Source organism: Macaca mulatta, chromosome 17 (assembly GCF_049350105.2).
Source record: "Macaca mulatta isolate MMU2019108-1 chromosome 17, T2T-MMU8v2.0, whole genome shotgun sequence".
NCBI lineage: Eukaryota > Metazoa > Chordata > Mammalia > Primates > Cercopithecidae > Macaca > Macaca mulatta.
The window spans coordinates 34,633-106,721 of record NC_133422.1 but is presented as its reverse complement, the minus strand read 5'-3'; the positions used below and the strand labels follow the sequence as shown (position 1 = coordinate 106,721).

Here is a 72,089-nt window from a genome sequence, read left to right as displayed (position 1 = left end):
AAAGAAAAAAGACAAATGTTTGACTTCGGGGGTTTGCCTACGACTTGAATAAGCATGATTTTCTTCTGGCCAAGCAGGGAGCAGCTGGACCAGACTGGAGGGAAGGAAGAACAAATTTCCACTCTGACCTCAGTTGGGCACCAGAGTCTTCCCTATCAGAATGTGGGTGTGGTGCTTCCCACACACCAGCCTCTGACGAAACTCAGCCCAAGGGTGTGGGAAAAGGCTGTCTACTTCTGAAAAATCTACAAAGTGCAGACACATCAAAAGCTTCAGAAGACTGTAAACGGCCAAGGAGACCACTACACCCTTGGACTTTACAGAAAATGGTCAGCATCACACGTGCCTGAGGTCCAGGGTCAGCTCCCGGCTGCCGCGATGCCGTGAACGCAGCCCTGGCTTCCCCTCTGATGCAGAGAGCTGGTCACTCTGCCGGCAGCACTCAGAGTTCAGAACATTCTAGAGGAAAGCAACGTGTTCCTTTTAAAATGGGGAACCGGGGCAGCACAACTGAAGCTCTACGACTGTCTCAACTACTGGGTTTCGGGGTAGCATTAGGAAATCGTGAGAATCCAAATCTCAATTTCATACAGATTCCAGATTCACTGCAGGTTCCAGAATTTCCTGAGACATTCTTCCAATTTATCACTCAGGATTCCCTTGCCAAAGCTAATAAAGTCTACATTCCTTACGGAAAACCCACCATAAGCACCACCACAAATAAGATCAACTGACTGACGCCCGCCCTTCGCACCAAACATAGAAACTGTTACTCACACAAGACTGTGCTGGAGGCAGCTCTCAGCTGAAGCCGAATCCGTGAGACTTCATTATCCCCCATTTTGGATCGAGTGTGAAGACTGTCAGCAAACCAGGGCCCCAGTGTAAAGCAGAGAACAGATCCTCTGATGCCTGCCTGAACATTTCCTTCCCACCTCTGTCTTGGATATTGAACACCCTCAGGGCTACTGAGTCACCCACATTTGCAGGTCATTTATCCAGCCACCAGGATAACACAATTATGCGATAAAAATGCCTTCTCAGGGCTTTGTCATACTCAACAAAGAAGCTCAGAAGGCTAGGTAAGCGCAAGGAAGGGGGAAGCGTCCTCCAAACAGACAAAAACCAAGGAAAACCGTGCAGAGGCTCGAGAGAGAGAGAGCAGAAACACAGCCCGCTGTAGCCTTTCAGGTCCTGCTGGCCGCAGCCCTGCGTTAGGTGGCACCATTTCCACAGATGCATCCTGCTGGGCCCACTTGAAAGGTCCCGCTTGCGAGACACTCACCCCCACTTCCAGCTCCTGCAAGACCCGCTGCAGCCCCACTCCATCCTGGGGGCCGACTGTGCAAGTCTTCCCGGCGAGACCCCTCAGAGCCTACTCAGTGTCTGAGACTGGGAAGCACCAAGGATCCAGAAAGGCACAATCCCGTTTCTCCTCGTGCTGCTTTCTGGGTTCCAAGTTGTCTAACGAGTCCTGCATAAACCCCGGGCTGGGGAGCCAGCCAGGGCCCAGCAGCACCCAGCTCATGCGCTCCACTCACCCCACAGAGGACCACGGAGGCCCCAGCACGCTCTGTCCGCGGGGCAAGACACCAGAAACAGCCACAGTTCAGGGTTCTGCCACCCGCCCCGCTGCCGTCATTACCTCCTGGGATCTGAATTCTCATTGGTTGGAAAGGTGATCCCACAGCTCCGCTGCCTTAATTACCTGCTGGGATCTGAAATTGTATTGGTTGGAAAGGGGATCTCATTGCTCAAGCACTCCCTGCTGCCTCCTTGCAAACAACATAAAAAATCCAAAACCCCTTGTAAAGAACGTTTACTATAACCTCAAAACAAGACACATCCCGAGACCAAGGAAGATACACACGCACATCTGACACCTGGTGGACGTCAGTGACCGTCGCCACGGCTTCCGTGTGGCGTGTGAAGCAGGAGGCCTGTCACGGTGACTCAGGCTGGGGTCTGAATGGGGGTCTTCCAAGCAGCTAGGCAACCAGGACGCACACCCCAAAACCCAAGTCCCCGCACTCATGTACCTGGCAGAAATGCTGCGTGGCCATCGACACCAGTTGTGAACCAAGACCGATCTGTGTCCTGTGGCCCTCACAACGTCCGTACATGCCTGGGCCCAGCAGAGGCCCGCACGGCACCCTGCTCGCCTCCAGTGGGGCTCTCTCCTGCCAAAGGGGATGGCCCTGAAGTCCGTTGAGATTTCCAAAGCTCTACAAAGTCGTGCTTCCTCCTGCTTGTTCAGAAGGCCTAAAGCCCTGAAGACACCAGTGAGAATCGACCTAGCCTCTTAAGGCAGCTCAAATACCTAAACACAGGAACGCTGGACCTCTCTGCCCTCGAGAGCAGCCGATAACACACTGGGCTAAGCAGAAGGTACAGATGTCACATCCAGAAGCCAGTGGCGCTCAAGATTGCATTCCAGGAGCCGCCCATGTGAGTCCCTCCAAGGCTTCCAAGTCCCACTTGATTGTTTTCATCGTATCTCTATAACATCAGAGACATTATATCTCACGGTATCTATGAGATCATCTCTACTTTTATGAGCACATATGCTCCCTGACTTACCATGGGATGAAACTGTTCCAATAAACCCAGCGTAAGCTGAAAATATCCTAAATAGAAAGTGCATTTGACATCATAGTTTCAACTTACAACGGGTTCATCCAGAGGCAGCCCATCTTGGGCCAAACAATGCACTGAGTGTGACTAGTTCACACCATCACAAGGTTGAAAAAAAAAATCACAAATGTAACCATTGGGAGCCAGGGACCATCTGTATTGGGGCTCCTGTCTTCAGAGACAACAGAAACCTCTTCTTAGACAACAATCACAATTTATAATCCTCAAAATGTTAAACTTAGTTTAACAATCTAGACGTTCAAACAAAGCCAAAGTAGGCCCACAAGGCCGTTTGTGCCCTTCACTAAGACGCACGACTCTGTAATAACCCTCACCACAGCCCCTCAGGGTGGGTCCCAGAGGCAGTTGAGGCTTGTGGCTACGGACACTAACGAAACCAAAATCAGAGTACGCAGGTGCAGTCAAGTCATATGACTTCTTCACTAGCATATGCACAAATGTTCATCAGCAAATCTCATCTTCGCTTTACCTCCCTCCCATGACCTAAAAAGGAGTCCACTACACACACCCATACACACACACACCACTTCAAAAACATAATTAGTACTTGCATTCAATTCTGGGCATTCGGAATAGACCTAATGGGTGATTAAATCTCTCCTCCAACCCATTGCTTAGTCTGCTTAGAGGATGAAGGATTTTGCATAACACAAGTCAACATATAAAAGATCTGCTATAGAAACAGACTTTCAAGTGGTCCTCATTAGAGTGATTCAACTAATATACAAAGGACCCAACACACAGCACAGTGTATATTAGAAGAATGATTAATTTGTTCCCCTAAAAATCCTAATATCTACACAGAAAAAATACCCAATACACATTTTATCATTCTTTACCAGTATAGTCATACAAAGGAGTATCACAAAAGCAAAAGAACACATTTGGTTTGACTCACAGTTCTAAGTTTAATATAAAATTGCTAAAACCACCAAGACAAACATGACTACGAAATATTTAACGATCTTCACCTAAATTCAAGTCACCATTCAACCACCAATACCTCTGCTCTACTTATGGGAACTTTCCAAAAGTAAATTCTGGAATTAACAGGACAAAATTTTCTGGTGATAGAAATTAGGAAGAAATTGGTTGAAGGCCGTTCCTTGGCTGTCAAACTTTTTCTCAATAATATTTTGTAAAATAAAAGCGTCAAACAGATCTTTACATTAACTTACAATCTATCAAGCAATACTGGAGCAAGCTTTAAATATTAGCCACATTCTGTCAGGGCTGACTAACATTAAATCAGTATCAGTCTCATGTCTTGCAGGATCCACAGCTCATCTTCTTAAAACCACTTAAGATTTCATAATTAACTCAATTAAACAATGTAAGTCATCTCCTTGATCTTTGACATGAAGGGGTAATTTTCCCCCAAAATAGTACCTCTTTCCTTGACATGATTTAATCTGTGGTTAGAGTATTTAACAGGATTTCTTTCCTTCTTAGAAAATAAAATATACACCTTTCCAATATGAAAAACTCTAACTGATAATGCCATAGCTTACCCAGGTCAAAAGCATTTTTTTTTAAGTTAAAAAAAGAACCTAACTGCATCTTTGGACCTTATGTGAGGTAGTGTCCAGGGTCACTGGGACCCCTACTTGGCCAGTGTAGCTGGGTACCAATTAAAGACAGAAACCCAAGCATTCACTCAAAGCCCCTTCCCAGCTGTTCATCCTAGTGGAAGAAGCCATGAGTACAAACGAATGCGGCATTCTACGGAGGGCTTTGGGGATAGGCTGCTTGAGAACATCAAAGTGGCTCACGTCCCCCGAGTATAAAGCCAGTGACTGCTCTCAGCTTCCATCCACAGTAGCCAAGGTCTGGAATCACCAGAGTGCCCGTCAACAGGGGATGAAGGGAACGTGGCCCGAACACACACAGGAGCAATACTCCACCACACAGCGGAGAGCCCTGTCATCCGCGGCAGCATGGATGGAGTTGGAGGACATTACGTTAAGCAAACGAGTCAAGCAAGGAAACGGCGCATGTTCTCACTCATAAGCAGGAGCTGAGCGCAGATCTCATGGAGGCCAAAAGTAGGTGGTCAACAGGGCCCAGCAGAGCCCACTCATAAGCAGGATGGGCAGAGGCTGGTAATGTGCACAAACACACAGCCTAATGGGAACACGAGACCTACTATTGATAAATCAGCAGGGGGATGGCAGTGGGTCATCTACTGTGTATTTCAAAACAGCTAGGAGAGAATAACTTAACATAACCAGCACAAGGAAAAGAAACTATTTAAAGTGAAAGACATCCCAAGTACACAGATTTCATCAATATAGGGGTGAATCAAGGTATCACATGCACTCTGAAAATATGTACATATATTATGTATCAACAGAAACAAAAACCAATGACAGAACCATTTGCGAAGCACGTGCAGGAGAAGAATGGGAAGCCTGACATGGTGTGGCTGTGTGTCCCCACCCAAATCTCATGCTGAACTCTAACCCTATGTTGGAGGTGAGCCCTGGTGGGAGGTGATTGACTCATGGGGGTGGTTTCTAATGGTTTAGCACAATCCCCCAAGTGCTGTCCTCATGATAGTTCTCCTGAGATCTGGTTGTTTGGAGGTGCATGGCACCTTCCCCTTCACTCTCTCTCCCCTTCCAGCCATGTGAAGACATGCCGGCCTCCCCTTCACCCTCCACTCTGATTGTAAGTTTCCCCAGATGTAGAAGCCTGTACAACCCACAGAACTGTATGCCGATTAAATATTTTTTCCCTTATTACCCAGCCTCAGAAAGTTCTTTATAGCAGTGGAACAACAGTACAGTCCTCAGGACCAGCAATGTTTTCCTTCTACCCGGCGGCCAACAAGGTCCTACACCGTAGCTGGTTTTCCAAAGCTTTGCCAGAATGCTGAAGCTGTTTTGGGGATACTAACTTCCCCCATCTCTGGCAAACCAGATGGGGCATCCTATTTGCCTCTTACCACCTTTCTCAGAGAAACCCCACCTCTGAAACAGCCTCCACCAGGGGCCTCCTTCAGCAGCAGAAAAGCTGAGTGTTCCTTGCACTTCCCTTCTTCTGAACAAGGAAGCATCTTAAGCTTGTTTTTCCATCTTCCCAGCTCATTGAAAAAAAATCTTATGCTTTCTATTTTCCTAACACACACACATGGAAGAGAAGTGCCGTGAGGGCAGGGGCTCTTGTTTTCCCGGATCTGAGCCTGGCCCTCAAACACTAGCCGAATTCATACTAACACGATATCCAGAGGCAGAAATGCAAATATCCACATGACTTTAAATACCCTAAGGATCTAACAGGCCGAGTGGCCCATGTAACTATGGTGTGCTGGGCCATTCAACTGGTGTCCAAATCCCTGTACAAGTGAGCTCTTTAATTTCGAGACTTTTCAGACAGCTGTTTTGTTGTTGTTGTTGTTCTGTTTTGTTTTTATTAAAGGGATATGTTACAGCTATAATCAAGAATATCCCAGGCCGAGTGTGGTGGCTCGTGCCTGTAATCCCAGCACTTTGGGAGGCCAAGGTGAGCGAATCACCTGAGGTCAGGAGTTCAAGACCAGCCTGGCCAATATGTTGAAACCCCGTCTCTATTAATACAAAAATGAACCAGCCATGGTGGCAGGCACTTATAATCCCAGCTACTCAGGAGGCTGAGGCAGGAGAATGGCGTGAACCAAGAGGTGAGGCTGCAGTGAGCCAAGATCGTGCCACTGCATTCCAGCCTGGGCAACACAGCAAGACTGTCTCAAAAAAATAAAAATAAACCAATACTCCCAGTTAGTTCTTCACCAACGTCAGATACATCAGTTTAAAGAAAAATATGAAAGCATGTTTTTATATTTCAGTGTTGAATTTAACCATATCTTTTAAGAAGATATGAAGATAGAACTTCCTCAAGGATTGGGGGAGAAAAAAGCAGTTAAGAAAATCTTAAAACCTCAGGAGAAAAACAAGTATGGGTTAAGACCTCAAGGCAAAACTTTTTCTTTGCACTTTGATTTCAAAAGAACAGAGATGCCCAAATTATGAACTCTCCCATCTGCATTTTATATTCGTCTGTGTCCTTTGAAAGGCTGGAGATGGGATCCCAGGTTCCAAAGTGCCTGGCCGTGGCTCACATCAGGCGGCATCTTTCACAGCCGTTTACTACCCTGACTGTGCCTAGAGAGCTCTGTGGCCCAATTTACCCAAAAAAAAAAAAAAAAAAAAAAAAAAAGTCCTAATTTACTCACGTTCATCACTTTCAGCAGAGTCTCAAGAAATGAGACAAATATTGAGACTCCACAGAAGCAAGTACTCTCTTCCAAAAAGTCAAGTGTCAGGTTCCCATGAGCCAGGTAGCTTGCTTACAGAAAGCACTGGCTGACTTGCTGGTTTAATGTTAAATGCATTTAAAATGTTAAGTGATCAAACGCCCCTCCTAGTGGGTGTGCGCGTTGAGCTGGCTGCAGTAGTGATGCAGACCACGTTCTTTCCTTTGGTTTTGCTTCAAGCAGAGCACCCCACACCCAGGAAGAGGCCGAAGGATGGCATCGAGGTCTAGGACAGATTTAAGGAGAGCTGCAGGCTGACTGCCTCATCTGCAAATAGTCTCTCATTTCAGAGAAAATCACTGAACAGAGTTCATAACACGTGAATTTTTAAAATTCATATTTCTAATTTCATCCCATTAGAACTTTTGAACCTCCACCTCCCACCTAGAGAACGTCAGCTCAAGCCGATCACAGCGCAGTGCGATTTTCTATAAATAATGTGCACGCCTGCATCTGAGCAGAGATGTGAATGTCTGGAATGTGCCTGCCAGGCCCAGGAGGAACTGCAGCAAGTGTGGGGACACAAGCCGCTAAGGAATCTGATTTGGAGGGAACTGGAGGCAACTAAAACTAGGTCCACTGGTTTTTCTTGGTAAGGTTTGACCAGGCAAACTGTTATCACTGTTGCTAATTTATGGTAATTGGCATGGGGACTTAACAGTAAGTAATTAGAGCAATTACAGAATTTGCTACTCAATTACAATGGCACAGATTCCTGAGAAGGGAAGGACTGTTGCCCAGGAATAGAGTTCAAGAGGTCCTCCCCATGCTCCGAGGAGCATGGCATTTCCACGCACCCCTGCTTTGGTCCCTGGCCACCACCATCCTGATCTCGGCCATCTGATGGCATCAGTTCCCCAAAGCTGGAAACACCTGACACCTCTTGTCACCCTCCCATCTGCCCTGCCTTCCTCCAGTCCGGGATATTCAGGGATGCCCACATACAGGACCAGGAAACCAGGGTTATCCCAAACCAGTGTCTGCATTCAAAGTCCTCCACGGCAGCACAATCACCAATGGCCAATACTCCCAGAACCTTCCACCTCAAAACGGGAGCACATCTGGATTCAAGCTGACAATGCTGCATTCTCTTTGCCATGTACACATGGAGGCATGTCAGGTTCCACCTAAAGGTATCAGGTTCCACGCTGGTCAGGAGCCCAAACCTAGTCACTCTGCATGATCTCAATTCACCACCCATAGAGAAGCCTGCAGTTTTCCTCCGGTGCACAGTGTGGATGCATTTCCCCTGAAGACTCGGAAACAGGAGCCTGGCCAAGGAGGCCAGTCACCCCAGCCCCTGCAAGGCCCGGACGTGACCCTCTGCTGTCTGCACACAGTACCCAAGTCTAGCAGTGCTGGCTCTGTGGTGGGATCCATCTGGGCCTGCAGAGGACCCGGGGGCACAGGAACCGTGCAGCCTGGCTGCAGCCAGAGGCCTAAGGGATCCCCACGAGGCTCTCCAGCCTAGGTGCCCTCACCACAGGCAGAGCCATGCAAGAGAGTTGCCTGCTGAACTGGAAATGCCCCAATCTGCTCAGCCAACACAGAAAGACAACAGCCACCTACAGCTGCTGAGCCCCGAAACGTGGCCACTGGGCCTGAAGGGTTGAATCTGGAATTTAATCTGTGAAGTTCTTTTCAAATGTGTTTAGCTATGTAATCAAATCTTTATTCTAATTAAATTTAAAGGAGCCTCTGGCTATGGGCTCCCTTCTCGGGCTTCACAGCTCCAGGGAGTAAGAATGGGAGAGAGAGAGGCCCAGAGCCTCTCTGCATTCTCCACGTTAATTCAACAAGTCATCATAAGGAAAGGCACTCCAGCAGGAGAGGTGTACACGGGAAGAACTGGGTTGGCCCTGACAAGCATGACCCCCATGGCATCACAGCTGCCTCAGGCAACAGGCAAAAGACAATGATGCCCACCTGGACAGGCCACCGGATGTGATGATGCACCCCCAAGCCCTAGTCCCACAGCAGCCAGAGACCACCCGCTGCTCATCCCGGGTGAAACAGGCAGAGCTACCCGAGCTATCAAAAGCAGGAAGAATTAAGGAAGCGATTCCCACGACACACGTGACACTCCTTGGAGACAGACACAGGCTTCGCTGTGAAAGTGCAGAGGACAGTGGAGTCCCTAAGGCAGGCTGCTTCTTCCAACGATCGTGAAGAAACCAGGTCCATTTCCTTGTAGGAGAATCATTTGTACCGTGATTAGACAGAAGACAGAAGGTGGCTGATGTTATCAAATCATCAAGCACCTCACGGCTGCTTCTCCAAGGAAGGCCTGGAAACTTGCAGCCACCCGCGTAGGGGCCGCAGTGTTTACAATGGAGATACGGGTGACCGAGGTCTGGCTTCCTCAGGGAAGCTACATTTGAACTTTCACCACTGAGGAATCGGTCATTTACAGTCACTCACCCTCAATGCAGAAGAGAGCTCAAGACACTGCACCAGACTTCAACACTCAGGGTTGGGGTTAGGGTCAGGGTCAAATTCACAAGTTTTACAAGATGTATTTACTTGGGATGCCAGAAGAGATGCAGCTTCACACCCCTGACCTCCATGGTTTGCTTAGCCCCTTCACCAGTGGATCTCACCAACAGATGACACATCCACGCCTCATCCATGACAGCACAGAAAACCACTTGGAAGACAGCCACTCCCACCAAGCTTCCTGATTTTGGTGTTTAAAAATCTGCATCATTTAAAATCTGCATCTCATACGTGAGATTACACTCCTCCGAACAACGACATTGCCACTGTCATTTCACCCAAAAGGGCTTTAGGAAGTGACACGTGGTCCAGACGCCAGAGGTCGCCGGCCGCCTTACTCTAGCCTAATTCCTTTGTGCCTGTATGGAGGCTTCACAGATACAGCCCATTAATGACTGTATGAGAAGCTCAGGGCATAGACGAACTCAGTGCTGAATTTTCTCCATTTATCACCCTTTGTTTTGTCCAGAAGACAGCTGAGAAAGGCGGGGGCAGATCATCTCCTCGAGTGTAATGACTCTAGCCACTTCTCTTCACCCCAGGTCACCACTCAGTCAACACCCTTTTGAGAAACCAAAGCAATTCCGTTCCCTTCACTCTGGGTTCCAAGCACTAAATTCCTGTTTTATCAATTAGATTATCAAGCAGCCGTTTGTAATCTGGACTGCAATCTGATACGAAATTTAAAGCTAATTTAAGTTGCGGTAATAGCTCCTATTCACATTATAGATAAGGCATGAAAGAAAACTTTAATCTGTTCATAGGACCAACTTTGTAAACAAACCAATTATTCAAGCAATGATTGTCTTCAGTTAGATGCAAATTACTTTGCTCATAAAAGATTTTCCAGTAGGAATTTTTAAATCCATGGTCTGTCTTTTCTGAGCCTGTCTCTGCACCTTCCCCTGAGTGCACAGCAGGACTTCTCAGGGCATCCCATCAGCAGACCCACTGAAGAGAATAAGCCCGCAGCCCCCAGCCCAGGAATCAAGTCCGAGCCCCAGCAGCCCCTCGTCCAGCCGGGACTTCCTCACCAGCACAGCACCCAGAGGTCTTCCAGGTTTAATCCCAGGTGTGCGTGGAAAGTAGAGTGCTGGAAGGAACACAATAGACATTCAACAATGCAAATTCCCCCCTGGAACAGCCCAGCAATCCTCTACCTTCCCCAAAGTACCCATGCTAGGCAGGCGTAGAGTCCAATGGGGGTGCCTAGGAATCGGCATTTAACACTATTCTGATGAATAAAAGTTTGAGAGGTCGGTCAGCGAGAGGCTGTCGTGGCCTCCACTCATTTGCAGGCTCTGAAGAGACACAGATTCAGGTAACAGGCCAGACAGGACAGGACAAGGATGGGGAGGTGGAGGGCAAATTCCATGGACCACCATCCGCCCCGCCATCCCCACTGAGACTCCGTGATTTAAAGAGAGGCAAAGCCAGGGAGAAAAGATGCCCGCACCACACGAGCGACTGAGATTTCACCTAAAGCACGCAGCATGTGGCTGAGGGCCAAGGTTGGGCAAGCCAGGAACACAGAACGGGGTTCACTGGCCCAGAGGTGTCTCCCACACCCACACCCCGTGCAGACCTCCCAAGCACTGCCTGTGTCTCCTGCCTGGTTTAGTTCCTCCCCGCCTTCTACTGTGTTGGTTTCTCAGCCGCCACCCACCACCACACAACCCTCTCTACAAGCTTGGTGGACTGAAAAGAGCGGGGGCGGGTAAGATCTGGGCTCTGGGGCCAACGTCCTGCCTGAGACATTAGTTCCAACCCACCTAGCTGTGATGTGAGCCCCCGAGATTTCTCAAATGTGAGATGGGAAGGTAACTGAACCCACTCACCAGGACGGCTGTGCAGACTGAGATTACATATAGCCACACCTCGGCATCCACCACACGTGGGACCCCAGTCGTGTTGCCCCTGATGGGAATCCCTCTATCTATGCCCCTTCTGCTACCAGAGCCAACTCCCAGCAGTAGCTGTGGAGGGTGCATCCTCTATTCCCACTCCACTCACCTCCCATCGCTCCACGCAGTGACCTGCCACGCAGCGGCCACCAGCAAATCCGGCCCCACTGGATAACCGACCACCAGCCCCCCCTCACTTTGGGGCGTCTTCCACTTGCAGTTCCGAAGTAGGCCGAGAAACCGCCCTCAAGGGCAGTCACCTGTTCCTTATTGCATGTAATGACCTGCCACGCAGGACCACCAGCAAACCCAGCTCCACCATCCAGGCTCCTGTGGATTAACCGAACCCCCACCCCCCACCTTGGAGCGTCTTCCACTTGCGGTTCTGAAGGGGGCCGAGAAACCGCTCTCAAGGGCACTCACCTGTTTCTTATTGCACGTAATGACCTGCCAAGCAGGGCCACCAGCAAACCCAGCTTCACCGTCCAGGTTCTGGTGGGTAACTGCCCCCGTCCCCCGCTTCCTCCTGGGGTGTCTGGGAGGCTCAGAAACTGCCCTCCACGGGCACTCATCTGTTCCTTATTGCACTAATACCTCATTTACAGAAATCCACTTTGACTTTCCAGCACTGCAGTTGTGACAATTTAGCAATCCTGCTTGCAAGCTACAAGAGCTTGAGGTCACGTTCACCTCACCAGTATCCCAGAGACCCAGCACTATCCCACTGTGTTTAAAATTCCAAAATACTCCTTCAAAATGCTACTGGCATTTGCTTTGCACATAAAATGTTAAAAACCTTCAAGTGAAACAAGTATCTTCAACAGTTTGATACAACGACATGTGAGTTACACATCTGCCAAGTTGTAAAGCCTCATGCATTTATAACATTTTATGTACGGTGAAATGGTTCATTAATATAAATTATGAGAATCTCTAAGAAACAGGTTTTTTCTGGCATTAGATGACCAAAGGAACTGGGTTCTGGCTGGCTTGCGGGCCTGTAGAGGCAGACATATCTGCTGACACAACCAAGCTCCTTCCCACTGATGTGGCCTCATCCCAGGCCCCTTACCCGGATACCTGCAGGCCCCTGGAGGAGCAAGCTGACCTGTCCACATTTCTCAAATGCACAGCTGTTGCTCACACTGCAGATAGAGTTCAAGGCACGAGCAGGCCACCACGCTAAAAATACCACGCAGCGTCCACGCCAGGTGACGGTGGTTTTCACTCCATCCCAAAGCCCCAGGTATGAGTTTACAGCCATGATTACCACATGGATTTTTGGACCCTCAAGACATACTTTGTTTCCTTTTATGCAACAAAGTTCAAAGACTATCACTCAGATGTAGTCTCTGAAACTGTGGAATAATTATTTGGGAACAGAGCCTCTGCCAGATCAGGATTAGCACTTGGGACAACACCCCGTGACCTCGGTCCAAACCCATCCAGACCAGAAGCCTCCCACACTGTAATTTCTGTGGATTTCTGTAAACGAGGTATTACTGCAATAAGGAATAGATGAGTGCCCTTGGAGGGCAGTTTCTGAGCCTCCCAACCACACGGCCACATTAAGGCTGAAGCCGTGCCACCTCCAGAAACACTGTCCCTCGCCGAGGTGTGCCTGGCTTCTCCCTTTTTCCAGAACTTAACAAAACCTGAAAGGACAGGTCTGTGTAGAAAAAAACAAGCTACTTGCGATTCCTCTTCCCAGTTCAGGCAGTAGGAAGCTCATTTCAGCCCTCACTGTGTTCTGACTGTGGCTTGGTTCCCATAAGAAATAAAGTCAGAATTCCAGTCCCTGTCTCCTGGGCGGTGTGGCAGGCACACATACCTTCAGTTACATGAGGAAAGGCGTGGCGAGCCCTCTTCCTTCAGTAAAACTGCACAGTTCCCAGAACCCCGATGCCATCTCCCTCACACCACTGTGAACACCTGGACAGAGCACATTTTAATGCGTGCACCTTTGTGGGCTAGTTTTCTATTTCTCCACTAAATCACCCCAAATTTAGCACCCTAAACACTGACTTATTTTCTCACATTTCTGGAAGCTGGAGTCCAAAACAGGTCCCACCATCTAACGTCGAAGTGGCGGCAGGGCTGGCTCTGGGGAAGCGACCGTCTCCTTGCCTCCCGCAGCCTCTAGAGGCTTCTGCATCCCCTGGTCCATATGGCACCCACTGTCTTCAGGACCCACAGCGGCCCTGACGGCCCCCCCCAACAGGAAGACGCAGAACGTCAGGAGCCCGGGCTCCAGTGCTAGGGCCAAACCTCCCCACCCTGCCGGTTCCTCACACACTCCCGTGCGAGTTAATATAGATTCCACTTTAACTAGTGTCACCTGTGTAAGGGGTAAGTGCCCAGCTGTGAACTGGTTAATCTCACCCACACAGACCCGGGGAATAAACTCACAGGCCATGGACCACTCCACAAGCAATGAGTGACCACCTGCTCGGGGACCTCCATAGCCCAGCAGAGCCCTCCTTTGCCTCCCTGTGGACTCAGGGTCTGCAGCGCCAGAGGGCCCTGGATATAAAAGACAGCTCTCATGTCGGGAGGCACCCACCCATGGTTGGGTTCCCAGTACTTTAAGTAGCCCAGGTGGACAAGCTGCGCCCCGTGCAACTCCATCACAAGAATAACAGCTGCACGTGGTGAGTGCATGGGTGGCCACCCCTCAGTTCAGCTGGCCGTGTTAAGCACATCACCACCGTGATGTCAAATCAGACTCATCTGCTGGCACAGTCTAGGCATCGACCCCCAGGAACATTCTGGATCACAATTCACAGTAGTGATTGCGATCAGGGCCACACGTGGCTAAATGTATTTACAGGAGGACGCCACAGCCCATCTGGCTGGACTGAGAGCATTTCTCACTGTACATTCTTACAACACCATTTTATTTGCGCTTCATTAAACTTTTATGGCTTTCTTCTGCCTATCTACTTGATGGGAGTGTTTCTTGTTCTTATGACTGCAGTGATACTTCAGGCTACAACTATCAATGTGTAAAATTAGTTTGGAAGGCACCTTATCATTAAACATTTCACAAGCAAGCAGTCAGAGGCACCTAACCCGGAGGACTGTTTTCTTCTCTGAGCCAAACCTACCTTGGACTCAAAGAAAACGGCACATGGAGAGGGGCTGGATCTCCAGCGCCCATTCCTAGGGAGCCTCCTGGGGAGCAGATATGGAAGGAGAAGCCCTGAGCTATGGCACTGCCGTACTAAAGAAAAATCTATTTGGGTAAATGTAAGCGCCAGACATAAGAGATTAAGCAAGCCATGAAAAGAAACCACTAACCACAGCTTCTCCAAAACAGAACTAAACTCCCTTTAGTTTGAATTGGAAAAGCAGAAGTGATGATCAGGATATTTAAAAAAAAAAAAAAAAAAAATGACACAGTATCTGAACACAGGAGAATAATCAAGGGCCACTGTCTCTTCCTGTGTCAGTGGGAGCCTCGTATTTAAGCTGGATTTAGAAGGTTGCTACTTTGGACTGAAAGGTATCCCCAACCCTAGTTTGTAAGCAAGTGGAGCAGAATGCTTCGATTATTTCAAGGTTTAGCGGTAAAGCTCTGCAACTCTCACAACCATTTTAATTGGTGTGAATTTTAAAGTGACTCAATCTGTTGGCTGGAGTATCTAAAGGCTTAACCACGGGGTCACGTTGGAAAATTTTTTCAATTGCTTTTGTTTTTCCTACTGAAGATGCATTTGAACGTTCTTGTAGTTTGCAGTTGGCTGGTTCTGATGTTTGGTCCTGAGGAGGCCCAAGTATCCGTAGAGGAAGAATCTGAAACCTCAAGCCACTCGAGTGCTGTCTGGGCAGATGGAGACCCCAACCCGAGGGCCACTGACGGGCTCAGCATGGGCGCAGGGCCGCCCGACACAACGGGCCACGTATTTGCCGGTTACAAAACAACATAAGCACACACCCCCACGTGTGCATACACGCTCTGAACACATCTGTCCTTGTCAACACCAGCACACACCCCCAGGTGTGCACACACGCTCTGTACACGCTCACGTCTGTCCATGCCAACAACAGCACACACCCCGAGGTGTGCACACACGCTCTGTACACATCTGTCCCTGCCAATGCCAGCACACATCCCCAAGGTGTGCACACACATTCCATACGCGCTCACATCTGTCCCTGCCAACGCCGGCATACACCGCCAAGGTGTGCACACACGCTCTGTACACACTCACATCCCCCCTGCCAATATGAGCACACATTCCCGGGGTTCACACAGGCTCTGCACATACTCATGTCTGTCCCTGCAGCCTGAGTCAAACAGTCACAGAGAGGCAGAAGAGAAGGAAGAAGGATGCGATGGGCACTAAGGTCCTGGGCCGGTTCCCCTCCCGACCTCGGGAGAGACCCCTCATGTGATCCTGCCATCACTCACCCTTCCGCCTCCATCCTCCATCCTCCCACAGGGATCAGGAGGATGCCCACTGCACACAGCTGTGATGAGCATGAACAGAAGATGGCAGGAGCTCACGCCAAGGTGCTGAGCACGGGGCCTACGGAGTGCTTCTTTCTGCTGTGGCTGACATCATCAAACAAGAGACTGACACAGCTTCTGCAGAGAATGTCACTTGCTGAGAAACTGAAACGTGTGACCTAGGAGCCTGTGAAGGTCTAAGAACAAACCAACAAACCAAACGGTTTTGTTTGTTTTTCAAACACCATAGCCTGTTTTTTCTTTTTTTTCATGCTCTACCTTGGGTATCATTTAGTTAAATTTCAAAGTAAGACCAATAATTACACAAAGTCACAGGACTGAGCATGGAGCATTGTTTCACTTCATGTCCTCCAGCCTTTAGGACACATTAAGGAAAGACATGATTCCAGGATTCCCATTAGATAGGCTGCCCTGAGGCACCTGCTGGGGCAGCCAAATTGCAGCTGTTGATGCTGCCCCCAAGCAGCTTGGATGAAGCAGAAGATTCCGGAGGTCTCCTCTCTTCTGCCCCTTGTCCAGGAGAGAAGGTGGGGGGAGAAAAGTGAGAGAAGATAGGAAGAAGGAGAGGGGAAGGAGGGAGAGAGGAGGGGAGAGGGAGGGAGAGAGGAGGGGGGAGGGAGGGATAGGGGGAGGGAGGGAGGAGGGGCATGTTCCATCCACCAAGGCAGCTACACTGCAGAGAGAATGGAGGGTGTGTTGTCTCTCAGGACAGCAAGTTCAAGCTGTTTATAATTGTTAGCCTAAACAGTGACCAGCTGAGGACAGGGCTGTCATTGGAGTTGACGTTTTATTTTCATAGTTGATATTGGGGACCTGGACCTAAAGCAGCGTGCCTTGCCCTTTTGCCAGATGGGCCTATGCTTCTCTATACTTGAGTCTATTTGACTAAATACCCGATATTGACTAGGAATTATGACGTGTGGGTTACCCCTTACCGCAGTAACATCAAACTCATATTCTAAATGCAATTTATTCAGGGACTGGCTTCTAACTCTGGGTGGGAATGTTAAGCTCAGTCCAGTTCAATTCAGTAAGCATTTATCAAGAAACTCCTAGACCAAGAGCTCTGTTAGACACTGGGTATGGGGTGATGGGGATACGAAGATGTGGAATTAGAACTCGAGAAGCTTTATTGCTTCCATTTAATTCCCTAATGCAATTACTGAGCTTCAACCTGATGGCTGTAATGTCTAAATTCACTTTTTCTTTATTTCAGTTCTACATAACAAAGCATAAATAATCACAGAGGAGTGATTCTGTGTTGGACTATTCAGTGGACAGAGAAGAGCATTCTGACCGGCGTGAGACACTGTTTCCGTTCCCAGGGAGCCCGTGAGGTGGCTGCATGGAGAACACGCGTGAAGATTCAGGAGCACGAGCATCAGGTGATGGGAGGGGCACGGAGGCAGCACCAGAAAGATACCTGCCGAGGGGCCGCTGCAGCCAGGCTGGCCGGGAAGGTCACGGGAGTGGGCGCAGGCATCTCCCTCCAGCCGCACTTGGTTTTCATGAGGACGCGTGCAGGGAAGGGGATGACACCGAAATGCTGTGGCGCTGAGGGGAGGAGGGGAGGGACACAGGGCCGACGGCTGGCCCTCACCACTTCCGTCCATGCCCCTATGAACGCTGCCAAAATCAGCCCCAACGGGGAGAAATGAATTGGCTGAAAGAGGTGGACAGACTTGGCTTCCATGGAATTCACAGATTCCAGTCATTAAAAATCCCTTCTGAGTTTTCATCTGGAAAACTTTGCAAATGTACTTAGGGACAAGAGGCAGAGGATGGGCTCAAACCGCAGCCCTTCTCCTTCTCTCTTCATCCACGACCCTCCCTGGGGCCCTGAGTGCAAGAACCCAGAGCTGCACAGCCCAAGGGCGCAGCCCCTGACCAGAGGAGGGAGCCACACGGCAGGGCCTCCAGCACGCGGATGGCAGGATCTGTGCTATGTCAGTCCCAGGGCCCCAAGCAGAGAAGGCCTGGGGCTCCCAGCTGAAGTTTTGCTGTCTCCTCTCTCACCAAAGTCGAGAAGGATTGAGTGGGACTACTAACGCCGCACCTGGCGGCTCCTCGGTGGCTGCCGATGTGGTCCTCAGGCTGCGGGTGAGACCCTCTAGGGAAGCCCAGACAGTGGCGAGAATCACAGCCACGAGTGCTCCAGTTGCCCCAAAACTCAAGCATAGCCTGAGGAAGGCAGCGCCCGCTCAGATCCCCGTGCAGGCTTGTGTGGCACACTGGTGAGGCACACGGCACCAGAACATGGCACTTTAAGTGGCTTTGTGGGGTGTAGGAACACAAAGTGTGGTCTGGAGTGGCTCAGAAGTCACTCCCACCAGCCTGCGGGACCCGGACGGCCCCTTTGGACGTGGCTGTAGTCTCTCCAGGGCGGGCTCCAAAGTCCCAAGGATGAGGTGAGCGTCGGTCTTGCTCTGAGGAAGGCCCCTGACAAGTATCCTGAACATGCAGGTACACAGCTGGCTGACTCATCTGAAGGGACCTGCTGAGCTACGAGCCAGGGACGGCTAGAGAGAACTCAACTAACACACGAACCCTGCCCAGGCGCCCACCTGGGGCACCCACGAGAAAACTACGGAAGCTGTGAAGACGGAGGTGTGCACGGGGCTGGGAGAATCCTGGGAGGAGCCGCACTGGGGACCAGGAGGGACGGAGGGCTGGGCCCCACAAACAATCGAGGGAGGCGCTCGGTGCCCTGTAGACCCCTCTGCACCCACAGCTGCAGGCCTGGCTGGCAACACGACCTTGTCTGCAGGGGCCCAGGAGCACGTGTGTTTGGCAGGAGCTGCCCTCCTGGAGCCGCACTACGGGTACCGTCATTTTAGAGGCAGGTACCTGATATCAACGATGACAATCAACCATGCCAACCTGAATCACAGCCATGTCCTCAGCGGGTCACTCTTTATGCTGACAATCACAAAGAGCTTGAACTCGCTGTCCCAAGAGGCAACAAGCCCTTCATTATCACGGCAGCAAACCTCTGTGCAGCCCTCCACCCACGCCGTTTCCTGTCGGGGCAACATGAAGTCCCATGACGGTGACTCAGAGCCAGCCCAGTAGTTTCAGTGCAGGAAAAATCACAAAAACTCAAACACATCCTAAACGTGGGCAGTTGGTAGGAGCCAATTCCTAAATTCAGCCTGTTCGGAGGCTTTCTGGGCTAGCACAGCTCTGATCACAGGCTTGAGCTTTCTGCTCCCAGTAAAGGGCGGCGAGGAAGCCAGGCTCTGCCATTCTGCAGGCTCCCCTACGTGGAGCCTGCCCTGTGGCCTCGGTGGCCTGTGCCAGACAGCTTGACCGTCACCCGCAGTGAACACTCGGCACAGCGCAGCAGGCTTGGGGAAGAACAGAAAGTGACCTCTAAGCCCGCAGAAGATGCTAAGCCAAGCATGACCTCACGTGTACTGCGTGTCAATCGCCACCGAAGCAGGAACAAGCTCTTAATAGTTCCAGTAAATGCAAAGGCCGCCCTGGAAAACTGCGTGAACCTTTCTGACTACTCACAGGTAGGTAGCTACTGCCTGAGACACAAAGGTAAAGAATTAACCTGAAACTGCATATTATAAAACTTATTTTTAAATGATGGCGCTTAATTGAAAAGACTCCCAAAGAATACTGTATTAGAAAGCGACAGAGTGAAACCGTGAGGCTGACCACAGGAGTCCCTGGAAATTTCACCAAATGTTGTGTCAAAACTGGGAAACAGAAGAACTGCACCTAATGAAACATTCGATTAATCACTCGAGTCCTCCCCACATACGAAGCTATGTAAAAAGTGTTCCCAGAAGGTAAAGTGAGCAGGAGGGCTGTGAACACACAAAGAGAGAGCCACTTCGTCCACGGACCACAACAAAAGAAACGCTAATGAGTGCTGACGACACGCTGGAGTCCAGGGCTCTGGGTGCAGCTGGGACGGGGACACTCAGGGTCCTACTGTTCAGATGGGAAACCAGGGTGGAAACACCAGGGAGCCTGTCCCAGGGTGCAGAGCTAGTGAACAGTGGTTCATACTGCGACAATCCCAGCTGCCAGGCTCTGGGGCTCCTCGGGACAGAATCCTGTTGACTTCACTCTGCGGTGCGAGAGGCAGCAGCATCCCCTAAAGGCACCTGGAGAAGTGGTGTTACCCTCCATCCCCTGTCCCCGGCGTTACCCACCATGCCCCTGTCTCCGGCGTTACCCTCCGTCCCCCTGTCCCTGGTGTTACCCTACGTCCTCTGTCCCCAGTGTTGCTCACCATCCTTCTCACCTCCAGGCCCCTCTCCCTGTCCTCCCTCATTTTCCTGTTCAGCCAGAGCACATCACATGTCTCTTCCCTTTTCAAGAGGCTCAGCTGCACCCAGAGGCATTCCAGCCTATTCGGGATGGGGCACACACCCTGGGGAAATGCCAGCACAGGGCCGGAAGGGCCTGAGACCCTCTCACTGTCGCCCAGGAAGGATGGAACAGCCCACAGTCACACTGATTGTCAGGCAGGATGAAAACTTCTGTGTCCGAAATGTTCTTTTCACTGGAACGGTTCGGACCATTCGTGAACGAATCAGTTAAATACCAGCAAGTGCCATTCCCACTTATTCTCTGGCTACAGTTTTCACCCACCAGCAACCACACTCCTAGGAATTATCCCTAACGCAGAATCAGCGCCTTGTGCCTTTAGGAAAACCTCTTTCTCTCCAGCTTTGTCCTCCTTCCGCAAAAGGTGCCTCTGACTGCCTCAATCGCCGTACCAGGATTTCACTCAGCTACGGAGGAAAATCTGCTTGGGGGTCAGAGGTGGGTGGTCCCTGCATGGGCAGCAGTCTGTGACATCCTCCGAGGAGCCTGGCCCAGGCCTGTCTCACACGCCAGGACTCTGCCTTCTGGCTCTCGGGCCCCCGAAGCTGCTTTCCCTCCAGGTGTCATGCCCCGGGCAACAAGGCCGGACAAGGGTCCAGGGCTGCTGTGGGTCGGGAAAGCCTCCTGACACCTCCCACTCCAGGAACCCCATCAGCATCCCAGCATCTGGACCTGTGTCACCAGCCGCTCCGCCGTGCAAGAGAATTGGATTTTCAGCTGGGTGTGCTGCTTCCCTAAACAAAGCAGGGTGTTGTTACTCAGGAAAAAGGAGAAAATTGGCATCTTCTTGGCAACCCCGCGACATCCAGCCACCGGTTCTCACCATCCCAGAGATGTCCATCCAGGGCAGATAGTGTCTTCAACCAAGCGCCACTGACCCAGAAGTACAGTAATTAGTACACTTTCACCAGAATCACCCACTCCTTCACCTTTACACCCAAGAAAAACATGTTTGCCAGGCAAATTAGATGTCCAGGAGGTGTAAGGAAACCCCAAGCCTGCTTTAAGCCTCAGACTTTTGAGACCGTTGAGGGCTGTGCGCACAAGAGCAAGGCTGCACCCGAAAGCTCTGCTCCTGCCGGACATCATGGACAGACCACATGGCTTAGCCACATGGACCCTTCCAGGACTTCACGAGAGGGACCTCCGTGGTACATGCAATGATGTGCACTTCGTTCAGCCTCGAACAGACCACGCCCTCGTTACAGGGTCGGTGGTCCATCTCCTGCCTCAGCCCCCCACCTCACCGAGGGTCTGTGTCTGCATCTGAAATAACTTTGCTGTTTTACCTGGGTACCAAAATGCGGCATCGCGATGTTTAAAGGTCTTTAAATATCAACACTCCGGGTGCAGTCCTTGTCACTTTAATGCAGTCACTCGATGCAGGCCTCACTCACAACTCTAAGGTAGCTCATACCTTCCCTACCTAACCAAGGAAGAAACGAAGACATGGAAGGTGCAGCTCCTAAGGAGCAGATTAGGATTCAAACCAGTGATCTTCGTCACATGCTGACCTACCTCTCAAGGTGAGATAAGGTTGAAAATTAACCAGGTAGAACAGCGTTCCATAAATCAGCTGAAAATGGTCCTTGTGGATGGGCCTGTGGTTACTCCCTGAAGAACAAGACCATTAGCCCAAAAATCCACCTGTGTCACACTCAAATGTTTACATATACAATTATTTTTAAAATAACCCAATCAAGCATCTTCAAAGTCATTTAGAGCCATAAAGATTGTCTGCTTCGCTGACAATCAACCCAAGACCTCTGTTGGCAAAGGGCACGGTGCCAGGTCCAGAGAAGGTGGGACAGAGACACAAGCAGGAACCTCTCCATCCCTGGGAGCCTCGCTCTGATGGGTCCGTGAGGACACGGTACAGACCGCGTGGCACAGGCAGACGGCAGGCCAGGAGAAGGGGCTGCATTGCCGGGAGGCAGTGCTTTGAGCTCTAATGGATGGAACACTGCTAACCAGTGAAGGTGGAGAGTGGGCACCCGTCTGAGAGCATGTAGAGGCAGCAAAGCACAGCCAGCCTCGGGGAACCAGAAGCCACAGGGACATCAGGTTGGGTGCTGCTGTCTGCCGGCCACCGGCTGGGGGACTGTACTGGGCCTGGAGGGACATCCCTGACACTCCCCACCAGATGCCAGGGGCACCCACAGCCCCAGGTGAGAACCACGGATCCCATGGCGAATGAGGCCAGCCTGTGAAAAGTGGGGCTGGGACAGCTCTGTACAGCTTAATAGGAAAGTTGGGTTCTATTTTGTGGGGTTTTGGTCACGCCGATGGCTAGTCACGGCTGTCCGTCAGGAAGTGATTTGAGGACAGACTAGAGAAGGGGCTGCCAAGACCAGCGGAGCATTCGCTGCCTGGGTCCAAGGAAAAGGAAATAAAGGCTGGCGATGTCACAGTGGGGGGGAGCACAGAGCGAAGGAACTGGTGGAGACACAGGGCTGGCCCCGCACAGGGCTTTGAGTAGCTACCCGGGGGTCGTCCTATCAATTGTCCTCATGGCCCCAAGAGGCGGCTGTGAGGATCCATCTCCTGAGGACAGAACTGCTCCAGAGCCACACAGCGAGGATCCACAGAACCAAGATCCGGGCCAGCTCCAAAGAGGGTGAACTTGACCCCTCAGCCATGGTCCTAAGACAGGGATCGGAGCCCCCTGGACACACAGACACAGGAACTGCAGGAAGGGGAAACGGATGCCCCGGACCAGTGGCAGGACCCAGGGTTTCAGCCCTCCAGGGCCACTGGGACCAGCCACTGCACAGGTGGACACACGGTGCTTTAACCCGCGCTGGGGGAAGGAGCCCTCACTCTCAGGGTGGAGACCGCAGCTCGATCGGGCCAGCCTCCCTGCTGGGCACAGCCTGAGCCACACAGGATGCTGAGGTGCCCCAACGTTGGGGTGCTCAGAGCCACTCAGCTGAGATCGTGGTGCTTTCTGTAACCACCCTCGTTTCTTTATGGCATAGATCTGGACTCCATCCTTTGCAATGTGTGGGGTTCTAGGAAGAGGCTGGCCAGCCGGGGAAGTCTCCTGGGTTCTGTCCCAGTGATGACGAACTTGGCTCCCCACAAGGGCGGCCTGTTCACCACAGTGACCCCCGGGGACCACGCCCGCACCCACCTTGCTGAGGATAATTCACTTCTCATCCGTGAAAGAATAAAGCTAGACTAACTCAATTTCACACTCACTTCCAACTTTAACAACTTGTGTTAGGAAATCAAAGACAAGGACTCTGACCACGTCACAAACCCAGGAAGCAAAATCCGAGACTAACGGAATGATGCCACCTTCGCAGTTCCGAGCTTTACTAGTTGTTTTTTTTTTCTGGTCTGTTTTTCTCTTTTGGTTTAAATAATTAAAGACTCTCGTTGACAAGAAAAAAAATTCTCTATGAAACTAAAAAAAGTGGTTCTAATTAAACATTTAAACATTCTTCCATATGCTTTATAAACAGTTGAAATTACAGCTATACTTACTGTTAAGTACTTTAACCAAATGAAAGGTTAATTATACAGACTGGCAATTATAAAAAATAAGGCTACATATTCATGGTATCATGAATAATTAATAAGAACCGTTTGATTTCATTCAGACCAGGGATTCTGTGCTAATAGGCTCTCAGCTGTCTTGAAATAATGGTGAAATTTTAAAATTACTTTTGTACTTAAACATGTCCCCAAAGTGAAGCACAGCGGCTAACATCCATCATGGTGCCCTGCAGAGCGACCCACCCTACTATGGCCGACACCCTGATTCCCGAGGGCTGCATCCCGGGGCTGTACTAGTGCAGAGAATGTTCAGGAAACAGACCAGGTGGCAGGAGGGGGTCTTGTCCTCAAGGAACCTCATGAGTCTTGCTAGGGGGACAAACAGCGAGACAATGAAACCGGCAGCCACGGAATCCCGACAGCGATGCTCAGGCCTCGCCATGCATACCCCCTGGCTGGCACCTCCCTGAGACCCGTCTGGCACAGGCAGTGGCAGGTTCCGGCCCTTGGAGCGCAGGGATGGCAGCGCAGGGCCATCAAAGCGGGTGGCATGCCGACAGCAGCTTCTCCGCAAGAGCTCCTGGCTCTCGGGGAGCTGAGGGCTCCTCAATGGGAAATTCTGGCTGAGCTCCAGGGGAAAGCGGGTGGGAGGCCCGTCTCCTCTGCCCCCATCTCCTCTGCCCCAACCCTGGAAGAGGGTCAGATATCAATGCTAACTCTTGTGCTGACTCAATTAATTCAAACAATTCAGAAAACAAACTTGCTTTAAGTATTAATTTCCTAAAAAGAACTAACATGAGTTCAAATAATTCACATAATTAAGATGATTTTAATTGTTAATTTAATTAAAACATCTCCATTTTCACAGCATCATGTACCTTGGTACTTTCTCCTTATTGCATTTCCCATCTTCCAGGGCAGGTTTCCTTCCACCCAGGGCAGCAGCGACTCTGGTGTCTCGGGTATTCCCAGGCTTCCGTCAGCCCCTGGGGGGCTTACAGTTCTGCAGCGGTCTCCATCCTCATTAATCTGCATAAGAACATCCGTCCGCAGGGATGACCTGTGGCCCCGTGGCCACATCTGACGTGCAGCTAAACGCTGGGCGTGTCGCCTGGTGAGAGCAGATGACACAACTGTGGGCAAGGTAGCACCTCTGGGCGCCGACATTCTCGATGAGTTTTTTACAAGACCATTCTTTAATGGGTGAACCCTGACAGGAAACACTAAACATTGTTTTTAACTATTTTTATATTGAGACAAATCTTTGTCAAACGTTCACTCAATGTTAAATGTCACTTCTCCAGCCAACCCCTTTAAGAATACCTAAAACTTAAGACTGGAATGACGCTTTCAAACACATACTCTACTCATGCATTCCCGGGAGCAGAGAGCAGCTTAATGTTTTCACGCTACACAGGCATGAAGTTTGGCGAAGGCATTTTAATATTTTTACCTGAATATTTTAATTAAATCAAAAGATCATTTTCACTCTAATACTCTACTTAGAATGTAATTTTCCATTAAATAAACAGTCAATGTTCAGTAACCCACGTGCTGATAAACTTTTGAAAACTTTAGAAAGTATTAAGTATAATCAAAGATTACCTTTAATTTTCGAGCTGGTAAGAGCCTGTGTCAGGGAACAGAGTTGAGATTGAAGAGATAAAAGCACGATTATTTTCTTAAAGAAAAGCGAAATTCGTAAAAGAGACCAGGTGATTATATAAAGAAACACAGAATCCGTTTTCAGAAATGGCAAACATTGACCACAGAACACCAGCGTTGCCCGTGATGAGAGAAACAGTTAAAAGGAAGAATTCACGGTGGCCCAGCATAGATCAGGTGTGGGAGGACAGAGAGGTGATGAAATGCTCCTCCTTCTAACTTTCCAGAAAGGCACAAATGGCCAGCACTGTAACTGAGGACCACGCAGGCACCAGTGTGAACTCAGATTCCATGGCCAGCACTGTAACTGGAGACCACATGGGCAACGGTGTGAACTCAGACCCCACGGCCCACACCGTAACTGGAGACCACATGGGCACCAGTGTGAACTCAGACCCGACGGCACCTGCCTGGGCTACTCCAGCCAGCACCAGAACGTGTTCTGCAGCTGAACTGGAAGCTGATTCTGGAAGGAACTGAGGAGCATGAGGACGAGATCCTTCTACCTCAAAAGGGATCAATTTTTTAATGATTTATCCTCTGGTAAAGGGCAGAGGCTGGAGATCGAGTTGATAACAATTATGCCTACTAGATGAACACTTTGTAAAAATCCCTGAATGGTGGGATTCAAAGAGCTTCTGCATGAGTGAAGAGCCATCCACATGCTGAAAGAATGGTACATGCCAACTGCTTGGAGACAGACCTCCTAAAACTAAGACCCTTCCAAAACTTGCTGTATGTAACTCTTTAGCTGGCTGTTCATTTGTAATATTTAAAATGTCCTTTGTAATAAATCAGCTAAGCAAACTGTTTTCCTGGGTTCTGTGAGCTGCTAAACCCTAGCAAATCTAACATAAAAAGGAGTTCTTGCCGGGCATGGTGGCTCATGTCTGTAATCCCAGCACTTTGGGAGGCCAAGGTGGGAGGATCACCTGAGGTCAGAAGTTCAAAATCAGCCTGGCCAACATGGTGAAACCCCCTCTCTACTAAAAATATAAAAGTTAGCTGGGCGTGGTGGCAGGCACCTGTAATCCCAGCTATTTGGGAAGCTGAGGTACAAGAATCGCTTGAAACTGGGAGGTGGAGGGTGCAGCGAGCCGAGATCACACCACTGCACTCTAGTCTGGGTGACAGAGCAAGAGTCTGCCTTGCGGGGGGTGGCGGGGAAGGAGTTCTTAGGAACCTCCAATTTTTAGCAAAGTCAGACAGAGGTTCTTCACTTTTTAAAAGATTCTTTTTCTTTTTGCTCTTCTGATTGAATAATTTCAAATAACCGGTCTTTGAGTTCACTGGTTATTCCTTCTGCTTGATCAAGTCAGCTCTTGAAACCCTGTATTGATCTAGTTCAGTTACTGTGTTCTTCAGCCCCAGAATCTACATTTCTTTTATTATGGTTTCTCTTTGTTGATATACTCATGTTGTTCATGTATTCTTTTCCAGATTTTACTTGTCTATCAGTGTTGTCTCACAGCTCATTGAGCTCCTTTAAGGCAATTTATCTTTAATTCTTATCAGGAAATTCAGAAACCTCCATTTCTTTTTCTTTCTTTTTTTTTTTTTTAGCGGAGTTTCACTCTTGTTGTCCAGGCTGTAGTGCAATAGCACAATACCAGCTCTCTGCAACCTTCATCTCCTGGGTTCAAGCAATTCTCCTGCTTCAGCCTCCTGAGTAGCTGGGATTACAGGTGCCCATCACCATGCCCAGCTAATTTTTTTTTTCTTGTATTTTTAGTGGAGCTGGGGTTTCACCATGTTGGCAAAGCTGATTTTGAACTCCTGGCCTCAAGTGATCTGCCTACCTCGTCCTCCCAATGTGCTTTGATTACAAGTGTGAGCCACTGCACCCAGCCAAAAACCTGTATTTCTTTATGGTCAATTATTGTAGATTTATTTTGTTCCTTCAGTAGGGTCACATCTCCTTGATTTTTCAAGGTTGTTCAATATCTCCCAGTCTCACAGAGCTGTGCCAGTTGCCATAAGACACCCTGTATTTCTCCTTAGAGCTGTGCAATGATAGCCTGGGATGCTAAATGCATACTTCATTACTCTCTTTTCCTCCACTAGTCTCACATATTCCTCTGGGGGAGAAGTCTAAGGGGTCTGTGCCTTCTACCAGTCTCACAGAACCATGGGGGTCACCATAAACCTCCATACAAGCCTCCTCAAAATTCTCTACCTTGGCTTAGGAGTATGGGAGTCACACTGCAGACAATGGAGGCATAAGAAAGACATCAAAGACCCCTGTGAGCTTCTAAATCTCTACAGGCATCAGTAAAGATGGGTGCTAGACTGTGAGGCATGCCCATCCTCATGGGCAATCTCAGGATTCTCTAAGTCCTCCAAGGAGCCCAGCAATGGCTTATGTGGGCCTGGGCCACCCTTGCCAGCAGGGAGTAGTACTAAGGATGAGATCCACCAATGGCCACTGCTGAGTTATGCCAAATGAGATGTCCAGACCTCACAGTGCCTAGGAGGACAGATGGCAGAAGCTCAGCCAGGCCACAGAGATTAAAACAGTGCTAGGGGCTTAATGTATGTTTTTAGTGGGTCTGCTACATGTCGAGTTTGGATCTGGAGTCCAGCCTATAATCCTAGCAAAAATTAAACACCAAATATGATATTCAAAAAAGTGTATGTGGCTAAAAACATATGTTGGAAATACACATGACTAGAAACGTCTGGATTCAAAGAGAAATTGCCAATTCCATAAATATGATAGAGGAATTTAATAACAAGATCACGCTTACATAAATAATAAATATCAACTCTATATTTATCTGAGTTGTAAAGACTTTTTTTCCCCATCTCAGTACACTAGTGGGTATATGTCATCAGTAAAATCAAAGGAGTATTCCAATTACATTCATGATATTAGTAAGTCTGATAAATAAAAGTAGCCAGAACCATAGAATTGGGGCTACAGCTGTGATCTTCAAGGAAAGTAAAACTTTAAAAACACTCATAAACCAAGATAAAGAAAAATAAAACAGTAGTTACTTGACTTTCCAAATTGTTACAAATGCAGTACATAATAATAAAAGTTAAAAAGTTAAAAGAATTTAATAAATAATAAAATAATGTAATGAATGAACAGATTTGACAGAAATCAATAGTTTAAAAGTTTTGAGAGCAAGATCATGAAACCAAAAAGACTCATGGTGGAAAGAAAAAACACAGGTAAATAAAAGAGACTGTATTTATTTAAAAGTAGTAATTCAAAATCTAAGAAATCAGAACAATTGTATTCTAACATGAATACATGATACATTGATTAATTTCCATGAAAATAGAGTTAAAACTTTCCCTCAGTAATCAGCAGAAAAAATCTGATTAGCTAATTTTAATGTTTAAGTTATACATCAGAGTTCATGTCAAATCACTTCTACCTCCTTTGTAATGTAAATGCTTTTGAAGGAGAAAAATAAGCCTGTCCTCATTAGTTTATTATGCTAATCAAAATGAACATAAATGCAACAATAACTAGAATTTTAACCAACAATTTTCATTAATTATATTTGCAAAAATCATTAATACACTTTTAGCCATTTGGCTATTTATTTTGGTCACCTGGCCATCACTGGTATGGTTAAATAATACCAGAGCATTGTAAAGTGGAGTTAATTGCAATAATAAAAGGATAATTCCATACTAGAAAACGTATTACTTTCACATATTAATTTTAAAGATTAAAAACAATCACATCAACTGATGTTTGAAAAAACACTTTCAAATAATTTAAATCTTTAAAAATAATTTAAAATCTTTAAAAATCATATCGAATTGTGAGGACTAATTATTCTTAATCAATAAAATCTAAACTATATATTGAAGAGTTAACTAAAGAACCATTTCCACTTAAGGTAAGGCTGGAATAAGGAGGCTGGCTGGGGCTGATGCCATTCACCACTGCACATGATGCCTGAGGTGGGACCAAAACAAGACGGAAAAGGAGAGGGACTACAAAAATGGAGTCAAAGACATGAGACTGTAGTTATTCTCAGATGATGTGACTGTAAACTTGAAAAAGTAGAATCCATTCTAATTATCAATACTAATAAGAACATTTAAAAAGTGGGCAAAACTATTCTGAATAAGCTGAAATCAGTATTTCCTGTTTAGTAACATTAATCTTTAAACAAAGCAAACACACAAAATCAGTCTCTATTTACAATAGCAAAATATTATGAGGAACATTTGAAATAAATTTGTAGGCCCATGTAAAGAAATTTTAAAACTTAATGAGGACATTAAAATGACATGAATATAGCCTGAAAATAATATTATTAGATTGGAGGACACACTGACATAAAACCCCGGTGACTGCAGACTCAGGGCAAGCTAGACTTAAAAGTCACATGTAGTCTTTCACATGTAAAAAATGAGAATTAGTCTAAAAGCCAATTTTGTCTAAATTTTGATTTTTGGTGAGGATATAGTCAAAATAGTTGTGAAAAGAAAAAAATAAAGATGTCAAATTTCATGTAAATCTATGTTAGTTGGAAATTTAAAATAAGTCATGTAAATATTCATAATATTAAACAATATCATAAGTGGACTCAATAAAACATAATATTTTATCATATAAAATAGGTCCTGCCTTCCTGAGGAAAACATAAAGTCAAATGGCATGAAGGAAGGATTTTGGTTTCGCTACAGAAACATAATAAGACACCTAAGTGTGTATTTGTGTGTGTGTACATACAATTAAACTACAAAATATAAAATAGCATCTAAAATACATCAAAAATGAGTCACGCAGAAAAATTCATTTTACACATACATCTATAAAATAATAAAATGTATTCAGCCTCACAATTACTTTGTGAACTGGAAATAATAATGAATTGTCATTTTATCCAAATCTACAAAAAACATACATACAGTATCAAGTTCTGGTTAAAGTAGTATATGAACTTTATGTGGTAGTTAAGAGTATCTACAGTTTGTGGGCTGCATCTTGCTATATTACAATATAAAATGTACCATTTATTTACTTTGCGATCAAACCCCCAAGTTACCCAAGTGGAGGAACCCTCAGACATTTGCAGATAAGTCAGTGTGCTAGTAAGCAGCATTCTTTACAAATCTATGAACATCAAGGTCTCCTTGGAACAGACGTGCTGTGAACAATTTCTAAAATACCCTCCTGTTAGACATTTACGTTGATTCCATTCTTAAAGCAATTACTGAATAAACAAACTCCATCGTGTGGATGAAATGCTACTTTAATTTGTCATAGCTATCATTTTCTAAAGTCTTCCTTCTAATCCAAATCATTAATATTTTGAGGCTAGATCAATACTGATTCATTGTTTTAAGCTTCAAATGCATTATACAATTGGGCAGAACAAATTTCCTCTCATTAATCTTCTTTTCCAGGATTTGTCAGGTATTCCCAACATTAATTCACTACTAATATGCACAGTGTTTCTAATCATGGTCAACAAGATCTGACAGTGCATCATCCCTAAACGATCCATACTTGCCTCACTGACATTATGTGGCCCACTTCCACACCATGTCTGGGTGTGAAGGCCTTCCCATATGATCCCCCGAATGGAACTTCACAAGTTAGAAATCACTGGGTCACAGTGTGATACTGTGAAGATGGGATGAAGTTAAGGGAAGGCTATGAGTGAGTTAGGAAATGTGTTAGGCAGGGTCAGATATTACGAAATCCTAAAAACAACATTTAAGGAGGGAGATGACAAAACAATCAGTGAATAATATGACTTTTTCCAGTGAAAATGTCATATCTAATTGTTCTCCATTTTTCTTCTCTGAGCTTCTTTCTAAGGCAAGATGTGTCTTGAGAAGTCCCTGCTGAATGTTAGGAACATGCATTTCAGGACTTCCCATCGACATACCCTCTTTCTTTACCACAACCACATATATGGGGGCATAACTCAACATGTGAAAAAGACAGTCTTCTGCTTTTCACTGAACCTCCAGGAATTCGGGACAATAAACTTCTACCTGGAGACAAACAGGTGAGTTTTTCTGCCCCTTTCTTCATAACACCCTTCTTCCCTAGTAAAGTCCACACACATCCTTACATGGCAGCTGTGGGTATATGAACTGGTCTGATCCCTTTTAGTCACAGAGCCTGAAGTATCTGCTAGTACCTGCTGAACACAGTGTCATGGGTGTGAATGGGCAATGCTTTTTCTTTCTCTGGTTCCTGCTGAAGTCTCTGCTAGTACCTGCTGAGCACAGGGTCATGGGTGAGAATGGGCAATGCTTTTTCTTTCTCCGGTTCCTGAGCTTCCCAAGCTCTCTCTCACTTCTGGATCCTGAATACCCAAATCTTATTGCCCTTTCTCCTCCAAGCTTCCTTCCCGGAACCAACAGCTCCTCCTCATTAGAAAGACACCTTTGTTCTGTGCTTACTTTAAAAAGTCTTGCTCTTTCCCTATCCACTGCCTTATGTCACTATGTGTATGTCTTGGGGCAGGTGGAAAGGTGAACAGAAGCCAGTAGACAGTAACCAGCACCAGCTTAACAGGAATGACATGATCTGGATGCGACAGTGGCAGTTTTCCCTTAACATCCCTGCCCCCTAAAGATTTGAGATCAAATTTCACACTCTTAAGTAACAGCAATTTGTCTTTCACGGTTTTAATCATATTGACTAAAAGCATTTGTCTTTTCCAGAACATCACATTAAGTCATCCAAAAATATAAAAATTAAAAAGATGTAATTATTGGCAATAAAAAACATAAAAGGTGAGCTTTCGAAATATCTTTGAGCAATTTATTCATTATGAACACATGGAATCTGTTGGAACAAAGTTCTAGGACAATTCAGCCCATCCTTCAATAATTGCAGAAAACAGCACAAAGAAAACTTGATATTTATACTTAGTTGGAAATTTTATCCTACAGTCATTAAATACAGAGATCATATAAAGGAATAGAGGAAGATGTTGAAAACTAAACTAACTCAAATCATCAATATTCTTACAAAGTGCACACTGAATTAATGTAAAAGTATTTACCAAACAAAAAGTATTTTCAATACATAATTAAGACTGAAAAGTATTGAGGCCTCATAAACTGAACCTGATACAACAAATTTCAAAGGGAAACTAATTTGGAAATCAGAAAATCATCTAAGGAATTTGAGAATTAGGCTTCTGTTGCCCCCTCTGCTACTGACAGTCAGGGCCCCCTCATTGTATTCTGTCCTCCACATCTCTGCTGATTGCCGTTTTGTCTATTTCCATTTACCCCACTACTACTTGCTCAGGTCATTCTCCTTCATTCTCAGTGTTTGTTCAAATTCCTCACACCCATCCACTTCCCATCTAAATTTCCCTCCCCTTTTGTCCCTCGCTGGCCCTACCTCCCTCTTCTCTTGTTTTCTCCTCACGATCCTGCCCCACCTCGACATCCACAGCGATACAGTGAAGAAGCCCCTGCCAAGGAAGAGCCCACTTCTCAGTGGGGCACCGGGAAGGTCACCGCTAGTGGGAGGTGACTGTCAGAAGGACGCGGGCTGTCACAGGATTGGGCAGGTCCCTTACACCAGGCCCGGACTCAGCTTCCTGTCTGAAGCGGTCACCCCGAAGCGGGGGGTTTGCGGAGACGTAGGGCCTGGCGGAGGGAAGGCTGGGGAGACATCTCAGGGAGGACTGGCGTCTGCCAAATCCCAGGGCTGCCCTGAGCTGCCAAGAGGGGCAAGGGTGGGGACGACGGGAGACAAGCCATGTGCCGAATGGGGACCTGACGCGGCGCGCGATAGGATGGGCGGACGGTGAAGAGAACTAGGGTAGAAGGGCTGGACGGGGCGACCTCAGTGACGGAACCGGACACAGACGCAGATCTGGCAGCTGAGCGACAGGCTTCGGAGCATTTCAGGGCGTCGCGGGGCTCCCCGCCTACAGTGGGGCTGTTGCCGAGCCTGTGACGTCCGCGGAGACCCACAGACCCCGGGTATGGAGGATGGCGCAGGAAGGGGACTGCGTGGCTGGGTTTGGCCACAAAAAGCGGAGGGCACTCGCCCGAGCGGACCTTGGCTCCGGAGAATCCGTTTCCGGGTCAACAAAAAACGCCGCGCGAAGGGCGGGGCCCGTACGTGCCGGGCGGGGAGGGGTGAGGCAGACAAAAAGGCGGGGCCGGGCCGGGGCGGGGTCTCGGGCCGAGGCAGGGCGCATTCTGAGCTCCCGCACGCGCTGCTTGCTTTTCCGACCCTGCCAGTTTTTCCCCTGGGCTGAAAGCGCGTGTCTGCGTCCGGTTCTGTTTGAGTGCGTTCAGTGCACCGTGGGGGCGCGCTGCTTCCAACTTCCTGTTAGGTAAGAGGCGCGTGAGCCTCTTGTGCCGGGGGCGGTGCTGCTGCCTAGTCGGCGCCCGGCGGGGACGCGAGTCCGTACGTGCCGGCGGGAGCGAGAGGCGGGTGGGCACCCTCGCGATCCCGCACTCCGCCTCTGGGTAGCAGCCTCCCCGGCCCCACACGTTGTGACGCGCGCTCGGGCTCCGCGTTAGCGTGGAGTCAGAGGCGTAGCAGTCGTCGGGCCCAGGGCCGGAGGGGCCTGGACCGGGCAGGGTCTTGCCCTGGACACCGCGCCGGCCGCTGCTCCGCACGGGTACATTGCGTTCCTATTTTCAACCTGTCCTGCACCGCATCTGAGATGATTTATAAATTCGGTACCTTTGGGACAGGCGTGGATGATCTCCCATAATTTGCTTCCGTTATTAATTTCTAAATGTATTGTAATACCACTATCTAAAAGTATTTTTTATTTGAAATATATTTTTATATATATACATGCATATATTTATTTCTGAAACTTGTTTCCAGTACGTATAATGAGGCTTGTAAAGTGGATACTGTTCAGGAGATAGGTGGATTTTGCTTTTAAGTAGTAAAGACTTAGTTGGTGACTATTGCTGGGGCTATTTGATAAAGATGTCTTTTTTTTTTTTTTAATGAACATTAAAAGCAGTAAGATTGGATTTCTGGATTTCATTATCTTGATTTATATCTTAATTTGTGAAAAATGTAAGTTAACTCATTTTTATTTCCTTTGCAGAATCTGAAGTTTGTGCTACCGATGATTATTTCCAAAAAAGGCACACTTCTGGTTTTCCCAGAACTAATGCTATCTTTTCCATCTTTTGAGTTTACTTGATATTAATGTTTGACCTTAAATCATGTTACATTTTGGAAGAAAACTTTCTCTTAGCCAATGGAACATAAACCACCCTGGAGTTCATATAAAGGAGGCGTTAAATGCCTCTGACAGTGTCATGTGTTAAAACTCATGACCAAACCCAAGGTCACATAGTTTTCTGTGTTTTATTCTAGAATTTGTATAGTTTTGTCACCGGAAAAGGGATCTTGTCTCAGACCCCAAGAATGGGTTTTTGGATCTCACATTGGAAAGAATTTATGGCGAATCACAGAGTATAGTGAAGTTAAGGTAGTTTATTAGCGACTACTCAACTACATAGCAGGGCGTCCTCAGAAAGCAAGAGGAGGAATGCACCTGTTTTAAAAAAATTATTTTTTGAAGCGGAGTTTCACTCCTGTCACAATGGCATGATCTCGGCTCACTGCAGCCTCTGCTTCCTTGGTTCAAGGTTTCTCCTGCCTCAGCCTACCAAGTAGCTGGGATTACAGGCGCGTGCCAACACATCCGGCTAATTTTTTGTATTTTTGGTAGAAACTGGGTTTCACATGGTGGTCAGGCTGGTCTGGAACTCCTGGTCTCAAGTGATCTTCCCGCTTCAGCCTCCCAAAGTGCTGGGATAACAGGCATGTGCCACCGCGCCCGGGCTTAATGTTTGTTTATATAGGTTATTATAAATAGTGTTGTCTTTTATAAAGGCTTGTGATCAGTTTGTGACAGGCTATTAATATTGTTACTTGTCTATGTTACTGTGGATTTTAACAAGAATTTATGAGTGTATTATTACCTTTAAAGTAAAACTTATTTTTAAACTAAGAATGCTTTTTTGTTCTTAAAGTCCTGGTACATTTTTATAAGTTTTATGTCTTTATTTATTAACTTGTTCCCGCAACCATAAATATTTTATAACCAAAAGTACTCAACCCCCTAAATATATAATCCAACAAATTTAACTTGTGTGTGTGTGAGGCAGGGTCTCACTCTGTCGCCTAGGCTGGAGTGGAGTGGTGTGATCATGGTGGGCTAACTGCAGCCTCAAACTCCTGAGCTCAAGCAATCCTCCCGCCTCAGCGTCCCGGGTAGCCGGGACTACAGGTACATGCCACCATGCCAGCTAATTTGTGTGTTTTTTGTAGACATAGGGTTCTCACAATTTGCCCAAGCTAGTCTTGAACTCCTGATCTCAAGTGATCTGCCCGCCTTGGCCTTCCAGAGTGCTGAGATTACAGATATGAGCCACTGCGCCCTGCCCAGATTTAACTTTTTTAAAACCTTTATTTAAAATAAAGTCACTGTGGTTAAGAGGCCTCTGACAGTTTCACGTTTTAAGTCTGAGGTCTATGTTGAGTAAATTTTTGCATAAGTTGTAAAATGTGCATTCATGTTGATTTTATTTCCTATGGTTTCCAATTAATTGTGCCTTCTGCATTTTTAGAAATTCACGGGCTAGTGGGCTCTGTGTCAGTTTGCATTTCTAGAATGATAGCGCCAAACACTCCGTGCTGTCTTTAAGTGGTGCAGCGGGATGTGTAGCAGCGGGCACGGGGCTGCCGACGCGCAGTGAGCTCTAGGGCGCTGCAGTGCCCCCGGCCGCCAGCAGAGTGCGCGCGAGCCCGGCTTTTCTGAGCCCTGAGGCGGCCGAGTGCTACCTCCTCGCCTGAGTCCTGCGAGAGCGGGAGCCGCGTTCTCCTCAGCACATACTGGGATACGCCCCTCGCTTTTGGACAACTCGAGCTCGCGTCCGTGGTGAATAAAATCCTTCCTTTTTCAGCCTTGGCAGCTGAGGGGCAGAGACCCTTCCTGTGGAAAATTAGAAACCAAAAGCCCCTGTGAATCCAGCACACTTGAGGTTCGTTCTCTGCACCCAAGGCGAGGCAGCCACGGAGCCAAGCCACTGTCTCGGAACAGAAATGTAGCCTCAGGAAAGCAACTGGAACACCCACCACAGTGATAATAACCCCCGTAGTACTAATAACACTCCATCTGTGATGCTGGTGTTAGCACCCGTTGTATACAGAGATCACACCGTCAGGGTAACGTGACAGCTGCTGTCCAGATCCGACCCTAGGAATGCGGATGTGTCCCTCAGAGCGCACGTAACGCCCAGAATGCGGGGATGACATCGTGTGCCTAACGCCACACCTGTCACACTTATATAACCCCCGGAACACGCATCTGTCCCTCCGAGCACACACGTAACCACTGGAATGCCCGTGACACCGTCAGACTAATGCCACACCCGTCACACTCATACAACCCCAGGAACATGCATGTATCCCTGAGAGCTTACGTCCTGTCCAGGATGCGGCCATGGCCTTTGCAGCCCACAGGAGAGCGTCTGCAGCTCCCAGGATGGGACCCTCTGGCTCTTGCTGGGGCGCTGGGTTGACAACCTCTGCCGGACTGGGTTTGGGCTAGATTTGGCCTGTCATGAAACTTCATGTTGTTGTCTGTGCCTTACTGACGTGGTATTGACACAGTTGATTTAAGAAGCAGTTTACTTCCCAATAATGTCATACTTCTGGGAAACTTGCAACAGCAGTTAGTATGCCTTCTCTTTTCTCTCCAATTCCCCAGTGGTTATTGCTGTGCCATATTTGCAGCTTCACAAAGAATACCTCCCTGTGTTTCACCAAAAGCAGGAACAGTCCTCCAGATGATCCCTACATAACCCCCAAATTAGGAAATATACGGTCTCTATGTGAAAGTCCAGTCCGCAGACCTATTTCACTTCATTGCCTGCCCCAGCTGGGAGAAAAATGTGTTTTCATGTGGGCCCAATTTCTTTTTCGGGAACTGTTCATGAGACTCAGTTTTCTGGGGGTTTTTTTGGTTGTTTTTTTTTAAGACAGAGACTCACTCTGTCATCCAGGCTGGCATGCAGTGGTGCCATCTTGGCTCATTGCAACCTCCGCCTCCCTTGTTCCAAGAGATTCTCCTGCCTCAGCTTCTGGAGTAGCTGTAATTACAGGCATCTACCACCACGCCCGGCTAATTTTTTGTATTTTTAGTAAAGATGTGATTTCACCATGTTGGCCAGGCTGGTCTTTAACTCCTGACCTCAGGTGATCCACTCGCCTCAGCATCCCAGAGTGCTGGGATTACAGGTGTGAACCACCGCATGTGGACGACTCTCAGTTTTCACAGCCTTGACAGATGTAAAGAGCAGAGATGACTCTAAGCTGGGTCTGCCCAGCGTTTCGTCCTAAACAGGTGCAGATCCTGCATTCCTGGTAGGAACACCCTGGCCTGATGCCATGTTCTCCTCACTGTGGCCCACATGGAGGAGCACCTAACCACTGGCGATCTCACTTGGTAATGGCAAATATTCATTTACAATCACAAATTTCATCCTGTCAAGCTCTGGATTTAAGTTTGCCAATGATTTCCTCTGGCCTTAGAACCATGGCCTCCAGACCCTGAGTTCTCCTGCCTGCTGTCCTCTCCCATCCAGTCTGCTACAGCTGCCTGCAGTCCCTCTCATGGGGTCATGGGCTTCCAGATGTCTTGGGGATTTTGTGTGGGTTCCCCCAACCCATTCACCCACTGCCCACCCTAGTTTTTTAAGGCTTTGTTGAGATAAGTCCTTCAAGTCACAGCAGTTACGATATCTAAAAGTAGAAAAGTTAATAATGTGAATTTCTAAAGACAAAGCATTATTTATTAGATCATCTGTGAGATGACCCTCTTTTTTTTTTTTTTTTTTTGGAGATGGAGTCCCCCTGTGTTACCCAGGCTGGAGTGCAGTGGCATGATCTTGGCTCACCACAACCTCCACCTCCTGGGTTCAAGCGATTCTCATGCCTCAGTCTCCTTAGTAGCTGGGACTACACGCACCTGCCACCACAGCTGGCTAATTTTTGCATTTGTAGTGGAGACAGTGTTTCACCATGTTGGCAAGGCTGGTCTTGAACTCCTGACCTCCAGTGATCTGCCTGCCTTGGCCTCCTAAAGTGCTGGGATTACAGGCATGAGCCACCATGCTCAGCCACCCTCAATTTATAAATTAAGGAAATACTAGTTCCCTGGAACCAAAATTCATGTTTGAAATAATTAGGAAAGAAAAATAAAATCTCGGTGCTGAAGGAAAGGCAAATCGCACAGTTGATTGTCGAAATTGCAGAAGAAGACTGGGCGCAGTGGCTCACTCCTGTAATCCCAGCACTTTGGGAGACTGAGGTGGGCGGATCACCTGAGGTCAGGAGTTCGAGACCAGCCTGGACAAGTTGGTGAAATCCCGTCTCTACTAAAAATACAAAAATTAGCCTGGTGTGGTGGCACACACCTGTAGTCCTGGCTACTTGGGAGGCTGAGGCAGGAGAATCGCTTGAACCTGGAAGGTGGAGGTTGTATTGAGCTGAAATCGTGGCACTGCATTACAGCCTGGTTGACAGAGTGAGACTCTGTTTCAAAAAAAAATTTTTTTTTCAGAAGAATTTACTGGACAGACTATTACCTTGCTATATTCTCTAGCCCTGTGTTAGCAGTTGCAAGGTATTTTACGTTTAAACACTTATATTTTTCTTTTCTTTTTCTTTCTTTTTTTTTTTTTTTTTTTTTGAAACAGAGTCTCACTCTGTTGCCCAGGCTGGAGTGCAGTGGCACTATTTCTGCTCACTGCAAGCTCTGCCACTTCCCAGGTTCACGCCATTCTTCTGCCTCAGCCTCCCGAGAAGCTGGGACTACAGGCGCCCACCACCACGTCCGGCTAATTTTTTTGTATTTTTAGTAGACACGGGGTTTCACCAAGTTTGCCAGGATGGTCTCGATCTCCTGACCTCGTGATCCGCCCGCCTCGGCCTCCCAAAGTGCTGGCATTACAAGCGTAAGCCACCACACCTGGCCTTAACACTTATATTTTATATAGTCATTTGGTATAGTTATCAAAAAGTCCTGTCCACATCATGACGACCTATATGAAATTTGGAAACCTCTTCATCAATACAATGGAAAATTGGTAAAGTAAGTGTAGGTATTTAAGCGGATAAATTATTAATATTTAAGTATTGAAATGGAATGTAATAATGTCATAGTTCTGGCATGGGACTTGGGGGGCTTCCTCTGTTGCCTCTTGCTGGATGGCAAATTCTTGGCCTGTGGAGACTGAAGGATAAACTGTCACCTTCGTTGGAAACCCTAGTCCAGAATGAAAGTCCTCATTTCAGGATATACCATTTCCTCCCATGTATTTTCTTTTTTGAGACGAGTCTTGCTCTGTCACTCAGGCTGGAGTGAAGTAGCCTGATATCGGCTCACTGCAACCTCTGTCGCCTGGGTTCAAGCAATTCTCCTGCCTCAGCTTCCTGAGTAGCTGGGGTTACAGGTGTGCGCCACCACACTGGCTAATTTTTGTGTGTGTATGTGTGTGTGTGTGTGTGTATATATATATATATATATATTTTTTTTTTTTTTTTTTTTTTTTTTGAGGCTGAGTTTTGCTTTTGTTGCCAAGGCTAGAGTGCGATGGTGCCATCTTGGCTCACCGTAACCTCTGCTTCCCAGGTTCAAGCGATTCTCCTGCCTAGGCCTCCCGAGTAGCTGAGATTACAGGCATGCACCACCAAGCCCAGCCAATTTTGTATTTTCAGTAGAGATGGGGTTAGTCCATGTTGGTCAGGCTAGTCTCGAATCCCAACCTGAAGTGCCCCGCCTGCCTTAGCCACCCAAAGTGCTGGGATTACAGGTGTGAGCCACAGAGCCTGGCGCTAATTTTTGTATTTTTACTAGAGAAAAGGTTTCACCATATTGGCCAGGCTAGTCTCCAACTCCTGACCTCAAGTAATCCATCTGCCTTAGCCACCCAAAGTGCTGGGATTACAGGTGTGAGCCATCATACCTGGCCCTTTCTTTTTTTTTTTTTTTTTTTTTTTTGAGACAGGGTCTTGCACTGTTGCCCAGGCTGGAGTGTAGTGGTGCGATCTCAGCTTACTGCAACCTCCACATTCTGGGCTCAAGCAGTCCTCCCACCTCAGCCTCCCTAGTACCTGGGACTGCAGCTGTGTGCCACCATGTCCAGCTAATTTTTGTATTAGTAGAGACGGGGTTTTGCCATGTCATCCTGACTGGTCTTGAACTCCTGGACTCAAGTGATCCACCCGCTTCAGCCTCCCAAAGTGCTGGGATTACAGGCATGAGCCACCTTGCCCGGCCTATTTTTAACTTTTTGATGAAATACCAAACTCTGTTACAAATAGGCTGCACCATTTTATATTCCGCATACCGTATTTAATGGTTGTGATTTTTCTCCGACTTTGCCAACCCTTGTTATTTTACATTTATCGGATTATAGCCTTTCTAGTGTGAGTGAAGGAATATCTGGTTGTGGTTTCAAGTTTGGATGGCCATAATGATAATGATATTGATCATCTTTTCATGTGCTTCTTTGTCATTTGCATGTCTTTTTGGCAAAGTGTGTGTTCAACTCTTTCTCCATTTGTAATTTGGTTGTTCTTGTTGCTGAGTTATATAAATTTTATATATATTGTAGTTAACAGACCGTTGTTGGACATATAATGGGCAAATATTTTCTTCTTTTCTGTGGGTTGTCTTTTCTCTTCCTCTTTTTTTTTTTTTTTTTTTAGGAGACCAAGTCTTGCTCTGTTTCCCAGGCTGGAGTGCAGTAGTGCACTCTTGGCTCATCATAACCTCTGCCTCCTGGGTTCATGCGAGTAGCTGCGATTACAGGCATGGGACACCATGCCTGGCTAATTTTTGTGTTTTTGGTGGAGGTGGGGTTTCTCCATGTTGGTCATACTGTTCTCAAACTCATGATCTCAGATGATCCGCCTGCCTCTGCCTCCCAAAGTGCTGGGATTACAGGATTGAGACACCATGCCCGGCCTTTATTTATTTGTTTGTTTATTTATTTATTTATTTATTTTATTTTTGAGACAGGGTCTTGCGCTGTTGCCCAGGCTGGAGTAGTGGTGTTGCCTCGGCTTACTGCAACCTCCACATTCTGGGCTCAAGTGGTCCTCCCGCCTCAGCCTCCCTAGTAGCTGGGACTACAGGTGTGTGGCACCATGCCTGGCTAATTTTTGTATTTTTAGTAGAGACGGGGTTTTGTTATGTCCTTCTGCTGGTCTTGAACTCCTGCACTCAAGTGATCTGCCTGTTTCAGCCTCCCAAAGTGCTGAGATTACAGGCATGAGCCACCATGCCCATTGTGTTTTTAACTTTGTGAGGACATAACAAACTATGTTACAAATAGGCTGCACCATTTTATATTCTACATATAGTATTTAATGGTTTTGATTTCTCTCCAACCTTGCCAACACTTGTTACTTTACATTTGTTGGATTGTAACCTTTCTAGTGTGTGTGAAAGAGTATTTGGTTGTGGTTTCAGTTTGGATGGCCATAATGATAATGATATTGATCATCTTTTCATGTGCTTGTTTTTCATTTGCATGTCTTTTTGGCAAAGTGTGTGTTCAACTCTGTCTCCATTTGTAATTTGGTTGTCCTTGTGGTTGAGTTATACAAATTTTTTATATACTGTAGTCAACAGACCGTTGTTGGATATATAATGCGCAGATATTTTCTTGTTTTCTGTGGGTTGTCTTTTCACTTTCTTTTTTTTTTTTTTTTTTTGGAGACCGAATCTTGCTTTGTTCCCCAGGCTGGAGTGCAGTGGTGCACTCTTGGCTCACCACAACCTCCGCCTCCTGGGTTCAAATGATTCTTCTGCCTCAGCCTCCCGAGTAGCTGGGATTACAGGCATGTGCCACTAAGCCCAGCTAATTTTGTATTTTTAGTCGAGATGGGGTTTGCTTTTCTTGGTCAGGCTGGTCTTGAACTCCCGTCCTCAGTTAATCCTTCTGCCTCAGCCTCCAGAAGAGCTGGAATTACAGGCGTGAGCCACCGCTCCCGGCCCTAATTTTTGTATTTTTAGTAGAGACAAGGTTTCGACATGTTGGCCAGGCTGGTCTCCAACTCCTGACCTCAAGTGTTCCATCTGCCTCAGTCTCCCAAATTGCTGGGATTATAGGCGTGAGCCATCATACCCATTCTTTATTTTTTTAAGATAGGGTCTTGCACTGTTGCCCAGATTGAAGTGTAGTGGTGTGATCTCAGCTTACTACAACCTCTACGTTCTGGAGTCAAGCAGTCCTTCCGCCTCAGTCTCCCTAGTAGCTGGGACTGCAGCTGTGTGCAACCATTCCTGGCTAATTTTTGTACTATTAGTAGAGATGGGGTTTTGCTCTGTCATCCTGGCTGGTCTTGAAGTCCTGGACTCAAGTGATCCTCCTGCCTCTGCCTCCCAAAGTGCTCGGATTGCAGGCGTGAACCACAGTGCACAGCCAACTTACTTGATAATGTCTTCTGATGCATAGTTGTTAATTTTGAGGAAATTATTTCTTTTGTGGCTAGTGCTTTTGGTTTCAGATCTGTAACACCTTTGCCAAATCCAAGGTCATGAAGATATATCCCTGTTTTCTTCTAGAGTTTCTATTTGTAACTCTTATATGTAGGGCTTTGAACCATTTTTAGTTACTTTTTCTGTGTTGTGAGGTAAGTGTACAGTTTGTTACCTCTGACTCTAGGTAGTCAGATGCTAGCAGCGTTTGTTGAATTTAGTGGTCTTGGCTCGTGTCAAAACTCAGTTGGCCGTAGAGGTATAGTTTTATTTCTGGACTGGACATTCAGTTCCATTGATTTATATTTGTCTCCTTATGCCAGTATTATGTTGTCTTGATTACTATTCCTTTGCAGTAATATTTGACAATGAGAAATGTGAGCCACTAAGTGGTCTTTTCGTTTTCAGGAGTGTTTTGTCTATTCAAGATCACTTGATATTTATACAAAGGGTTACGGTCAGGGGTCAGGGTTACAGTTGTTAGGTGTAGGGTTGCTAACATTAGGTTTGTTAGTGTTGTTAGGGTTAGGGTTGTTAGATTTAGGGTTGTTAGGATTTTAGGGTCATGGTTTTAGAGATGGGGTTTGGTTAGTGTTAGTATTAGGGTTGTGGTTGGGTTTGGGGTTGGATTTAGGGTTTGGGTTGGGGTTCTGTTAAGTTTAGGGCTAGAGTTAGGGTTAGGGTTTAGGGTTAGGGTTTAGGTTTAGGGTTAGGGTTAGGGTTTAGTGGTAGGGGTTAGGGTTAGGGTTTAGCAGTAGGGGTGAGGGTTTGGTTCAGGGGTTAGGGTCAAAAGAAAAATCTTGAAAATCGTAAAAATCTCCAAAAATGTTGGTGAGAAAAAAGTTTTAGCCCTCATATGAAGAAGATAAAAACTTGTTCCATTTTTTCCAGAAACACAGTTATAATACAAATATAAAATGGGGTAAAGACAAAACCCAAGTCCTCTATATAAGCTGGTGAATTTTGTATTATTATTATCACATTAGTCAGGGTTCCCCAGAAAGGCACAATCCGTCGGATTTATGTAGATAGACAGATGAGAGAAGATTCATTAGGGAAACTGGTTCACATAATTATTGAGGCTGAGAAAGTCCACAATAGGCTGTCTCCAAGTTGGGGAACTAGGAAAGCTGGTAGCATTGCTCAGTCCATGTCCAAAGGGCTCAGAATCAGTTCAGCCAATGGTGTAACTCTCATTCTGAGGCCAAAGGCCTGAGACCCTGAAGTTCTGATGTCAAAGATAAGAGAAGGATGTTTCAGCTTCAGAAGGAGATAATTCACCTTTCCTCTTCCTTTTTGTTCTATCTGGGCTCTCAAGTAATTGGATGGTGCCTTTATTAGTCCATTTTTGTATTGCTATGAAGAAGTACCTGAGGCTGAGCAATTTATAAAGAACAAAGAGGTTTAATGGGCTGACAGTTCCACATGGCTGGATGGGCCTCACAATCATGACGGAAGGGGAAGCAAAGATGTCTTTCTTCACATGGCAACAGCAAGAAGTGCTAAGTCAAAGGGGAAAAGCCCCTTATAAAACCATCAGATCATGAGAACAGCATGGCAGTAACCACCACCATGATTCAATCGTCCCCCAGCGGGTCCCTCCCACAACATGTAAGGATTATAGGAGCTACAATTCAAGAGGAGATCTGGGTGGGGACACAGTCAAACCATATCAGTGCCCATCCACATTGGGTCAGAGTGGATCTTCCTTATCTCAGTGTCTTCCAGAAACACCCTCACACTTATGCCCAGAAACTGTGCTTTACCAGCTATGTTAGTATCTCTTAATCCAATGAAGCAGACATCTAAAATTAACCATCAGAATATTTATGCCTGATTCGTGGCTAAAATTTCAGGATGAAAGCTATGAGATCTCTATTTGTGTTTGTATGTCTATTAATGTATGTTTTGTATATTTGATTTTTCTTAACTCTGGATAGCATTGCAAATTTCATTTATAAAATCCTCTAAAAGTGCTCTATTCTAACTTGGCTTGGAAAAAAATCATTTATAAATAAATATTCCCAAACTCCTAGAAATATAGGAACCGATCCAAATGTTTTTCAGGGTAATGTGATTTGGATAAAACTTAAATAAAATAAATTTAATATTTTTTGTGTAATAAAACAACTATGTCTTCAGAGTTATCACTATTAAATATAAAACAAACAAGTTTTTTTTTTTCCTTGAGATGTAGTCTCTCTCTGTCACCCAGGCTGGAGTGCAGTGGTGCGATCTTGGCTCACTGCAAGCTCCGCCTCCCAGATTTATGCCATTCTCCTGCCTCAGCCTCCCGAGTAACTGGGGCTACAGGTGCTCACCACTACATCCAGCTAATTTTTTTTGTATTTTTTTTAGTAGAGACAGGGTTCCACAGTGTTAGCCAGTATGGTCTTGATCTCCTGACCTTGTGATCCACCTGCCTCAGCCTCCCAAAGTGCTGGGATTACAAGAGCGAGCCACCGTGCCTGGCCCCTATAACAACTCTTGATGTCTGAGTGGGTTCCCACACAGTCATCTGTTGTAAGACTTTCTGATTCCTTTTTTTCCTTTGGTCATTATGAATAGGGCTTCTGTACATAATTGCATGGTAGCTTTTGTTTGGAAATAATATCAAAGTAGCGGTCAAAATACTTTACGAATATGATTTTTGGATTGTAAGGTGAGACTTGTTTAGCTTTGGGGAAAACTGCCCAACTACTAATAGGGGAGGAAAAATAATTTTCTCTCTACCTTTACGGAATTCTTAGATGGGACCCTCTGTAACAAATTACAGATTAAAATGAGAAAAAAGTAGACGAGTTTAAAAACATGTATACCTTATGGATACATGGGAGATACTCAGGGAAAAATGAGTAAATCCCCAGTAGGTGGCTTTCAATTCAAGTGTAAATGCTATCTTCAACTTAAAGAAAGAAGATTTGAGGCTCAGTAGTGGGGACATAGCAAGCAAAAGCACAGTAGACAAGGGTAAGTTTTCTTATACAGACTTAACTCCATGCGTTCTCTGTTGATAAGACTCTTTTAATGATTTAGTTATCCTCTTCTTGGTTAGTGCTGAGAGAGAGAGAGAGAGAGAGAGAGATCTTTTAAACGGGGATTTCCTTTATAGATGTAAATTTTCCTTACACAAGGGTAACTTCTCTGTTTTCAGAACTTCCTTTTTTAGCATTTTTTCAAAGTAATCAGCTCAGAATAATTCTTATGCCAAAAGGGACATATTTTGGGGTGGCATATTCTGGTCTTACACACTGTCTTCTACCAGCAATGAAAAGAGTTCTTGTTTTTCCTCCAGCAATTTGTCATTTTTTTAGAGTTTAGCAGTTCTAACAGATACAGACCAACTGTGCTATCTCATTGTGGTTTTCAGTTATCTACTATGTTGAGCATCTTTTTGTATGTTTACTTACCATCTGTAGATTGTCTTTGGTGAGGTGTCCAGATCTGTGTGCATTTTTAATTGGGCTGTTTAACTTACTGTTTAGTTTTAAGAATTTTGTATGTATTTTGAATACAAATTCTTTCTCAGATCTGTATTTTGCAAATTTTTTTTCAATATGTGGCTTGTCTTTTTGTTCCCTTAACAAGGTCTTTCCCAGAGTATAAACTTTAAATATTAATAAATCCACATTGTCATTTCTTCTGTGTATATAAACCTTTTGTGTCATTTGTTAAAATTCATTACCAAATCCAAAGGCACATAGCTTTTCTTCCATAGTTTCTTCTAGAAATTGTATAGTTTTGCATTTTTAGTATAAGGATGATTTTGAGTGATTATTTGTGTAAGTTGTAAAGTTTTCATCTACGTGCATATCATTTCCTATGGTTTCCCATTAATCTTTCCCTCACTATTTTTGGGAAAGACACAGGATAGTGGGCTCTGTTAGAGCACATAGATAGCTAGACATGAACAGGAGGGGGAGCTCCTGGAAAAGGGAAAGTCTGGGAAGGCTCACCTAGAGGGACCACCAAAAATTCACATATTAGTGGCATCTCTAATGCTGGAGTGGATGGGCACTTGTCAATTGTGGGTTGGAGGGAGAAGAGGTACCTATGCATAAAGAAACACCCTACAACTCCTCTTAAGATGCCCCAGTCATCATTCACTCTGCAGTAATAATGTCACAATACTGCTGGCTACATGCTGATAAGGACAAAGGGGACATTCTTAAAAGAAACCTGGCACCATAAGTACAGATTAGGGCAGAGAAGGACATTCAAAAGAGATAGGCACAGTAGATACAAATGTGACTGCTGTCAGCCTGCCTGGGATGGCGGGAAGGAGCCTGGTGCCAGAGTGAGTTCGGATTGATCACCACACATGTGCCTCAACCAACAGTGAGGAGGTCCCACAAGCCTAAGTGGGGCAAGTTGGGGACCTAAGGCAGTAGCAGGAAAACCAGACAAAGAAAACAGGTGGAGACTTGAGACAGAGGCAGGAATGTGAAGAAGTCCAAAATAAAATTCCCTGCACAGGACTCTTAGGCTTCTTTCCTGCACGATCAGCCTACTCCTTCCTATTTTTCTACAATAAGCTCTTCACACTGTATTTTTTTCAATGAAGTTATCTGCCATCTTTGTATTGCCTCTTGGTGAAAATACTTCTTCCAAGTTAGACAAGAACTGGGACATCAGCTCTCCCCAGTAATAGCTCCGTTTCAGTTTGAATTTCCAGAACTGATGGCGCTTAATAACTGGCGCTCCAACGTTAAGTGGTGCAGAAGGTGGCCAGTAGGGGGCGCCAGCCATCACACCTGGAGCAAGAGGGCCCTGCATAGTCCCCATCTGCCTGCAGGTGTTGTGCTGCGACGACACTGCCAGCAAGAGGGCCCGGCAGTGTCCACAGCTACCAGCAGGGGGCATACGACGACTACATTGTGAGCAAGTGGATCCTGCAGTGTGCTTAGCTGCCAGCAGGTGGCGCACGGGCACCACACCATGAGCAAGAGGACCCTGCAGCGTCCTGGTTGGCAGCAGGGGGCGTGCTGCCACCACACTGTGAGCAAGAGGATCCTGTAGTACCCCCAGCGGCCAGAAGGGGGCGTTCCCCCACTACAAGGCAAGCAAGAGGGCCCGGCAGTGTCCCCAGCTGCCAGCTGCGGAGCCAGCCGCCACTTCACTTGGAGCAAGAGGGCCGGGCAGTGTCCCCAGCTGCCAGCATCGGAAGTGCTGCCACTACACTGTGAGCAAGAGAGCCCTGCAACGTCCCCAACTGCCAGCAGGTGGCGTGCCATCACTATACTGCGAGCAAGAGGGCCCTGCAGTGCCCTGGCGCCAGCAGGGGGCGCTGGCCACCACTGCAAGAAAGAGGGCCCTGCAGTTGCTGTAGTCGCCAGCAAGGGGCGCACTGGCACAGCACTGTGAGCAAGAGGGCCCTGTAGTGCGCAGCTGCAAGCAGAGGTCACCGGAGCCCGGCTTTTCAGATTACTGATGTTTCGCCCGTCTCCGCCGCTCCCCTCTAAGCATGCGTCTCTGCGCCTGCGCCGCGACCCACCCCCCCCCTCCCCTCCACCGCGCAGGCGTGCGACTCTGCGCTTGCGCCGCGCTGGCCTGCGACTCTGCGCCGGCCTGCGCCGCGCCTGGCGCGCGACTCTGGGCCTGCGCTGCGCCAGCCTGCGACTCTGCGCCTGCGCCGGCCTGCGCCGCGCCTGGCGTGCGACTCTGTGTCTGCGCCTCGCCGGCCTCTGACTCTGCGCCTGCGTCGGCCTGCGCCCGCGCCTGGCGTGCGACTCTGCGCCAGCGCCAGTGCTGTACGTTTGTGAGGGCGGAGCTGAATTCTCCTCAGCCCAGACACTGAGAGCATCGCGAGGGTGGAGCTGTGTTCTCCTCTGCACAGACCTCGGGGGTACCGTGAAGACAGAGCAGCGTTCTACCCTGCCCAGACCCTGGCGTGGGGGGCACCGCGAGGGCGGAGCTGCGTTGTGCTCAGCACAGACGTTGGCGGCACCGCCTCGCTTTGGGACAACTCGGGGCCGCATCCACAGTGAATAAAATGCTTCCTGTTTCTAGCCCTGAATAACGAAGGTCAGAGACTACTTAGAATGGTTCAGTGTGGAAAACGGGAAACCGAAATCCCCTCTGAATCCTGCGCACAGAGGTTCTCTCCACCCAAGGGTTAGGGTTAGGATTTTAGGGTTAGGGTTTTAGGGCTATGGCGAGGGCGAGGGTGAGGGTTAGAGGGTTAGAGGTTAGGGGTTAGGGGTTAGGGTCAGGGTCAGTTTCGGAGTCGGGGTCGGGTTAGGGGTTAGGGTTAGGGTTTGGTTCCATGTTAGGATTAAGATTCGAGTTAGGGTTCGGGTTCTGTTTTGGGTTAGGTTTAGGGTTAGGGTTCGTGTTCGGGTTAGGGTTCAAGCCGTTCTCTTGCCTCAGCCTCCCGAGTAGCTGGGGTTATAGGCACCCACCACCTTGCCCAGCTAATTTTTTTATTTTTGGTAGCGACAGGGTTTCACCATGTTTCCCAGGCTTCTCTCGAACTCCTGACATCAAGTAATCCACCTGCCTCCGCCTCCCAAAGTGCTAGGATTACAGGCATGAGCCACTGTGCCCAGCCTTCACTTTCTTCTCTGAGTCAGAGATCTCTAGCAAGATAGCCTTTTCACAACTTTTATTGCAACGGAAGTATTTCAGAATTTTGTCAGGTTAAACTGTTAAGGGTATGTCTGTTTTTCTATGATACACTGAATTTAGGAATATATGACTCAGTAATGAAAGTTGATCTGGCATCACCCTTGGCATTTGAGTTCCTAGATGGAGAAGGGTCTGTTTTTCTGGCATGATCATATCTTACAGGATGCAGCACCCCAAGAGGACCCTAGCAATTTGGAGAATTTTGTTTACATGACACTAAACCCCAAATAACCTTAAATTCTAAATAAAGGTTCCAAGGGTGATTTGTATAAGGGTCTTGTTTTTAGTTTTTTGTTTTGAGATGGAGTCTCACTCTGTCACCCAGGCTGAAGTGCTGTGGCATGACCTTGGCTCACTGCAACCTCCACCTCCCGAGTTCAAGTGATTCTCCTGCCTTAGCCTCCAAAGTAACTGAAATTATAGGTGCCTGCCACTATGCCCAGCTAATTTTTTGTATTTTTAGTAGAGACGGGGTTTCACCATGTTGGCCAGGTTGGTCTCAAACTGCTGACCTCGTGATTTGCCCGTCCCAGCCTCCCAAAGTGCTGGGATTACAGGCGTGAGCCACTGCACCCAGCCAGTGCCTTGTTTTTAAAGAAAATAAATTATATGACAGGTTTGTTTCATATACATCTATATATATAAACTATACTCGTGAACATTTTACTCAACATTTAAAAATCTTTAAGACCTTTCAATACATAAATCTTACATAACAAAATCTAGCAAAAGTGTATAAAATCTAAACACATTTCTAAAAGAAAGGGTGAGGCTTTCAGGGTGGCTATGCTGTGTTGGATATGGGCAGTGTTCTCTCTCTCTTGTGGTTCTGCTTATATGGCAGTTCCAGCTCACAAGAGCCCTCGGAGCCTGTCTGTTGGCCTGCATCCTGTGGCATTTGGCAAGTGAGATCTGTTTAATATAAGGTGTCCATAAAGCCAAGATTATGATATCTAAAAATAATCAACACTAATTCCCCAGAAATTTTGTCTTTTTTGACCAAGCCACTGGTGCAATGTGGAGTCACTGCATTATATGCAAAAAGAATAATGCCCTCACTCCAGAGTCTGAACCAGAACTGACCCTTGGTGGTGATTCCCCCTTTATTCTAGGAGGTGTTAACATTAGCTATGGCAATGTAAAAACGGTGTTTCTGGACCTCCCGGGTTCACGCTATTCCCCTACCTCAGCCTCCCGATTAGCTGGGACTACAGGCGCCCGCCACCTCGTCCGGCTGGTTTTTTTTGTATTTTTTTAGTAGAGACGGGGTTTCACCGTGTTAGCCAGGATGGTCTCGATCTCCTGACCTCATGATCTGCCCGTCTTGGCCTTCCAAAGTGCTAGGATTACAGGCTTGAGCCACCGCGCCTGGCCTTGCTTATTTCTTTTATAATAACTAAGTCATATAAATTGAGCTCACAAAAATATTTATATTAATAAAATTATAATTTATCATTTGTAATGTTTGAGTTTTTCTTGTACATTTTTATATAGCAAGAAAAACAGTTTTTACTTTTAAAAATGGTTTTTAAAAAATCAGAGCAAGCCTAAACCCCTTCATTTTATAAATACAATAACCTGAGGCTCTTCATTGCTGATGACTCACACAGGCACACACTCAGCATTGCTGGATGTCAGCTCAGGATCCAGAATGCATTTGAACAATTCATGCTAAATTAATAAATGCACTGTAATATAGGCCCCTATTAATCCCAAAATAACTAAACCTGTGGAATTTGTAAAATAAGATGTTTATGAATGAGGACATGGCATTTTGACTTAGTTCTGATTCCCCCCTTTCTGAAAGCAGAATCTACAGTCTATTTTCCCATTGCTAGATTTCAGAGGAGAGCCTGGTGTCACTTACAGCAGACATTGCAGATGCCTCAGCATTTCGGATGAAGACGGTAAAGACCTTCTTTGTTTCAAAAAAACCTTTTTTTCCAGGGGAGAAAACACAGGTTGGATCTAAACTCAATCCTCCTATTGAAATATTTTAATGACACTGAAAGAGGTTGTTGCATTTGGCAGGTGCAGGTGGAGCTGTGCAGTCCTGCACTGAAGCCCTGCAGTCCTGACTTCTCAGTGGAGCTAGAGGAGAATTATATTAATGTGTTTGTACTACTTGCTCAATTGTAAAGCATAACAAATATATTTAAGGCATGTTTTTAAAATGAGAATAAAATAGTTTAACAATGTTTATACACCTATTTTAGTTATTACATTCTCTAATCTATTTTTATCCTCACAACCATGGAAGCGCTCCACCATCTCCATTTCAGAAAGTAGACAGTAACTGAACAACACTATCTTCTTTTAAAAAACATTTATTTCATTATGAAAGTTTATGGTTTATGTAATTAATACCTTTTTGTGGTCTGAATTCAATGGGTGTGGGCATCTGCACACTGTCGTGGGTCCACTATTGTGAAATCGCACACAGTGGTCTCACTGCCCTAAACAGCCAAGGCTCTCTGCCCATCCATCCTTTCCTCTCCCCAACCCCTGTCAACCACTGATTATTTTGCTATCTATGTAATTTTCCCTTTTCCAAAATGTCACATAATGCCCACAGCAATGAATGCGAGTTTCTTTTGCTCCACATCCTCACCAGCATTTGCTGTTTTTGGTCTTGTGGATTTTGGCCATTCTAATAGGTATGTAGTGGTATCTTACTGTTGTCTTAATTGGCAATTCCTAATAAGACATTATACAGAGCATCTTTTCATATACTTAATTTCCATCTGCATAAATGTTCAGCTTTTACCCATTTTTAATTGGGTTGTTTGTTTTCTTATTGAGTTTTAAGAGTTCTTTGCATATTTCAGATATGAATCCTTAGATATAGTTTGCAAATATTTTCTCACAGTCTCTGGTTTGTCTTTTCATTCTCTTAACAGTATCTTTCACAAAACTAAAGTTTTTTTATGTTAAAGTTCATGTTCCCAATATTTTTCTTCGTGAATAATGCTTTTGGTGTTGTATTTAAAAGAATTACCAAATCCGAGGTTATCTAGAGTTTTTCCTTATGTTATCTTCTAGGAGTTTGAAAATTTTGCATTTCATATATTGATCTAATATCTACTTTGCATTAACTTTTGTAAAAGGTGTAACGTCTGTTTATAGATTCTTTTTTTTTTTTTTTTTTTTTTTTTGCACATGGATGTCCATTTGTTCCAGCATCATTTGTTAAAAAGACTCTCCTCTCTCCATTGAATTGCCTTTGCTCCTTTGTCAGAGATCAGCTGGCTGTATTTCAGTCTGTTTCTGGGCTCTCTGTTTTGTTTCTCTGACGTATGTGTATATGTCTTCTGTTTTGTCTTCAGTTTAAAAAAATGTAATTGCTACCTCAATTTGCTTATGAATTCTCATTTGTAAACAGAAGAGCGTAAATTAATGCCTGAGTATATTTTAGGGTAGATGTTGCCTTGAATACAATGAGCAGAATGAGTTATAATTTTAAAGTGAATATAAAAATTTGACCATAGTGGTAACAGATTTGCGAACTAGTGATATCAATGACAGAGTCCATTGCAATATTGCTTCATCCTTTGGCTCAGCTCTGCTTCACACCAGGTAACTACCAATCCCTTTTGTGATTAGTTCAAGGATTTCTGTGGGGTGGAAAGTAGAAATACGATATCAGTGGAGGGAGAGAAGGCAGTTTCCCAGACTGGGAGCAGTCAGATCTCCAGTGGGTCCCAACACTGCTCTGTGGCAATATCTAGAGGGTGATGGAAACAGAGACAGGGTGCAAATGAGGTGGGTGCTGGCCCTAGGGTTCCCAGTGTTTCCTGGTTCCCATGGTCTATAAGACGTCTGAAATGAGACCTTCCGGGCTTTGGGGGGCCCCTGTGGAATTGGAAAATGAGGAAGTGAGCAGTGACAATCTAGACTGATTATTAGAGGTACGTCTCTCATTTTTCAGTAACCAAGGAGCCTTTGATTAGTAGTGAAATTGTGGCACCCCAACAATGGTGGAGTGGAATATCCTGCTACTCTGGAAGGGTGATGGCTCAGGGTCAAGACTGAACTAATTAGAAAAAGAAATGCACTCCAGGAATATCAAGTCCAAAATGAAGCTCTTCAAACCATCTGGGAAGAGAAAACAGCATGACAAGGAAAGGTATATTTGTCTGATCCCAGGAATCAATATAAACATCCATGATAACCCCACCTATTTTTTAAATATATGATTTGGATGAAACAAGAGAAAGAGACTGATTGTTGCTGAGTCCCTGCTGCAGTCCCGACACAGCTGGAGATGCCCTGCTCCCCTGCTCCCCTGCTCCCCCGCTCCCCCGCTCCCCCGCTCCCCCGCTCCCCCGCTCTCCTGCTCTCCTGCTCTCTTTATTTTGTTGATGCTCATGAGGACCCTGATGTCTGAGGAAGAAGGTTCCCATCCAGCTCTGCCCCTGGTGTGTCACGTGCCAGCCTTGTCAACGCACAGGAGAACCTGACAGGGTGAGTGTTATAACCCCAATCATAGAAAAGGAAACGTCTCTAAAGTCTTTAGCATCTTGCCCGAGTTCGGACACTTAGCAGAGGCCTGAGTTTAGATGCAGCCCCGTCTTGCTCTTTGACAGCCTCAGCACCACGTGCCCTGGGTGACCCACGCAGAGTCACTGACAACCCTCTTGGTTGGCTCATGGCACAGCATGGAGCGAAATGGCCCACTGACTTTTCCAGACACTTTGACAATTCGTGATATAGTTTATGCGGTCACTCCCAGTGAGTTCTATTGTTCAGTTTAATAGAATACCTAATTCTGTGTTTATTATGAATAAAGGGAGATTTCTTGTGGTTTTTAAGAATATGAAGGATATCTATTTTGTATACAAGTTGGAAGTTCCAATACTATAGGAAGCATAAGTGCAGGTTTTAATGATGGGTCTTTTATAAGACTGAATTCACATCAAACTGAATCAGTAACTCCGGCTGTATGAACAGGGTGAGACATTAAACATTTAATGAAAAGAATTCCTTTCTTAGGTTACAGCAAGGACTAAATATGTCTAATTATCATTCCCGCTAAGAAGATGTATTGTGATATTTGCAGTTAATCACTCATTCAGTTCCAAGGGTATTTATTAATTGTCTGCTCTGGGCATAACAACAATTGGAAGCAGTATGTTCACATGAAAAAAAACTTACCTTAGGCTCTAAGTCACAACTTTCCATGACCAGCACACATTTCTGATTTGAAATACATTATCTAAAGCTTCAAATGCATAAATAGATATCCCAATCTAGAACTAAGTTAATAGTTGCTTAGAATTAATTGTTTAAATTATCCTGGGAACCAGAAAGATATGTCTACATGAAACAATAAAGGGTATATTAGAATTAATAAACTTTAGAAGACCATTTTAATCTTAATATATAAGCATACTACCTAGGCACACTGTTTAAATACATCTGCAACCTACTATTTTTAGATTTAGGTAAATCATTAATCCTTAAATTTGGAAGATTCCAGTGTTAGAGCTCTAGACTATGAAACTTGGAAGTTTTTCTAAAATTTTTGAGTTTTTATCCAGAAATACATATTTTCCTGGCACTGAGAACTGCAAGAAATTTCACTTGGAGTCTCCAAATAGTCAGCCATGTGTGATGTCAACATCAGTGTAATAGATACTATCACAAACATCCTGTGACTTTTATTTTTTTTTATATACTTTAAGTTCTGGGATACATGAGCAGAACGTGCAGGTTTGTTACACAGGTATACACGTGCCATGGTGGTTTGCTACACCTGTCAACCTGTCATCTATGTTAGGTATTTCTCCTAATGCCATCCTTCCCCTAGGCCCCGACCCTGCAACAGGCCCCCGTGTGTGATGTTCCCCTCCCTGTGTCCATGTGTTCTCATTGTTCACCTCCCACTTATGAGTGAGAACATGCGGTGTTTGCTTTTCTGTTCCTGTGTTAGTTTGCCAAGAATGATGGTTTCCAGCTTCATCATGTCCCTGCAAAGGACATGAACTCATCCTTTTTTATGACTGCATAGTATTCCATGATGTATATGTGCCACATTTTCTTTATTCAGTCTATCATTGATGGGCATTTGGGTTGGTTCCCAGTCTTTGCTATTGTGAATAGTGCTGCAGTAAACATACGTGTGCATGTGTCTTTATAGTAGAATGATTTATAACCCTTTGGGTATATACCCAGTAATGGGATTGCTGGAGCAAATGGTATTTCTGGTTCTAGATCCTTGAGGAATTGCCACACTGTCTTCCACAATGGTTGAACTAATTTACAGTCTCACCAACAGTGTAAAAGTGTTCCTATTTCTCCACATCCTCTCCAGCATCTGTTGTTTCCTGACTTTTTAACGATCGCCATTCTAACTAACATGAGTTGGTATCTCATGGTGGTTTTGATTTGCATTTCTCTAATGACCAGTAATGATGAGCCTTTGTTCATATGTTTCTTGGCCACATAAATGTCTTCTTTTGAGAAGTGTCTGTTCATATCCTTCACCCACTTCTTGATGGGTTTTTTTTCTCCTTGTAAATTTGTTTAAGTTCCTTGTAGATTGTGGATATTAGCCCTTTGTCCGATGGATAGATTGCAAACATTTTCTCCCATTCTGTAGGTTGCCTGTTCACTCTGATGAGAGTTTCTTTTGCTGTGCACAAGCTCTTTCGTTTAATTAGATCCCATTTGTAAATTTTGGCTTTTGTTGTCGTTGCTTTTGGCGTTTTAGTCATGAAGTCTTTGGCCATGCCTATGTCCTGAATGATATTGCCTAGGTTTTCTTCTAGGGTTTTTATGGTTTTAGGTCTTATGTTTAAGTCTTTAATCCATCTTGAGTTAATTTTTGTATAAGGTGTAAGGAAGGGGTCTAGTTTCAGTTTTCTGCATATGGCTAGCCAGTTTTCCCAACACCATTTATTAAATAGGAAATCCTTTCCCCATTGCTTGTTTTTGTCAGGGTAGTCAGGCATCCTAAACTTTAAAATTTAAGAACTTACATTTTTTTTAAAGTAACTGGCAACTGACAATCATATAAAAATCCGTAACCTAAAAAAATAATAATTCCTCCTAAGTTTTCAACCAAGAGAAGTGAAAATCTGTTGACACAAAGGTCTGAATATAAGTATTCATAACAACTTTCTTCTTAATAGCCAAATATTTTTAAAATAGTCTATCACTGAAGAGTAGATAAGCTGTAATATATTCCTACAACGGTTACTGCCCAACATAAGAATGACATATACACTGGAAATCACATGGACGTATCTCAAAAGCATTAGAATACATGAAAGAAACTAGGTATAAGAGAATATTCTATATGATTCCATTTATATCAAATACTTCTTTTTTGAGATAACATCTCACTCTGTCACCAAGGCTGGAGTGCAGTGATGTGATCACAGATCACCGCAGCCTTGACCTCCCAGGCTCAGGTGATTCTTCAGCCTCCTGAGTATCTGGGACCAAAGGGGTTGGGACCAAAGGGGTGTGCCACCACACCTGGCTAATTTGTGTGTGTGTGTGTGTGTGTGTGTGTGTGTGTGTGTGTGTGTGTGTGTGTTTTAAGAGATGGGGTTTTGCCATGTTGCCCAGGCTGGTCTCAAGTTCCTGGGCTCAAGTGATCCCCGCTTCTCAATCTAGTGCTAGGATTACAGACCTGAGTCATTGCATGTGGCCTGTATCATATTCTAAGACAAACAAAACTAGAGTGAAAGAAAGCAACTGCCGGAAGCTGTGGTGTGGGGCAGGGGTCACTGACTACAGCAGCATGCAAGAGAATTTTGGGGGTAATGAAATGTATTTTAATGGTACTGTTGTGTACATGACTATATGTATATTTGTCAAAATGCATTGATTTGTACACTTAAAATTACTAAATTTTGTTATATGTAAATTAAACTCAATTAGATAATAAAAAATAAACTTTTGATCCTGAAAAAATACCTACCTACATACAAACTACCTCTGAAACAAACTACTTTTTCAGAATTTCTAATTTAAATATTCAGAAATATGAATGATGATGATGAATTTTAACAAGGCTTACATAATTCAATTCTGTTTTGGATCATGTCTGAGAGGCATATTAGCTGCTGGACTTATTTGGATTTCCTTACCTCCTTTGCATATGAAAAAATAAGAGGTTGAGACAGAAACAAGATATGTAATTTATGTACAATGAAACTTTCTACTGCCCAGGAGATGAGGCTTTCTATTGTCCAATGAATTGTGCCTGGCAGCACAATTCACTGCTTCACAATTCATCGTTCTTTTTACCCTCAGAGCCTCCTTGAAATGATTGACTCAACCATGAGAGAAACACTGTAAATATTCTCAGATGCAAACTCACAGTACCAGCTTCACAGAACACCTGCAGGTGCAAGTAACTAAAAATCCAGCTCAATTTTACTTTAAATACAAGGGAATTTATTGACTCAGGTGGGTAGTTCAGAAGGAGGCCAGGCTTCAGTGTGAATCTGAGCACAGAAGCTCATGGATGCTACCAGGACTCAGTCTCTTCCCAATTTTCTGCTCTGCCTTCAGTGAAGTCAGAATAATTCTGCATGTGGCAAAATCTCCAGGAACAATTTCTGAGGTTGCATTCTTCACCAAAGAGGGAGCATGAACAAGCACACCCTTGTTCCTAACAACCTAGCGCAACTTGTATTTGACTCTAATTGGAACAACTCAGACCCCGCCCATCCCAAAGTCCATTAGGGGGACCAAGGGAGTGCTGTGTGGCACCCGGCATGAGCCTCAGTTATGCACTCACTTTGGAACCAGTAACTGTGACACAGGGTGAGACAGTGCTGGTTAAGTCAACCGGGACCCACCCCATGTTTCAAACCACGTGACTGAATAATTCAGGGCTCTGTTAGGAAGGAGAAAGGGGGATGCTTCTTAAATAGCACCCACCAGTCAACTACAATTTAATTTGACAGGAACCCGGAGGCCCTGCCATAGAAATCTCTCACAGTTGCTTGGAATGAGAGCACTCAATACAAAAATCCTATGGTAGCAACCCTATGGCCTCAAGGGCGCCACGCAGTTGGTGTGGAGGGTGGGGCAAGGAGGGTGGGGAAGGGCTCAGGGTCTTCTGAAGATGAAGCCAAAGAACAGATGGCACTGACTTAGCAGAGTGGAAAATGTTTAACCCCAAGAGATTCCTACAGAGGCAGCTAAGCCACACCACAGACTCCTAGAAGGGCTTGTGTTAGGGTTCCCAAGTGTCTAGGTAAGCTGAGGAGATGGTGAGGCAGACACAGAGGGTCGGTTCAAAGCACATTGGGAAGACTGATCCCAAGACCCCTCAGTCCACACTGGCAGTCAAATGCTCCTCCCTGACATCAGAAAAAGAAACAATTTATTTTCTTCAGATACTGAAACAGAACTTTTCTAAGCTCCAGGACACTGGATAATGCTGCTTATGCAAAGACAGTATTTAGTGAAAGCCAATTTACTGAGCAGGGAGATCAGCGGATTCTTTCTCCCTCTTGGCTCCCAGAATGCTGGGATCAGCTTGTAGTCTTAGGAGATTGGCGACCTCTTTTTGGAGAGGATCTGCAGATACCAACATTTTCAGGGTTTCCTCAGGTCCAGGAGTGCCAGGCTCCTGTGGACTCTTCCTTTGGGGAAGCAAAAGAAGACTCCATCTGTACACACAGAATGCATTAATTATATTTTCTTATTTTCTGTTTTCTTGACGCTCTAGCATCTAGTCTATACTGGGAAAAGATTGTCTTTCCCAGGACCAGCCAATTAAACTACCAATTCAGAACCCATACTCCTAACCACCTACTTTATCTAGCTCTGATACTGTAGGAGACAATACCGCCCTTCCTTAATCACCACAGGGTGAGGTACTAGACAACTAGAAATGGCCCCTATGCCCCAGAGCCTGCTGAAGCTATTAACGCTGGGCAGCCTAAGCCTGCCTGCCCTGCCTGCCCTTGCTGTCCCACAGAGACTACAGCAGAGGATCCTGCCCGTGCCTTCCCCTCTCCTGCCTCTGCCTGGGGCGTCCCTGTGCCTCCTATTTCTAGGGATCTATGAGTTTGAATGGGACAGTCACTTCCATGTCTCCAGGTCTTAACATCCCTGGTTAAAACAAATTCTGAGTACATTTTAAAACATAAGGCTTCCAATGTAATCTTTAAAACCCTTATATGGACAATTTTAAACATATATGTAAATAAACATGAATATAACCAACCCCTGTATATCTATAACCCTTCAGAACAACAAGAAACACATGGACAATTCTGTTGTATTATGGCTAAAAGGTAGCCATGGACACGAAATGAAGACAAGAAGTCTTTGGAATAAGTGATCCCATCACAATGAATCAATTTTCCATTGGAACATATTTTTACGAAGTCACTGTTTTGAAAATATTTAGCCATGAATTGAAACAGAGTCTGTAAGGTTTTTTTTCCCGGTCTAAGGCGAACAGCATTTTAAAGAATGAACCAGGACACAACTACAGCACAAGAAAAAAGTATGATAATTAAGTTTACACATATGTGTGACTACTCTAACAGAAAACATGTAAAGAGCATTTGTTTTGATTTATATATCAATCTGTACTGTTTAATTTTTTGTGTCATAAATGCTCTTATTTAAAAAAACAGGACTAGTTAACAGTGTCAATTACTAGTAATTCGTGGTATAAATAATTAAACAAAGAAGTATTCAAAAATTATAACTGTTTTCAATAAAGTTTTATTTTACATCATTTTTTTTTACTTACTCAGAAATTGCCCCCCAAAAAATGCAGAGATTTCCCATGTAGCTGCAACCTAGTTTCATCTCTTATTAACATCTTCTATCAGTGTGTCTCACATGGCTTATTAATATCTTACATAATTTGTCATAGTTAATAAACCAATACTGATAGACTATTATTAACTAAAGTTTATATTTCATTTGGATGCCCTTGGTTCTGTCTTACTCTGACCCAGGATCCCATCCAGGATCACGCATGACATGTGGTCATCACGTCCCTGTGGGCTCTTCCTGGCTGTGACAGTGTGTCAGGCTTTCCATGTCGTGATGACCTTGATAGTACTGAGGAGGATTGGTCAGGAATTTTGTAGAATGTCCCCCATTGTCACTGCATGTTCTCAAGGTGAACTGTCACCTTTTATGTTCACTTGAATCATTTGGAAGAGCTACTGTTTGTCAGGTTTCTCCACTGTGAAGTTATTTTTCCTCCTTGCCCATACTGCATGTGTTCTTTTGGAGCAAGTCACTGTGCAGAGCCCACACTTACGGAGTGAGGAGTTGGCTCCACATTATTGATGGCTGAGTGTCTACATCAATTACTTGGAATTCTTTTGCAAAGGAGATTTCTATGCAACTCTGTTTTCTTATTCACCTGTGTATACAAATACAGATACCTAGATAATTACTTTCAGCTTTAATTATTATTCAACACTACAATTCATTCCTGTGTTGGCCATCAGTAGCTGTTTTTATTGGCTATTATTTTTCTTTGATATATTTTAATTTTTTTTAGTACTTACTTTCTGATACTTCAAGATTATCCCGACTCCTATATTTACTGTCCCAGTTCTAGTATCAGACATTTCTTCAAAGAGCCTCATTCCTTTCAGAATGGTAGGAAAACTTACATCTGGCTGCCGAATGAGCACATTGTTGAATGAGCACTTGTTCCTCGTTAGCAATGCTAGGAAGTATATGTGTGTGTGTAACCTACCTATACACACCTAATTATAAAGTTTTCTATGTAGAACTGTGTGTATCTATATTAAACTAAACATAAGTTTACGTTCATATCTCCACCTCTGATCTAATAGCACATGAATCATTCTAGCCTTCTCCCCGTGCTAATTTGTAACCTCCCACTTCAACAGTGAGAAACCTGGTTACTACCATCTGCGACTTATGTAAGTCATTGTTTTATTCCAGATACAGATACTGTGGTTTTACAATTGTTCACAATTGCTTCTGTTGGAAAGAATTTTATAAAATAGAATCCAGTGATGAAGTATAGTTTGTTTGCCTTCAGCATACGGATTCTATTAATTTTCAAAGTGACTTAGGTCAACACCATTTTCCCTACACCTTCAGTGAGTTTTTTCCTACATTTGTGTCTTAGTCTGTTTTGTGCTTCTGTAACAGAATACCTGAGGCTGGGTAATTTATAAATAAAAAAGGTCCTTTTGGCTCACAATACTGGTGGCTGGAATGTCTGAGATTGGGCAGTTGCATCTGGTGGAGTCTCACTCTTTTTCACCTCATGGTGGAAAGTGGAAGGGGAGCAAGGGGTGCACCAGAGATCACATAGCAAGAACGAAAGCAAGAGGGAAGCCAAGGAACCCAGACTCTTGTTAACTACCTACTCCTGCAGGAATTAATCCATTCCTGTGAGAGCAGAACTCACTCATCCCCATGGAGAACATTAATCTATTCATGAGGGATCCGTCCCCATGACCCAAACACCTTCCACTAGGCCCCACCGCCCCACACTGCCACATTGGGGGTCAAATTTCAACACGAGTTTTTGCAGGGACAAACCACATCCAAACCACAGTAATTTGTAGCATAGTTAAATTATTTTTCACATGATGTATTCTGTCCTGGGATACTCCACATCCTGAGTAATTTTATTTAATTTGAATAGAGTTTGATTTACCCATTTGGTTGTAAAATTCTGCGTATTTTGACCAGTGCATTGTGGTAGGTATCCCACTATTAAAGTATCATATGAAATGCTTGAAACCCCCACCCCATGGACCCAATGGTTTCCCATCTGTGTAGTTTGCTTTCTGCAGTGTCTCATTAAATGAGGTCACACTGTGTGTATTCTCCTCAGACTGTCTTCTTCCACTTAGCAATGTGCATACAAGATTCACTCATGTCTTTGTGTGAGTTGATAGCTTGTTCCTTTCTATGGCTAAATAGTATTCCATTGCATGAATGTACCACAGTTTGGTTATGCATTTTGGGGAGCAAAACCTACCTCTTCTAACTTTGTTCCAGGGTTGGAGACCTTCAAATTAACTGACAATAGATACATTAGTAGGAGAGACAATACTTGGCTTCTTATTCCACAAGTATTATTGTGGGACAAAATTCATCAGATGGCAGGATCCAGTTTACAAAGAGGTAAAAATAGCCCAAAAACAAGAAACAAGACTAGAATCTGATAACCCACAATAACTATAGCTTTCCTTAAAAAAAAATTTTTTTTCAAGACGGGGTCTGGCTCTGTCACCCAGGCTGGAGTGCAAAGGTGCAACAATCTCGGCTCACTGTAACCTCTACCTCCTTGGTGCAAGTGATCCTCCCTCCTCAGCCTCCTGATTAGCTGGGACTACAGGCACATATCATCGTGCCCATCTAATTTTTATATTTTTGGTAGAGACGGGGTTTCCAACATGTTGCCTAGGCTGATCTAGAACTCCTGGCCTCCCAAAGTGCTGGAATTATAGGCATGTGCCACCATGCCCGGCCAAGTTATAGTTTTCCATTGAAACAAAGTTATTCTCTGTAGTAATCATCATTTTTGACCATAATCAAAGTAAGACTATTCTTGTTTTAAATTTAAGTATAGTTTTGTTAGATTTTGCTTGATTATTTACGTAAGGGCAGCAAGAACAGGAGACGACCACATAGGTGCTTTCAAGTTTCTTTGCTGGAAGTTTTCATACAGAATCTCAGATTTGACTTTTAAAGGCCTCATTCAGGCTAAAAACCAAGCTAAGAACATACTATCAAATTTCAGTTGCAGTCCTTATAGCTTTGTGTGAATTCCTCTTTTCTTGAGTCCCCCCAAATATCCCTAAATTCCTGGGCCTACCAGGAAATGACCTTCTTTACTAACCTGTAAGGCTGTGAACCCTGTAATGTAAGTATCAGGCTGACTTTTCTCAGAGTGCTGTTGGGAACGAAGTTTTTGGTGTTCTAAAAAAAAAAAAAAAAAAAAAGAATTAACATGGGAACAAATAATCTCTTAGCAAGGCGAGCTTTACTTTCTGCAGAAAGGGTGCTACTCAATAGCTGTCCAGCCACAAGAGCACACCGAACAAAGGAGACAGAGTTACTTATAACCTGATGTGTCTACCCTACTGCTGTGTCCAGTTACCATTGGCTGGAATAGGACCTCACATTTTACACTTTACCCAATTGGCTATTAGTTTAAAACTTTCTTAATTAGGTAAGGGGAATAGAACAAAGAAAGAAAAGGAAGTTGCCAGGGATAGTTAAGGAAGCATCTCCAAATAAGGAATGGCATACACTATGGGCTGGGGCTTGTCTAGTTCTGTCCAGGCATGCCGGAGCAAGCTAGGACAACTGATTTGGAACACACACACACACACACACACACAAAAATAGTGGATAGCAATCTTATAGTAAGAAATTGTGACTTTTTACAATCTTTGAAGAAGAACTTTCCCATTTCTCACAGTGCTTTGTAAGCATTGTCTCCATAATAGTCAACCTTACTTCCTTAAAATTGCTGGTCATAACTGATCTTAGGTACACTTCTAAAATATGATGTTCCAGTAAAAATCTTGATAATATAACCAAATTTTCCAATTATGTCCTGTTATAAGGTGAACAGATTCTCACTGGACTTTTGCTAATAACTATATCATCATGAAAAAAAGAGTATTCAGTAAGAATTTCAAAATTCTGGAGAGATTAGGCAGGGAAAAAAATGTAAACGCTTCATTTCTGTTTACAAAAGTATAATCTACCAAATTGTTGTAAGTTACAGTTAAATTAAGAGAAAGAGATTTCTTAAATTCAGAACTAGAACATTAAAGAACCAGCAATGCTCTAAAAAGCTATAAAATTATAATCAATTTCCATCAGTTCATTCAGTGCCACGTAATCAATTCCAGTCTTGCTGGATCTTGGGTTAGCAGTCTCATGACCCCATCAATTTCTCCACCAGGCTTCTGGAGATCTTCACTGAGTCAAGTGTATGGTCTTAAAGTTATTTAAGCAATATCATCAGAAGTCTTTAACCAGAGTACCTGTCATACTCTTTTCCATGAGTCTCAGAGGGAGTCCTGTATCGGAGATGAACATTCTGACCTGTAGCTGATCGCAGGAGCTTTCAGGAAAGCATCAGGGGGAAATAATATCTAAATGACAAAGAGTATGAAATGGCTGTGATTATACCACAGTTGACAAGGATATTTGATTTTTTCTGTGGCATACAACATTTATTTATTTATTTATTTATTTATTTAGAAACAGAGTCTCACTCTGTCACCCAGGCTTGAGTACAATGGCGTGATCTCAGCACACTGCAAGCTCCGCCTCCCAGGTTCACGCCGTGCTCCTCCCTCAGCCTCCCGAGTAGCTGTGACTACAGGTGTCCGCCACCACGCCCAGCTAATTTTTTGTATTTTTAGTAGAGATGGGGTTTCACCGTGTTAGCCAGGATGGTCTTGATCTCCTGACCTTGTGATCCACCCACCTCGGCCTCCCAAAGTGCTGGGATTACAGGCATAAGCCACTGCACCCGGCACAACATTTAAAATAATAATTGGAATTATGACTCATAACTCTATACTGGCACATAGCATGGATAAGGAGGACATTGACAAATTTCCAGGAATTTTATATAATTTCTGAAAACAACATTTTACTGATACAAATATAACACAGGGAAGGTTAGATATCTCTTTTTATTTGTATTTTTTGTAAGGTATTCCTTATAAAAAATACATCCTACTTTACTTGTGAATCATGCCCTACTTTTCTTGCATGCTTTGCATAGAGTTGTTTCTAGTTATTCTATTGCTTCTAGTAGTTTTATTTACACATATTGATTATAATTTTAATACTTAGTAATCTTTTATTTTCCAGAGAAAACTAACAAGTAAACAGTTATAAACTGTCATATATTAGCATTCCATAGTAGGTTAGAAAATGTATGAGTATACCATCTCCCAACATCTACATGGATGTGTTTCCTCATCGTACAATTTCTCATTGTGGTAGACAAAAACATGTTTATTAATGGTCCAAAATATCTTTAGTCTTTCTGTAAAAATAAGCGAAAATTATATAAACTTGAATTATTTATGTTCAGTAATTAATGTTTTAGTATTGTATCTTATTTATAAATGGTCTAGATATTTAATGCAAATCTTTTACTTAGCTTAACTTTAAGGTTAAAAATTACCAAAAGTATTTTGGAAACTACTATTAAGCAGATTTACAGTAAACAAATTATTTTTGAAATAATGTTTTTCGCCTTTCACAAGGTGTCACCGAAAGTGAAGAAGGAAGTTCCTGCCCCTCCTAAAGCCAAAGCCAAAGCCAAAGCTTTAAAGGCCAAGAAGGCAGTGTTGAAAGGTGTCCACAGCAACATACAGAAAAGAAGATCCGCATGTCATTCACCTTGAGGTGGCCCAAGACACTGCGACTCCGGAGGCAGCCCACATATCCTCGGAAGATCACCCCCAGGAGAAACAAGCTTGACCACTATGCTATCATCAAGTTTCCGCTGACCACTGAGTCAGCCATGAAGAAGATAGAAGAAAACAACATACTTGTGTTCATTGTGGATGTTAAAGCCAACAAGCACCAGATTAAACAGGCTGTGAAGAAGCTCTGGGACATGGATGTGGCCACAGTCAACATCCTGATTCGACCTGATAAAGAGAAGAAAGCATATGTTCGACTCGCTCCTGATTATGATGCTTTGGATGTTGCAACAAAATTGGGATCATCTAAACCGAGTCCAACTGACTAACTCTAAATATATGTATATCTTTTCACCATAAAAAAGAAATAATGTTTTTCATAAGAATGACAACTTAATTAGAATCAAATTTAAAAGCTTTAAGATTTTACGTTTCTAGTAAGTATAATATTAGCTTATTTGAGTAGAACTCAAGCAGAATAGGAATTTATGTTTGTTTTATATTCGATAGTGGTAACTTTGAAGACATAGTTGTTTTATTACACCAAAAATATTATATTAACCTTATTTAACTAAGTTTTATCCAAATCGTGTTAACTTAAAAAACATTTGACCAGTTCCTATATTTCTAGGAGTTTGGTGAATATTTATTTATAAATGCTTATGTTTTTGCAAGCCAAGTTAGAATAGAACACTTTTAAAGAATTTTATAAATGAATTTTGCAACGCTAACCTGAGTTAAGAAAATATCACATATACATAACACACATTAATAGACATACAAACACAAATAGAGATTTCATAGCTTTCATCCTGAAATTTCAGGCATGAATCAGGCATAAATATTCTGATGGTTAATTTTAGACATCTACTTGATTGGATTAAGAGACACACAGCTGGTAAAACACAATTTCTGGGCATATGTGTGAGGGTATTTCTGGAAGACACTGAGATAACCCTGACCCAATGTAGATGGGCACAGATATGGTTTTGCTGTGTCCCCACTCAGATCTCATCTTGAATTGTAGTTCTTATAATTCCTACATGTCGTGGGAGGGACCCAGTTGGAGGTGATTGAATCATGGTGGTGGTTACTGCCATGCTGTTCTCATGATAGTGAGTGAGTTCTCATGATCTGATGTTTTTATAAGGAGCTTTTCCCATTTGGCTCAGCACTTCTCCTTGTTGCTGCCATGTGAAGAAGGACGTCTTTTCTTCCCCTTCCACCATGGTTGTGAGGCCCCTCCAGCCATGTGGAACTGTCAGCGCATTAAACCTCTTTGTTCTTTATAAATTGCTCAGACTCGGGTATTTCTTCATAGCAGTGTATAAATGGATGAATACAGGCACCATCCAATTGGTTGAGAACCCAGATAGAACAAAAAGGAAGAGGAAAGGGGAATTATCTCCTTCTGAAATGGAAACATCCTTCTTCTCCTGCCCTTGACATCAGAACTTTAGGGTCTCAGGCCTTTGGCCTCAGAATGAGAGTTACACCATTGGCTTCCCTCATTCTGAGTCCTTTTGACCTGGACTGAGCCATGCTACGCTTTCCTAGTTCTCCAACTTGGTGATAGGCTATCGTGGAACTTCTCAGCCTCCATAATTATGTGAACCAATTCCCCTAATGAGTCTTCTCTCATCTATCTATCTACATATATCACATTGATTCTGTCTTTCTGGAGAACCCTGACTAATGTGATTACAATAATACAAAATTAACTAGTTTATACAGAAGACTTGGTTTTTGTCTTTGCCCCATTTTTTATTTGTATTATAACTGTGTTTCTGGAAAACGGAACAAGTTTTTACCTTCTTCATATGAGGGCTAAAGCTTTTTTCTCGCCAATAATTTTGGAGATTTGTAAGATTTTCTTTTGTTTTGACCTACAATCTTACAGAGGCTGAGAAATAATTTTTTTTTCTGTTTTATTTTTCAGCCCCAGGTGTTTGCTTTTGCAGATTCTTGAGCATGTTGAGAGCCTCCAAGGCATGGAGCAGGGTGCCTAAAGTTTCAGTGATTGTAGGGAGTTGAGAGACTCAAATGGGAAGGGAAAGATCTAAAAGGAGGCAGTTTGGAAGATAAAAATTTTCTCAAAGGAGCCATTTAAGTTCTAAATAATTCTTATTCTTAGTAAAGTCATGCAAACAGGAAAGGAAGTAGACAGAATTAGCTCCATATTGGTGGAACACATAGGCAGCAGAGGTTTGAGAAGGGAGAATTTAGTCAACTGAGAAGTTCCCATGAAAAGAGCAAGATCAAGATCACAGAGACACCATGAAACAAAAAGCCAGGAATAACTTCCAACCCAAGAGGAGAACACAGAGGCCTCAAAACCAAAGCTAGGATAAGAAACTTGTATCCCAAGAGTTACCTTCCAGACAAAGAAGCCTGAGATTCCAACCCAGCTTCACAGAGTACTCACTCAAAATGTTACTGAAACTGTAGGCTTTTCAATGACTTAGCCATGCATGCAAAAGGCATTCCTTAAGGTGGTACAGAAGATGGAGCCCCCCCATCCAAAGATAGCCAAGGAGAAAGAAAGACCCCTGTTGGCAGAGCCAGTGGGCAAAGGCAACAGAAAAGGAGACAAGAATCCTAATGGGATGAGATTCTTTCAGATTTAGGATCATACAAACTCCTGAGAATTGGCAGGTTGACAGCCATAAATGGGCTACCAACATTTCTACTCATTGGATTACAAGTTCTTCAGCATCCAAAATGATTAATAAAATGACAATTTCATAAATTTGGAAAGGAGACATTTCTTTATTTTTATGGTTTTTTTTTTTTTTTTTTTTTTTTTAGAGTTTCACTCTTGTTACCGAGGCTGGAGTGCAATGGTGCGATCTCGGCTCACTGCAACCTCCACCTTCTGGGTTCAAGCGATTCTCCTGCCTCAGCCTCCCAATTAGCTGGGATTACAGATGCCCACCACCAAGCCTGACTAATTTTTTGTATTTTTAGTAGAGACAGGGTTTCATCATGTTGGCCAGGCTGGTCTCAAACACCTGACCTCAGGTGATCCACCTGCCTTGGCCTCCCAAAGTGCTGGGATCACAGGCATGAGCCACCACACCCAATGAGAGATTTATTTCCTATAAAGAGTTGCAGCCTGCAGGATTGTCCTTCTCACAGACTGGGAAGCATAGCCTCCAGCCAGAAGCCAGAAACAGATGCTTCAAGGGAGATGTAAAGGAAATAGTAATTTATGCTGAGTGGAATTGGCAAAAACATATATTTAATAAACTCTAGGAGGAGTCATGAATATTTATGAAAGGAGAAATGCATGCTTGCTTGTGCAATTGAGTTTCTTGCTTCTTCATGGGTCCCATGTACAAAAGATGGCAGTGTTAGCACGATCCCAGGGTTGAGTTTTCAGCCCTCTGACATTAAAAGGTGAAGCAGAGGACATGAAAACTCGCTCTGTGCATCCTCTGTACACAGGCCAGAACCTCTCCATCATGGGTGGTCTCTTATTAGGCAAGAAAGGAGAGGTTGATATCAGTGGTGGCACCTTTGAAAGGGCTGGTTTCTGTTTAATCCTTAGGGAAGAAAGCCTCATCATGGTTAGCAAACGAGGGGGAATAACGCGGTGTATCTGACCCCCATCATCCCATCCTGGCCAAGCTGAGAACTCAGTTTTGAAAGTTACTCTGGGGTTCCCTCAGCCAAGAGTTGGTCTGTTCAGTCAGTTGGGAGCTTAGGATTTCATTTTCATTTATCAATGCTAATGGGAAAGAGTACACTGTCTTCATGGCAGCTGAATTTGCAAGAAACTCCTTGGATGGAGTTAATGGCAGCTGTATTTTTCTGGGAGCTCTGCTTTAATTGGATAAAGTAAGTTCTGGTAAGATTTCTTCCTTTATCTTCAGTATCTCAAATGTTTTCGTTTAAATAATCTTTATAAGAACTCTTGATGTCTGAGTGGATTCCCACACAGTCATCTACTATAAGACTTTCTGATTCTTTTTTTCCTTTGGTCATTATGAATAGAGCTTCTGTAAATAACTGCATGGTAGCTTTTATTTAGAAATAACATCAAAGTAGTTGTCAAAATACTTAGGAATGTGATTTTTGGATTGTAAGGTGAGAGTTGTTTAGCTTTGGAAAAAACTGCCCAACTTGTAATAGGGGAGGACAAACAATTTTCTGTGTTTTTGGAATTCTTAGATAGGACCCTCTGTAACAAACAACAGATTAAAATGAGAAAAACAGAAAAGTTTTAAAAACATGTATACCTTATTGATAAGACTCTTTAGTGATTTAGTTACCCTTCTCTTCTTGGTGCTGAGAGAGAGAGGTAGCTTTTAAATGGGGATTTGCTTTATAGATGTAAATTTTCCTTACACAAGGGTAACTTCTACTCTGTTTTCAGAGCTTCCTTTGTTGGCTTTTTTTTTTTCCCAAAATAATCAGCTTGGAATAATTCTTAAGCCAAAGGGACATATTTTTGGGTGGCATATTCTGGTTTCCTGCCATTATATTTTAGGGTGGCATATTTTGGTCTTATACACAGTGTCCCACCAGCAATGAAAAGAGTTCTTGTTTTTCCTCCAGCAATTTGTCATTTTTTAAAGAGTTTAGCAGTTGTAAGAGGTATAGACCAGCTGTGCTATCTCATTGTGGTTTTCAGTTATGTACTATGTTGAGCATCTTTTGGTATGTTTACTTGCCTTCTGTAGATCATCTTTGGTGAGGTGTTCGTTCAGATCTGTGTGCATTTTTAATTGGGCTGTTTAACTTATTGTTCAGTTTTAAGAATTTTGTATGTATTTTGAATACAAAGTCTTTCTCAGATCTGTATTTTGCAAATATTTTCTTTCAATATGTGACATGTCTTTTTGTTCCCTTCACAAGGTATTTTCCAGAGTATAAACTTTAAATATTTATAAATATTAAGAAATTCACATTGTCATTTCTTCTGGGTATATCAACCTTTTTTGCCATTTGTTAAAATTCATTACCAAACCCAAAGGCACATAGCTTTTCTTCTATAGTTTCTTCTAGAAATTGTATAGTCTTGCATTTTTAGTGTAAGGATGATTTTGAGTGATTATTTGTGTAAGTTGTAAAGTTTTCATCTACATGTATATCATTTGCTATGGTTTCCAATTCATTGTTCCTTCACTATTTTTGGGAAAGACACAGGATAGTGGGCTCTGTTAGAGTAGATAGACAGCTAGACATGAACAGGAGGTTGAGCTCCTGGAAAAGGGAAAGTCTGGGAAGGCTCACCTGGAGGGACCACCAAAAATTCACATATTAGTAGCATCTCTAATGCTGGAGTGGATGGGCACTTGTCAATTGCGGGTAGGAGGGAGAAGAGGTACCTATGCAGAAAGAAACACCCTACAACTCCTCTTAAGATGCCCCAGTCATCATTCACTCTGCAGTAAAAATGTCACAATATTGCTGGCTACATGCTGATAAGGACAAAGGGGACATTCACCCCCAGCGATGGGGCTCCCAGAAGCCAGAGGTGCGGGCCGGGGGTGGCGGCTGGGAGCCCGATCGCGGGGGGTGCCTGCACCCCCAGCAATGGGGCTCCCAGAAGCCGGGGGGTGGGCCGGGGGTGGCGGCTGGGAGCCCGATCGGGGGGTGTGCCTGCACCCCCGGCGACGGGGCTCCCAGAAGCCGGGGGGGCGGGCTGAGGGTGGCAGCTGGGAGCCCGATAGGGGGTCATGCCTGCACCCCCGGCGACGGGGCTCCCAGAAGCCAGGGGGGCCGGCTGGGGGTGGCTGCTGGGAACCTGATCTGGATATTTGGAAGAGTATCACAAGGGGTTGTACAGTGTCTGTGATACTGAGATTAATATCAGTCTCTCGGCCTTGGAATATTGAGAAGGATGAAACAGGGTGAATGTCCACCCTGTGCCACATTGCGAGTAATATCAGCTTGTCCCCTCCATGGATATTAGGAACAATATCCCAGACTGGGTGAACGCCTCCTGCTGTACAGAGTGCAATATCATCCTCTCCCTCCCAGGATAGCAATTACAATATCACTGGGCGGGAGCACACAGCCTGCGAATTATTATCATCCTCTCCCCCTCCGCATACTAGGAACAGTATCTCAGAAGAGCTGTACCCTCAGTGCCATATTCGGACTAATAGCATAGGCTTCTTCCGGGAATATTAGGAGCAATATTACCGGGTAGCTATCCATTCATTGCTATGTTTGGAGTCATGTGATACTCTACCCCGCTTTATATTAGGATCAGCATCACGTTGTGAGCGTACA

The 72,089-nt window shown here is 44.9% G+C and overlaps 1 long non-coding RNA gene and 1 pseudogene across 2 annotated transcripts; one reads left to right on the top strand and one right to left on the bottom strand.

The window, feature by feature from the left end:
• Positions 1–28,517: 28,517 nt before the first annotated feature.
• LOC144336323 (uncharacterized) lies at positions 28,518–33,191 on the bottom strand (annotated as a pseudogene). The gene is made up of 2 exons (XR_013407973.1): positions 33,156–33,191; positions 28,518–33,102 (listed from the first exon to the last, which is right to left on the bottom strand). The product of XR_013407973.1 is annotated as an uncharacterized LOC144336323 (transcript).
• Positions 33,192–33,468: 277 nt separating this feature from the next.
• On the top strand, positions 33,469–38,181 carry LOC114676028 (uncharacterized). Its single transcript, XR_003726864.2, has 3 exons — positions 33,469–33,630; positions 35,441–35,562; positions 36,239–38,181. It is a non-coding gene; the product is annotated as an uncharacterized LOC114676028 (long non-coding RNA).
• Positions 38,182–72,089: the final 33,908 nt, after the last annotated feature.